This window comes from Engystomops pustulosus, chromosome 3, assembly GCF_040894005.1.
Source record: "Engystomops pustulosus chromosome 3, aEngPut4.maternal, whole genome shotgun sequence".
Taxonomy (NCBI): domain Eukaryota; kingdom Metazoa; phylum Chordata; class Amphibia; order Anura; family Leptodactylidae; genus Engystomops; species Engystomops pustulosus.
In genome coordinates this window covers 203946736-204018824 of record NC_092413.1, presented here as the reverse complement: position 1 = coordinate 204018824, position 72089 = coordinate 203946736, and the positions used below count along the sequence as shown (strand labels likewise).

The 72089-nt window shown below is 44.0% G+C and overlaps 1 protein-coding gene across 2 annotated transcripts; it reads left to right on the top strand.

The window, feature by feature from the left end:
- Positions 1–33853: 33853 nt before the first annotated feature.
- On the top strand, positions 33854–68200 carry NT5C1B (5'-nucleotidase, cytosolic IB). Of its 2 annotated transcripts, none has more exons than XM_072143625.1 (8): positions 33854–33953; positions 36725–36874; positions 46400–46601; positions 46682–46849; positions 58424–58553; positions 62032–62154; positions 65085–65269; positions 67802–68200. In XM_072143625.1, the coding sequence occupies exons 3-8, from the start codon at positions 46473–46475 to the stop codon at positions 68174–68176; spliced, it is 1110 nt and encodes a 369-aa protein (XP_071999726.1). In that variant the 5' UTR covers positions 33854–33953; positions 36725–36874; positions 46400–46472; the 3' UTR covers positions 68177–68200. The 2 variants fall into 2 exon arrangements, with proteins under 2 accessions (XP_071999726.1, XP_071999727.1); XM_072143626.1 differs by lacking the exon at positions 33854–33953 and adding an exon at positions 34034–34050.
- The last annotated feature ends 3889 nt before the right edge of the window (positions 68201–72089 follow it).

Here is a 72089-nt window from a genome sequence, read left to right as displayed (position 1 = left end):
CAGCTGGGTCAACAAAAGAAAGGTGGAGTGTAATACTGAGGTAAAAAATGAAGGTCCAAGCAATGGGTCACATGACAAAGGGTTAGGGTCAAAGAATGAGTTAAAGCTAAATTTTGAAGCAGAAATGATTTGGAAATGAATTGAGCAGTTGATGTTTTTTATTTTTGTAATAGCCATAGTTTGGGGGCAAAGACATGTAGGCGACACTGCATCTAATTTTTTGGAGGGATGAGCCCCACAAGGAAACAAAACTATTTGGGACCACTACATCTGAATTAGTAATTTGGTTGCAAAATCTAATAATATAAAGGAATAATTTTGGGAAACTACGTATAAATGCATAAATTAGGGGTATATTCAAAAAATGTCTAATTTTCAGTGATTAACGTATATACACGCCAAACGTATATATAAGCCAAAATCCCTAATTTTAACACAAAAAAGTGGAAAAACCTATTGAATCAAGTATAAGCCGAGGGTGGTAAATGCATTGGTCAGTATATACCCCCAGTATATAGCCTGCAGCTCCTGTAGTATATAGCCTGCAGCCCCTGCAGTACCGTATATAGCCTGCTTGCTCCCCCAGTATATAGCCTGCCAGCCCCCTGTAGTATATAGCCTGCCAGCCACTGTAGTTTATAGTCTGTCATACCATGTAGTATATAGCCAGCCCCTGTAGTGTATGGCCTGCCAGCCCCTGTAGTATATAGCCTGCCTGTCCCTGTAGTATATAGCCTGCCAGCCCCTGTAGTATATAGCCTGCCAGCCCCTGTAGTATACAGCCAGCCACTGTAGTATATAACCTGCAGCCCCCCCCCCCCCCCCCCCTCAGTATATAGCCTGCATCCCCTGCCTCCAATATAAAGCCTGTAGGAAAAAAACAAAAAGTGTACTCACCTTCAGGACATCATACTGTGTGCCGATGCCGGTGCACATAGTAGAACAACAGAAAGCGGCTGAGGTCACCATGTCTGCGACGGATCGCATGGAGACACGGAGCTGGTGCTGGAGTATTGCTGTATAGAAGAGGACCTGTCCGGGGGTGTGGGAAGTGGAGTTCACTTTTTTTTTTCTTGACTCGAGTATAAGCCGAGTTAGGGGTTTTTCAGCACATAAGAATAGGACGGCGTTATATAATTGACTGGTATGGGCAGTGTATAAAAATAATTAGTGGACACTATGGGTAAAATAATTAATTGGAAGGAACCATGATAAACTAACAAGACAGCCAGAGGCTGCCGAGGGAACGTGCTGTCAGCATGATGCCACCTTGGAGACTGTTTATATATACCAAAAACAGACCAGCGGTGATGGGAGGAGCCACGGTGAAACGGAGACACAGACCCAGGTAAGTGTTAGTTCTTTGTTATTTTTAGATCACCTGATCATGCTTTATTTATGTTCCCTTACCATTGCCCATCTACAGCCATAACCTTTAATAACTTTCTATAGGGAGGAACAACACAAAACCTGCTATTTAGCTTTATCATTTTAAATTTTGCGCCACTAACTGTGGACCCTATTCAAGGGGTTGTCCACTTTCAGAGAATAATTGATATTGTCTCTGCAATTAAAAGTTATACATTTTTGAATATACTTTCTGTATTAATTCCTTGTAGTTTTCTAGATCTCTGCTTGCTGTCCTTTTATAGAAAGCTTCTATGTTTACTTCCACTGGATAGAAATCTGTCCCTGGTCATGTGATGTCACACAGATGATGATTACTCTCTGGGGCAGATTTACTTACCCGGTCCATTCGCGATCCAGCGGCGTGTTCTCTGTGGAGGATTCGGGTCTTCCGGCGATTCACTAAGGTAGTTTCCCCGATGTCCACCAGGTGTCGCTGCTGTGCTGAAGTCCGTCGGAGTACGCTGAAGCTCACCAAGCCAGGCCGGGTGCAGGTAAGCGCGTGTCAAGCTACACTTTTTTTTTTTAAAATACGGCGGTTTCTGTCGCTTTCATGCCAGCGCCGATGCGCCACTATCCGATCGCGTGCACCAAAATCCCGGGGCCGTTCAGGGAAAATCGCCGCAAAACGGTAAAATTTGGGTAACCCGACGTAAAACCGCGATTCGGGCCCTTAGTAAATGACCCCCTCTGTGTTATAACAAGTACTGCACTTGGCCAGCCCTTTTAAGGATAGGTCATCAATACCAGATCAATGGGGATCAGTCTCTAACCACGTTCACTAAATCATGAAATTCGATTGCATTTAAATCATATTCCCTTTATTGTTAACTAAACACAGCTCCATACATGTTGTAGAGGTGGTTCCTGGTACTGCAGCTTAGCCACAATCATGTGAATGGCACTGAGCAGGTAACTGCAGTATGGTGGGAAGTTAACCACTTATGAAGACATCAGAGGTGACTATGGCTGTGATTTTGAGGATACAGAACTGCAATATGATGGGAATGTATATGTGTATATATATATATATATATAATATATATATACAGGCAGTCCCATACTTAAGGACACCCAACTTACAGACGACCCCTAGTTAAAGATGGACCCCTCTGCCCCCTGTGACCTCTGGTGAAGTCTCTGGATGTTGCTATAGTCCCAGGCTGTAATGACCAGCTGTAAGGTGTCTGTAATGAAGCTTTATTGATAATCCTTGGTCCAATTACAGCAAATAATTTTGAAACTACAATTGTCTCTTGGGCATAAAACCATTTTGTCTGGATTTACTATTATAAAATATACAGTTTCAACTTACATACAAATTCAACTTAAGAACAAACCTATGGAACCTATCTGGTACGTAACCCGGGGACTGCCTGTAGTTACTGGATAGATGACAGGTCCTAGTTGAATACATTTCTTGGAGCACTCTGGTTGGGGGTGCCCTAGTGCCCACTTACTCAGTCCACCTTCATTGTGGTTCCAATCTGTGGATGAGTAATAACATCTTCCATGAAATATTTGGGATTGTTTCTACTACTTATTACTCTCGATACACAATCCCGATGATCGGCCCTGAGCGGTGTCCCCATATGTACAGATGAGAATTGCGTTCCACCTATTACCCAAACCCATAAATTTGTGACACTTTCTTCTCTCGTAGAAATGAATTCCAGACTTTTCTATTTAAGTAATTTGTGAACAACCGACTATGACTCCATTTTTAATTTGCCCATAGGTATCTATATCACGGCGGTCACTCCGGCTTTTATGTTCCCGCAGATTTACAGCCCTGCGATGACAGACATAAACTTTACGGCCAGTTTCCATGGAGCTAAATCAACATTTTCTTTACCGGCCCTATTAATGTGCAACTCAGAACTGAACAAAGTTACATTGTGATGACTTCCATGCTTTTATGAGCACCCAGAAATAATATTCTAGTGAATGACAGGTCACCGAGAAGTCACTCAGCTTTTACAGATGGGAAACAAAAATGGGAAACTTTTTTGGATTGGTTTTGCTTCGTTTTGGTGTCATTTTTGAAATCATAGAGGTGCAATCTCCAAAAGCTTCCAGCAGATGGGGGGAGATTTATCAGAAGAGTCTGAGGGCAGAACTGTTCTGTTTGCTCATGGCAACCAATGAGGTCTTGGCTGTAATTTTAGCTGAGCTCTGATTGGCTGCTGTGAACAATTAGAACAGTTGTGCTCTCGGACTCTTCCGATAAATCTCCCCCTTGGAATCTTTTATACATGCCGTGCCGATCTTTGATTTGTGATCCAATCATTGACATTTTGTATCACGGCAGAGGTAGTTTCCCTGGTGTAATGATATGAAATTTCAGACCCACCAGTGACCTTTTACTCTTGTTCTAAATAGGAATTAGTGGACTTGGTCAAATGAGGTCAAACCTTAACCTCAGAATTCTGTATCAGGTCCAGGTACCAAGCCTCCACCCAGGGTCGGCTCCAGGTTTCAGTAGGCCCCTGGGTGACAGAGCCTCAGTGGGCCCCTTTGCATTAAACTCACATGGCAGCATTTAAAGTACAGAAATTAAAACAGTCTCCAGTTCCCTAAAATATTCCCTAGTTTTTCATACCAAACACCCCCCTCATGGGTATTTTATATAAAGCCCCCCTCACCCCTCTATGGATTCATTAGGTATAGCAACCTCACCCTCATGGATTCCTTATATATAGGCTTATTTGGGCCCCCCAGGAACTCTGGGCCCCGGCACTTGACTGGGTATGCCCAGTGCTGGCGCTGCCCCCACTGCTAACCCTGAGTCCTGGCACTTTCATACCATCATCATTTACCAAGGTTCATATCATTATTCCTTGTGACAATCCCCGGAGAGTGATAACCTGATCTCCAGGCAGAGTTAATGTTATTGCGGGTGTTACTACGGGTTCTGACCGAACTTCAAACTTCCAGCCTTAAAGGAAATCTACCACCAGGATGAAGGATTGTAAACCAAGCACACTGACATACTGGTGTGTGCCCCCTCTGACAGGATCCAGTCTTCTTTTAGCTTTTTATTTCCTGTTTTTTTTTAAGTATTTTAAAATTATGCAAATCAGCTTAAGGGGCTCTGGGTACCATAGGTGTTAATGCAGCCTGGAACCCCTCAGGCTCATTTGTACATAGTTAAAGCCCTTTTTTCTTAAAAACAAAGGCAAGGGAAGCTTAAAGAAGAGCGGATCCTGCCATAGAGGGCACACACCGGTATGTCAGTGTGCTTGGTTTACAATCCTTCATCCTGGTGGTAGATGTCCTTTAAAGGAAATCTACCATCAAAATCCATAATGATAAACCAGGGACATTACTCATAGATGCAGGCACCAAGACTGTGATAATATTCTTATATTTGTTATTCATGGTCTCCTTCCTTTTAAAATCAACTTTTAATTATGCTAATGAGCCTGAAAGTGTACTGGGCCTGTTCCCAGAGCCCCTCCGTGCTGTAGCTTCACAGGCTGTTGAAGTGTGCAAGGAGGACTGTGTGCTGAAACTTCCTGTGCTGCAGTGAGAATGCATCAGTCAGATGGAGGGGGACGTGCTGAGGGAGCAGAGGGGGAGACAGTGTAACAGCCTGTGAACTTGCACCAAGGAGGGGCTCTGGCAACTGCCCTAGCATAATTGTAAAAGTTGATTTTAGAAAGGAGGAGGCCATGGATAACAAGTATAAGAGGATTACCACAGTCCCGGTGCCTGGATCTATGAGTAATGTCCCTGGTTTATCATCATGGATTCTGATGGTAGATTTTCTTTAACTGGTCTCAGCATGTGAACATCAAGTAATTTCAGAGGTCAAACCTCGGATTGGAAGATGCAAACTTGCTATAACTATTCATGGAAGTAGTAAGAACGACATCGGATTATGCAGATTTCCTTCCAAGTTTTTAAAGAAGGGCTTATAGTTTGAGTGAACACATTGGGGCACATTTACTAAGAACAGTGCGGTGTGTACTATGTGCAGTTACCTGTGTAGTGTGCAGGGGGCGCCAGATCCATGTTTGTGGCACCCGTTCATTATGAATCTGGCGCCCCCTGCACTGCTCCGACAGAGTGCACCACTTTTTTTATGCACTTTTAATATAGGGCATGTGACACAATTCTGTTGGACTTTGCACGATGAATGTGTTGCGCGGTCCGACTAAGCACCGGAACACCCCCTTCAGTGCAGAAATTTGTGTTGCATGAAGCATAGTTCAGTTATGCCAAAATACAGTTGTTGTGTGACACAAATGTGGTGCAGCCACTTCTTAAATACATGTGCAAGCAGTTTGCACCTAAAAGAACACGCACGGTCCGACAAAAAACTGGCGCATGGCCCTTAGTAAATGTGCCCCATTGTGTGAGAATAGATACCAGGTCAATAGACGCGCTGTTCACATCAGTAGAAGGGGAAATCCTCCATCAGTGGTTGTTCCAACAGGAATAGTTTGAGGTCACCTTGATGTCCTCCCATAAAGCCAGACAAATAGGGGCACATTTACTTAACCGGTCTTGCGTGATCCCCAATGCGGAATGTCCGCCGGAATGCACGGTGCCGCGATTCAAGAAGATTGTGCGCCCGATATCCTGCATGTGTCGCTTCCCCGCTCAGGTCCGCCGGAGTTCACCTTCTTCTTCCTAGTGCATGTTAGTGCTTGGCTTGCGATACAAATACGAATCAGTCAGATCGTCCGACGGCCCGCCTCCCGATTTCTGTCGCGTGAAAACCGACGCTGATGTGCCAAAATCCGATCTTGTGCAACACATTCCCCAGCGCGATCCCCGAAAAGTCGGGAAACCCGGCAAAAATGCGTCCACGGGACCCTTAGTAAATAAGCCCCATAATGTATGTTTTAGGATGAAGCTGCTCCTGCCCTTGTGACCAGTTCAGATACATTTGCAGTTGGATGTAAGATGCTCGCAGCTTATGTCATGATATTTAAGAACTGGAAAGCTCCGTGAGGTGAACCTTAGGAAAGGTTAATACTTGATACAGCAAATACCAGGCACAGTTAAGTGTAGAAAGAACACCCTTCTTTACAGATAGCAAAAAGTTCTCATTAACTATTAGCAAAAAGTTTTCATGAATGCAAAAAGGCAAAAAATGGGCCTCTGGTGCCACCTTTTGGAAGGCAGCTCCGTGTAAGTGAATGCTGACTTCCACTGCCGTATGATATGACTTCGAAGTTTAGTCAAAACTGTGATTTCTTTCCAAGAGGAACAAATCCCATCCGCAGGCAGCTGTTTCTGAGATTTTGCTCCTCGTCAGTGCAGAGCAGTGAGTTTGTTAGTTAGGTGACAGAGCTGTTATTGAGATTCCAGAGGGAATCTTTCATGGTTTGAAAGAAGGTTTATATCTAGTAGACATTCATGTACAGGAGGACTCTCGGATGGGAGTACAGTTTGGTTTTGTTGCATCTGTAACCAGGGGTGTTACTACAGCTGTAGCAGCCGCTATGGGGCCCGGAGTGCCTGTGTCCGCCACTAGGAATTTCGGGACCCCTGACTTTAAGATTTTTGTGCCCCCACCGGCGTCCATTCCCACATTGATACATAACGTTATACACAATTTTTTTTTTACCAAAACATTTTTGAGCCATGGCAAGCTAGACCGGACCCTACTCTTCTGCACATGTCCACTCATTATATAGTTAGCCCCAGCACATGTCCACTCAGTATAAAAGTAGCCCCTGCACGTGCCCACTCAGTATATAGGTAGCCCCTGCACGTGCCCACTCAGTATATAGACAGCCTCTGCACGTGCCCACTCAGTATATAGACAGCCTCTGCACGTACCCACTTAGTATATAGATAGTCCCTGCACGTGCCCACTCAGTATGTATACAGCCTCTGCACGTGCCCACTCAGTATATAGGTAGCCCCTGCACGTGCCCATTCAGTATATAGACAGCCTCTGCACGTACCCACTTAGTATATAGATAGTCCCTGCACGTGCCCACTCAGTATATAGACAGCCTCTGCACATGCCCACTCAGTATATAGGTAGCCCCTGCATGTGCCCACTCAGTATATAGGTAGCCCCTGCATGTGCCCACTCAGTATATAGGTAGCCCCTGCACATGCCCACTCAGTATATAGGTAGCCCCTGCACATGCCTACTCAGTATATAGACAGCCTCTGCACATGCCCACTCAGTATATAGGTAGCCCCTGCATGTGCCCACTCAGTATATAGACAGCCTCTGCACATGCCCACTCAGTATATAGGTAGCCCCTGCATGTGCCCACTCAGTATATAGGTAGCCCCTGCATGTGCCCACTCAGTATATAGGTAGCCCCTGCACATGCCCACTCAGTATATAGGTAGCCCCTGCACATGCCTACTCAGTATATAGACAGCCCCTGCACGTGCCCACTCAGTATATAGACAGCCTCTGCACATGCCCACTCAGTATATAGGTAGCCCCTACACGTGCCCACTCAGTATATAGACAGCCTCTGCACATGCCCACTCAGTATATAGGTAGCCCCTGCATGTGCCCACTCAGTATATAGGTAGCCCCTGCACATGCCCACTCAGTATATAGGTAGCCCCTGCATATGCCCACTCAGTGTATAGATAGCCCCTGCACATGCCCACTCAGTATATAGACAGCCTCTGCACATGCCCACTCAGTATATAGGTAGCCCCTGCACATGCCCACTCAGTATATAGACAGCCTCTGCACATGCCCACTCAGTATATAGGTAGCCCCTGCATGTGCCCACTCAGTATATAGGTAGCCCCTGCACATGCCCACTCAGTATATAGGAAGCCCCTGCACATGCCTACTCAGTATATAGACAGCCCCTGCACGTGCCCACTCAGTATATAGACAGCCTCTGCACATGCCCACTCAGTATATAGGTAGCCCCTGCATGTGCCCACTCAGTATATAGGTAGCCCCTGCACATGCCCACTCAGTATATAGGTAGCCCCTGCATATGCCCACTCAGTGTATAGATAGCCCCTGCACATGCCCACTCAGTATATAGACAGCCTCTGCACATGCCCACTCAGTATATAGGTAGCCCCTGCACATGCCCACTCAGTATATAGACAGCCTCTGCACATGCCCACTCAGTATATAGGTAGCCCCTGCACGTGCCCACTCAGTATATAGGTAGCCCTATACCTCGTGGGTGCTGGTGCGATTGCACCCGCTTTTTTAGGTCCTATATTATTATGTGTCAGCGGTGTCCAACCACAGGCCTTTATGTTGGGGAAACATCCAGAGACTCCATCAACGTATGAACTCGCACCAATCTGATATTAAAAATGAGAGGAAAGATCTGCCCGTGGCTGCACATTTCTCCAGAGAGGACCACACTATGGAGGATCTGCAGATTACTATTATAATGGGACATTTTAGGACACAGAGGGAAAGGAAAGAATGGGAGTATAAATTACTGAGGAGATTCAACACCTTGCAAAGTGGTCTTACCATTCATGCAGCTTCACGACCTCCGACCTCTGACCTGGAGGCCACAAGCAGATAAGAGCCAGGGCTCTCTTGTCATTCATCACAGGTTTTTAGTGTGCTTATTGCCGTCCTGTCATAAATAAGATGTCCCTGTTTTTTTCAATCTGTTGTTTCAAAGGGTTTTTTTTATATCCTTTGATGATCACTGCATAGGGAATTTTCTGTTTTATACATAACATCATGTCTGAAGAAGAGAACTAGTATCTCGAAAGCTCCACCATCATATATACTCAGTTATCCTCAAAAAGGTATCGCCTGATTTCTTCACTCTTCTTTAGCTCCAATCAATCAGTGATGGTCAGTGTAAGATGGTGTATGATGGTCAGCAGATACTTCATGATTCCTCTGTGCTGTGAGATGCAGTGAGCTGACAATGTGCTTAGATTATCAGGGTACAGAGCTTATCTACACTTTTATTTAGCTTCTGAACATCCTACCAGTATCTGACACATAGAAAAAGAGATGAGACTGCTCAGCGATGAGAGATGATGAGATCCATGTGATGCATATAACACACAATTACATTCTCAGCTCTGCAAAATCAAATCTATAGCACACAAAGCTCTGCTATATACTTTCCTCCCCCTCCCCTGGATAAAGATCGTATCTCTCTGTAGCTTGTAGCTTTACTCTCTTTATGATGTGATGTGTTGTTTGCCGGCAGGAAGTCTCTGTGTGTGAGATCGTCGTCCTGGGATGCAATAATGGGAGCTAGTGGCAGAGAAAAGAGAGGAGCTCAGCTCAGTGCAGTATCAGACAGGAGAGCAAGATGTCTGACGACCCTAAACTCAGAAGATCCAGGGTCGGGTCTAGGGGCAACCAAAATTGTCTACACCAGTTATTTTGTTATCCTGAGTACATTTAAGAAACTTGTCTTTGTGGGAATATCCCTCTAACGCATATAAATGAGAGTATAGCATCTCCCTCCTTTCTTGCAAATCTACCTGCAGGATACCTGCGTGGGGTGAACGAGCCCTGTTCCTTCAGTACCCAGAACTGTGACCCAGACAAGGGCTAGGCCATGCTCAGCCAGCCACTCAGGTACCAAAGAGAATCCAGTTGCCCCCAAGCCCCAAATAGACTAGTCCCCGGTAGGGGATGTTGCATTGACATTAAAACTCCCACGATCAGTGCCATCAATGCTGTTACTGGTGTAGTGGTCCTCATCCAGGTCCAGGCTCGGTAACAGAACATGGGCGCAAACAGGATTTTTAAGCATTTGTCCGGGTGAGCTCAGTCGGACCTAAACTTAAGACAGCTCAGTTCATCCCTACTCAACTTATACACAGTATACACTCAGTCTATGGGGCAGATTTACTTACCCGGTCCTGTCGCGATCACGCGGTGCGTTGTCCGACGAGGATTCTGCCGCGATTCACTAAGATCATGCGCCTGAGTTCCTGCAGGTGTTGCTGCTGCGCCGAGGTCCACCGGAGTTCGCCTGCTTCTTCCCGGTGCATTTGAGTGCTTGATCTTGCGTCACAATTTGTTTTGAAATTCCGCGGTTTTTCCGAATCCGTCGGGTTGTCCAACGGCCACGCCCCCCGATTTCTGTCGAGTGCAAGCCGTCGCCGATGCGCCACAATCCGCTCGTGTGCGCCAAAAACCGCACAAACCCGGGCAAACGGAAATATTTGGGAAACCCGGCGAAAGTGCGGCGTTCGGACCCTTAGTAAATGAGCCGCTATGTGTAATCCTACACTCAGTACTGGCCCTTATTCACTTCTTGTGAACAATAAAAAGTTGCCAAAATCCCTATTTCTTCCTGGAATCCGACTCCGGTCATTAGTGATTATAAATGAGACACATACATTCACATGCTAATCCATGTAGTTCTGTTACAGAATCCAGACAGAATAGTTTCCATACATGACTATAATAGGAAGCGTTTCACCTACTAATCAGTAACGTATATCCAATTTTTCGACATATTTTGTAACAATTACACATGTACAGTACATGGGCCGCGCTGTGGAATGTGGCTCTTTTTATGGCTGAGGCATTTAAATTGCCTTTTATGAAGATTTTCGCTTTTATTAAAATCTGGTTTAATTATCTCGAAGTACGACTAGAAATGTGTCATGATAGTTTATACAATAAACTCATATTTTATAGGAAATCCTCTGTGAAACATGTATTAAGTCTTTCAGAAGCAATCGCCCTAAGTGGCTTCTTATAACACTTCATTCAACTGCGCTGAAATAGCAAAGGAAATCTCCCATCAGAATCCATCATGATAAACCAGGGACATTACTCATAGATCCAGGCACCGTGACTGTGGTAATCTTCTTATATTTATTATCTATGGCCTCATTCCTTCTAAAATCAACATTTAACATTATGCTAATGAGCTGTTAGGACTCTTGGGTGCATTAACAAAGCCTCTTACTGCTCTAGCTTCACAGGCTGTTACACTGTGCAGCAGTACTTCCCTCTCCCACTGTCGGAATTCACAGCAGGCAAAGGTAGGGGGGAAATGCAGACAGTATTACAGTCGTTGATCTACAGCACAGAGGGGCTCTGGTAATAACCTACAAAGTCCTTCTGGCTCATTAGCATAATTTAAAAAAGTTTATTTTAGAAGGAAGGAGGCCATGCATAACAAGTATAAGAAGATTACCACATTCACTATGTCTGGATCTATGAGTAAGTGCATTATTTTTGATATCTTAAAGGGATTGTCTGGCTTCTAAAAATCAAACAAATGCTTAAAACCATGTAAAAATGTACACGGTGGCTCAGTGGTTAGCCTTACAGCCTTGCAGCGCTGGGGACCTGGGTTCAAGTCCCAGCCAGGTCAACATCTGCAAAGATTTTGCGTGGGTTTCCTCCTACACTCCAAAACATACTGGTAGGATGATTAGATTGTGAGCCCCATGAGGACAGGGACTGATGTGACAAGCTCTGTACAGCGCTGTGTAATCTGTGTGCGCTATACAAATAAAGGAATTTTTATTATTATTGTGACATGCATGTTGCTGGGCGAGGTACAGCTACGGTACTTCTGGGCCTCATACCTTCAACTATGTATCTACTGTAGGTTCTTCTTATATCCGCCCTCTCGATACATCTGTGTAAAGTCTGTGCAAGGAGACAAAGAATTACCATAAGTGGTCATTATGTGTCCCATGTCCCACAGTTAATTAGTCCAAACATTCATAAACACTCTAATTAACATCCCAAGCGATAATGATGTCACAATTGACCATTTTCTCACAAAATGTATCAATCTCAAGAGAGAAAACAAAGAACATTTTGTAACCCAATCCAGAGATATCAGATCTCCTGTCACTGTCACTTTACTACAAATATAGATATTAATACACATTAATTATTGTCATGTAAACAAGAGACACTTGCCTATGGGAGATCTTGCCAAAATATTTGAAGTCGGTTGACTATAAATATACCAAAAAAATTGAATTAGGGTTAAAAAAAAATTTAAAAAATTTAAAAAAGATTTACAACATGATCACAAAAGAACCAAAATAAGTGTATAGGGAGATCAGAGGTAGCAGTCAGGGGCGGATTATCACTGCCCTGGTCCCTGGGCTGTAGGAGTATTATAGCTCCAACAAGTCTGGAATCACTTCCTACATATGATACTAGAGCCATGATGGTACTGACCCAAAAAATAAAGAGACAGGAATTTAATGGGGCCCTGTGATCAGAAGGCCTTTTTTGGCATTGTTCATGTTTCAATAGACACAGTCATGTACATGCGAAATATGTTTTTTAAATTAATTTTGTGTGCAATGGTTGTGAAAATAAACTATATTAAGCTTTACCTGGCTCTCTGCCAGCTCTGACAAATGAGTTCCTGGGGCACATGGGGGGCCCCATTGAATGTTGTCCAGACAGGGAACAGCAATCGCTATATACTGTTCCCCAGCAATAACTATATACAGCGCCCAGTGATCACTATATACAGCCCCCCAGTAATCACTATATACATTGCCCAGTATTTACCATATACAGCGCCCAGTCATCACTATATACAGCCCCCAGCAATTACTATATACAGCCCCCAGTTATAACTATATACAGCCCCCAGCAATAACTATATACAGCCCCTGGCAATAACTATACACAGCCCCCAGCAATCACAATAAAAGGCTCCCCCAGCAATCACTATATACAGCCCTCAGTTATCACTGTATACAGCCCTCAGTAATTACTATAAATAGCTCCACCGGCAATCAATATACACAGCCCCCAGCGATCACAATATACAGCTCCCCCAGCAATCACTGTATACAGCCCCCAGTAATTACTGTATATAGCTCCCCCAGCAATCACAATATACAGCTCCCCCAGCAATCACTATATAAAGGCCCCAGCAATCACTATATACAGCTCCCCCAGCAATCACTATATACAGCTCCCCCAGCAATCACTATATACAGCTCCCCCAGCAATCACAATATACAGCTCCCCCAGCAATCACTATATAAAGGCCCCAGCAATCACTATATACAGCTCCCCCAGTAATCACTATATACATCTCCCCCTGCAATCACTATATAAAGGCCCCAGCAATCACTTTATACAGCCCCCCAGCGATCACTGTAAACAGCTTCCCAGTAATCACTATATACAGCGCCCAGTAATCAGTATATACAGCTCCCAACAACCACTATATACAGCTCCCCAAGCAATCACTACGTACAGATCCCCCAGAAATCACTATATACAGCCCCCCAACAATCACTATATACAGCTCCCCAGCAATCATTATATCCAGCTCCCTAGCAATCACTGTAAACATCTCCCCCAGCATCACTATATACAGCTCCCCCATCAATCACTATATACAGGCTCCCAGCAATCACTATATACATCCCCTCTACCCCCCACAATCACTACATACAGGCCCCCAGCAATCACTATATACAGCCTCCCAGCAATCGCTATATACAGCCCCCCAGGAACCACTATATACAGCTCCCCCAGCAATCACTATATACAGCTCCCCCAGCAACCACAATATACAGCTGCCCCAGCAATCACTATATACAACTCCCAGTAATCATTGTATACAGCCCCCAGCAATCACTGTATACAACCCCCAGTAATCACTATATACAGCCTCTCCAGCAATAACTGTAAACAGCCCACCCAACATTACCTACATACAGTCCCACAGCATTAACTATATACAGCTCCTTATAATAACTATATGCAACCTCCCTATAATAACTATATACATTCCCCCTATAACTATATATAGCCCCCTATAATAACTATATACAGCATCCCATAATAACTATTTACTGTCCCCCTATAACTATATACAGCCCCCCATAACTATATACAGCCCCCCATAACAACTATATACAGCCCCTCTATAATAGCTATATACAGCCCCTCTATAAAAACTATATACAACCCTCCTATAATAACTATATACAGCCCCCTATATATAGCCTCCCTATAATAACTATATACAGCCCCTCTATAATAACTATATACAGTCCCCTATAATAACTATATAAAGTCGCCCTATCACTATATACAGTTCCTATTATACACCTCATATAACTATATACAGCCCCCCTATAATAGCTATATACAGCCTCCCTATAATAACTTACTATATACTATTATACTATATATACAGTTCTAAGTAAAATAATAAAATTGTACTCACCTTCCATCGTTCCCCTGGTGCACGACAACCTCCTTCCTTTCCCTTGCGGTCTCAGGATACTAGTGGATATCGGAGTTGTACCAAGATGGTGGCACCATGCTGTGGCGTCACACGATGCACTGTCAACTTATTGTTCCCTCACTCTGCCATAGACATCTGTTGAATACAGCCCAGAGAGCCCAGACCCAAACACACTGTGAGTGATTCCGGTGGTCATGCGCCCACCCGAATCACCCAAATTTGGTGGGGGCCTCTTTAAGAGAAAAGTAGTGGGGGTCCCAAGGCAGACTCCTCAGGGCCCCCCTATGATCCAGCCCTGTTGGTCCTTCTTATTGTTCATATGCAACAAACTTCTCCCTCCACCCCTTCCACTCACCCCCCCTCCTCCTAATTTTGCTGACCGCAGCATGCAAATTTCACGTGGCAACTCAGTTGCCTCTAGTTGCCATGTACAGGGACCAAGTTGCATACCCTAGCAACCAGCCACAATAAGCGGCGCATGCGCCATGAAAGTGGAGACATAATGGCTCGTCTTCACTGCTCCCTGTACATGGCAACTAGAAGCAGCGTAAGTGCACAATTAGCTTTCTGCAGCCAATGCAGCAGAAGGGGAGAGAGGGGAAGGGAGGCGATGGAGCTTGTTGCCATTGAATATTGAGGAGGATGAGTGTTACAGCAGGAGAGTGGGGACTATCGATCCAGGAACTCGCTTGGTGAAGTTTCATAAAGTTTATTTGTACAACCATTGCACAACAAAATTCATAGAAAAACATGTTTCCTATGTACATCAGTCTATGGAACATGTACAATGCAGAGAAAGGCTTTCTGGTGACACATTCCTTTAAGGGCTGGTACAGAACTCATTAAGTTGGCACATCCCCTGTTTTGATGGCATTTAGTAGCTGGTCTGGACTGATCCACCAGAGTACTGTAGGACCTTTCAGTGGGCCTAGGTTCTACCACAATATAGCTCTCCGGAAGTCTAGTAGACCTCTTCCCAACTAGAAGCCTACTAAGACTAGGGTCTATTTCCTAGTTGTAGCCCCCTAGGATCATTTTATCTGATGGGCTTGAAAAGCATTAGCCTCATACTGTGTACTATACTACCCTGTGCTACCTACCCCATGGAAGACCATAAAGTAGTAAAAATTAAAAAAAACAAAGGGTCCATCCCCGGAAGATAAGATTTATGGCTAACTTTACAGTAAGATGTGAATTCTCAAAAATCCCAAATCCATTGTAATTTCTTTTAAGTACAAAATATCCAAATATGTACTTCACAAAATCTACACAATTGTGGTTTCCATAAAATGTAAAGCTGAAAACGTTGATTAATACGCGAGGAAACCAACTTCCATCTCCAGGGTAACTTCGAACAAGATGATCAAAGACTCATCCACTGCCAAAAAGTAGTTAAGCCATTTTTCACCAATATGTACAAAACCTCTAAGTCTCTTATTTAATTAGCCCAAGAACAACTCATCACAATGTTCCGAAAATCTCCCTAAACCCCTTACAACGCAGAGCAGCGTCTATGGCTTTACCCGTGTTATTGTTCTATGGCTCTGCTTTCCCTCATATGTGTTGCACGTAGTTGGGCTTACAATTAAAAATTACTTGCGTTCAATGGGTTCCATCACTTTGAGTGATGGGCTATGTAATGTTGTCTGCGGAGAGACCTCAGAGCAATTGTTTTTGGATAAGTGAGTCAATTCCACCCCAAACATTTTTGGAATTTTTCGCTCTCCCAAGGTTTAAAGTAACGTTTTCCTTCTGACTGCCGACATCATATTTCCGCAGCCTGTTCCTAATTTGATCTGACTTGAAGGACCTTATCATCCAGGGCAGGCTTGAGCAGCTGCAGAAACCTTTGTGTTGTGCTTGGAAGTGTAGGCAACGTATGACCTCAGCAGATGTTTCTGTAAAGGTGCAATTAGGATTTCCTTCTTTCTAATTACTGAAATTGACATGAAAAATCAAAACAGAGACGCAAAAGGTGCTTATAAGGACCCCGAGGTCTTGGTCTTTTCATGATGTAATATCTCCGTGGCATTGTAGATCTGGTCTCCACAGGATAGCAATCAAAGCTTAGAAGCCTTCGTGAGGTTAAAATAATATTAATAAAATATTAAAAAGTGTAAAAGAGTTAGAAGTTTTGACAATGTAAGACATGAGAATAGTTGCAGTATTAAGTGCAGCATGCGGAGCTTGTGAAATTGAGCTAATTCCCTCTAAATAGCCATTGAGATATCCAAAAAGGAAGAAAATGAGTAGAAGAAATGTGTATACATTATATAAAATATATTGATTCTGATAATAATTTGGTAAATTACTTGATGGTTTTGGGTCATATCTGACAGCAGCCTTGCTAGGGAAATACTGCATGCCATTACTTACTTGCCAAGTCCTTCCTAGATGGTAGGTGCCAACTGGGAAACCGTCCCTTCCAACGCCAATATAAAATGCAGAGACAAAGACAGAACAAAACAGGAGGAAGGTTGTAACAATATGGATGAAAACAATGAATACTACTAAGAACAGGTTAGAAAGATGTGAGAAAAAACAAGTAGAAACAATATAAAGTAATACAAGATATGCTAGCAGGGCCCTGAGAAGCCTAGGAAGCCTAGGATGAGGGCAAATTAACTTTCTTTGGTACGTCATAAAAGTCCTGGTCCAGGCGTGGTTAGACAAACAGGGGAGGAATGTGGTTGGAGATGCAACTGTCCATCACAACTTCATATCACTGGCTTAACCGTCTGCAGGCCACAACATAATCAGCAGGAGACAAACCAGTCTGGTGCAATTCAATTAAGAAACCCAGGATTGAAATAGGGCAGCATTCAGACTACTGCAGGACAGAATGCAAAATAAGTACAAAATCAAATTTTACAGACAGAAATTGGCGTTGAAGTCCCAACAGGCAAAGATTTTACAACTGCCTAAAAAATAAAGCCTTAACTAATGTAATGTGTGATTATTTTTAGAAAGGGGCAAGTAGATTGAACCCATATAATAATGATAATAATAATAATAATAAAAAAGCTTTATTTATATAGTGTCATCATATTCCGCAGTGCTGTACAGATCAAAGGGGACATACACAAATAAAACAAGACATTACATAGAAATAACATAGTGAAATGAAACAATAGGAGTCAGGGCCCTGCTCGCCAGAGCTTACAACCATGATTAAGATGTTTTATAAAAACCCACAGGCCCCGTCTGCAGACTTATCTATTCCATGTTGCATGTCTAAATTCCTATGCATACATTTCATAATATTTTGTAAATAAAGTTTTGTTTTTTTTTATTCAACGAACCATGCTTGAAGCTGGATCACTGAACATGTTAGAGCTTACAGTCTACCTTGCATTTTTCTCTCTCTTTCACACAAATTAATAATCTTCTAAATCAAAGCATTTACATGAAATATCTAAAAAGATGACAGTATGAGGGGAAACATCCCTTTTTGTTTATTCTGTAGCAGAAAGAAACCATCCAACACACTGTTATTGCTTGTAGCCATGAAGTAGCAGGAAAGCACCATCTGTATGCATCGTCAATAGGAGAGCAGGGCTGGAATATGGTGAGGGCTCCAGGGACGCACTCCCCGGGCCTCCACCACTTTCCTCTTAAAGGAGCCACCAGCAATCAATGGTGGATTCCCATGGCCACAAGAATCACGCACTGTATGAGTAGGGATTGAACCCAGTTGATAAGCGGTGGTGGACCTGGGAATCCCCCCACATACTGGTTTCTATGGCAGTGCGAGAGAACTATACATTCCCTGCTATACATTCCCTGCTCTGCCACTGCTCTGTGCACAGAACGTCAGTGTCAGGGGGCCGCAATGGCATTACACACTATGACGCCTGTTCCGACATCTGACTGCTGGAAGGAGGAGAATAGTTGTGCCGTGCACAAGGAAACAGGAGAGAGGATAAATAACGTTTTATTATTTTTTTTTATTTTACTGCGAGGATGTATAAATGTATTACTGGGGGAGGGGCTGTATATATGTATTACTTGTGGGCTTTAAATATGTATTACTTGGGGGCTGTAAATATGTATTACTTGGGGGCTGAATACATGCATTTCTGGGGTCTGTATATATGTATTACTGGGGGATGTAGATATATATATATATATTACTGGGGGGATGTATATAAGTATTACTGAGGGTTCTGTATATATGTATTACTGGGGGGTCTGTTTATATGTAGTACTGGGGGGCTGTATATATATATGTATTACTGGGGGAGCTGTAAGTATTTATTACTGACAATATTTAATTTGTTTTAAAAAATTTTGGAGAGGGCCCCCACCAGTTTGTGCCCAGGGACCCTCACCACCGTTAATCCGGCACTAGTGGAGAGTCTACATCCTTCTCTCAGGTGACCTGTCCAGCTTTGTCCTAGACTTCTATTTTCTTTAGGGTCCTTGATTAGTGATATGAAAGGGCCTGTGCCTAACATTGCAGACTTCCAAAAGTCTGGGCTCAGCGATTGGCTGGTAAAACCTGCTACTGATTAACCCTTTAAGGGAAATCTACCAAAGTCAACCAGTACTAGGCCTCTTTTTCTTGGTCTGCATCTTTGTATCAGATCAGTTTTCTCTGGGGGCGTGTCTTTTTGAGCTGTATGAAAACAAAAGGTTACCACCCCCTTGGCTATTATGAGATAAATCACATAAAAAACTGAGGGCCTAATTTATTTATACATAGAATAGATATGGAATACTTCCTACTGCTAGGAAATGATTGATTCAAGACACATACAGAACATATCTTTATATAATTGAATCTGCTTAAAAGCTACAGAAATATGATAACCTTTCTATTACACAACCATAAAGCATGTTAGTTACATCCATCAAGCACTTATTTGCATTTAAACCGCCACTATTTTCCTAATTACCATAAAACCAATTACCAATTAGTAATTACCATAAATTTTTCACTGGCAATATGGCTTCAATTTAGATTTTGACAAATTGAAAAGGGCATTGACTAAGATCAGTTCTCTTATAGCTGCGAAAGGTTTCATCACTTTGAGAGTTGTCCACCCACACCGCGCTCCTAAATTTCCAAATGCTGGAAGAAGGGAATACAGTAAACACAAGTGCCTAAAGAATCTTTGTAATATATTTTTTATCTCCGCATATTTTCTCTGTTATCATTAGCCCCCCTTATATGTGTTTCATTCTTAAAGGGGTTGTCCGACATTAATATAAACTTTACTGGAGGACTGTGATACAAAAATAAAGCTGTAATTACCTCCCTCGGCACTAGCGGTGTCCCACACTGCCATCCGTCGCTGCCTTGCCCCTGTTTGTTTACAGGACATGGAAGCCCCGCTCTGACAACTTTTTGCGTCCTACAGCACTACGACATATGAATGGGTGGACGGCAAGCAAACAGGGGTACAGAAGAGGGCCGAGGGTGCTGGATAAAGAAGGTGAGTACAGCTTTATTCATTTTTTTTCACAGTCCACTAGAAAAGTTTGTATTAATGTAGGACAATCCCTATAACTTTCTCTTAAGTTCTTCTTGCTCGTAAGACAGACAAAAGCTTTACTGAGGTGTCTGATTACAAAGAAACTTTAAGATGAGGGGAGCAATGAATCACAGTAATAGCATCTTAACTCTCTAGTTAGAAATGCACTGCAAACGCACAGGCAGAAACTACAAGGGTGAGATCTGCTACAAAAGTAAGACTTAGGGGGTCATTTATCTTTTTTCTTGCGTTTATCTTGTTTTTGCTCCTTTTTGCTGCGTAATGGCTGTTTTGCGCCTATTTTGCACTTTTTTGGAATGTTGAGCCTCAATTCGCTGTGTGTTTTTGCAACTTATTTGTCAAACATCTTTACAGATGTTTGCGCCCAATGTATTATACTATTGCGCCTATATTGGCACAGATAATTGCTTAATAACACGCCAGTCCTGACCATGCATTTTTTTAAATTTGCGCCTAATAAGGCTCAAAATAACCTGCATTTGACAAAGAGCCAAAATAACAAAGACAAATGTCTTTGTTGCAAAAAATAGACTCACAACAGGCGCAAAAAGAGCTCAGCGAAGAGGTGAAATAAGATAAATGACCCCCTAAAAGTAACACAATGAACAGAACCAGTGTTACTCTTCATGTCCACTGCAAAGTTTGTTGTAAGAGGAGATGCGCACTTACCTTTAATGCCAAAGTCGTTTACCCTTGTACCTTCCAAAAGACATAGGGCCACATTTATCACTTTTGTGCGCCTAAGTGTAGTAGTTGCGCCTAAATTCTGGCGCACTGTTTTGCCAGAATTATCACAAGCTACAACCATCTGTGATAAGTATATTTTCTGCCTCTTATTAATCACTTTACTTTAACACAGTTTAGGCGCAATTTTGGTGCAGTTTAGGCGCAATGTTAGATTCGGGCACTTACATGTGATCCTGCTACAAGCTCCTCTCTGCTTCTCCCACAGCCCAGAATGGAGATAACACCCACAGCAGCACCCAGGTGTGTGACACCCTGCACCCAGTGACCTCCTCAGCAGGGGCTTCTCCTGGAGGGGATCCCCCAGTGCTGGTCTCCTGCTGCACCCCTGTAATTCTGCACAGTATCCCCCTCAGACACACTGGTGATACTGTGCAGAATTACATGGGGGAAACTTGTCTGTTGTATCTGCAACATTCTCCAAACTTGTGCAAACTTCTCTTACTCTTGCTCTGAGCTCAGCGTTTTGCAGAATATTTTGTAAATAGAAGGTGATGAACTGTAAATAGAGTCTGCAGCTCCTGTCTGCAGAGTATCTAATGTATCTATTATATGTTCCAGTGTCTGCAGTGTATGTAATGTATCTATTATATGTTCTAGTGCAGTGATTTTCAACCTTTTTTGAGCCGCTGCACACTTTTTATACTTAGAAAATCCTGAGGCACACCATCAAACAAAATAGCACAAAATGACAATAAAACAGTCATAAAAGGCCTCCCTTTACTAATAAAAAGGCCCTAGCTGCCTCCCTTTACTAATAAAAAGCCCCTAGCGGCCTCCCTTTACTAATAAAAAGCCCCTAGATGCCTCCCTTTACTAATAAAATGCCCCTAGATGCCTCCCTTTACTAATAAAAAGGCCCTAGCTGCCTCCCTTTACTAATAAAAAGCCCCTGGCGGCCTCCCTTTACTAATAAAATGCCCCTAGATGCCTCCCTTTACTAATAAAATGCCCCTAGATGCCTCCCTTTACTAATAAAAAGGCCCTAGCTGCCTCCCTTTACTAATAAAAAGCCCCTGGCGGCCTCCCTTTACTAACAAAAAGCCCCTAGCTGCCTCCCTTTACTAATTAAAAGCCCCTAGCTGCCTCCCTTTACTAATAAAAAGCCCCTAGATGCCTCCCTTTACTAATAAAAAGCCCCTAGCGGCCTCCCTTTACTAATAAAAAGCCCCTAGCTGCCTCCCTTTACTAATAAAAAGGCCCTAGCGGTCTCCCTTTACTAATAAAAAGCCCCTAGCTGCCTCCCTTTACTGATAAAAAGCCCCTAGCTGCCTCCCTTTACTAATAAAAAGCTCCTAGCTGCCTCCCTTTACTAATAAAAAGCCCCTAGCTGCCTCCCTTTACTAATAAAAAGGCCCTAGCGGTCTCCCTTTACTAATAAAAAGCCCCTAGCTGCCTCCCTTTACTAATAAAAAGCCCCTAGCTGCCTCCCTTTACTAATAAAAAGGCCCTAGATGCCTCCCTTTACTAATAAAAAGCCCCTAGCTGCCTCCCTTTACTAATAAAAAGGCCCTAGCTGCCCCCCTTTACTAATAAAAAGGCCCTAGATGCCTCCCTTTACTAATAAAAAGGCCCTAGCGGCCTCCCTTTACTAATAAAAAGGCCCTAGCTGCCTCCCTTTACTAATAAAAAGCCCCTAGCTGCCTCCCTTTACTAATAAAAAGCCCCTAGCTGCCTCCCTTTACTAATAAAAAGCCCCTAGCTGCCTCCCTTTACTAATAAAAAGCCCCTAGCTGCCTCCCTTTACTAATAAAAAGCCCCTAGCTGCCTCCCTTTACTAATAAAAAGCCCCTAGCTGCCCCCCTTTACTAATTAAAAGCCCCTAGCGGTCTCCCTTTACAAATTAAGAGCCCGTGGCGGCCTCCCTTTACAAATTAAGAGCCCGTGGCGGCCTCCCTTTACAAATTAAGAGCCCGTAGCGGCCTCTCTTTACTAGTAAAAGGCCCTAGAGCCCCCCCTTTACTAATTAAAAGGCCCTATAGCCCCCCCTTTACTAATTAAAAGGCCCTAGAGCCCCCCCTTTGCTAATTAAAAGGCCCTAGAGCCCCCCCCTTTACTAATTAAAAGGCCCTAGAGGCCCCCCTTTACTAATTAAAAGGCCCTTGAGGCCTCCCTTTACTAATTAAAAGACCCTAGCGGCCTCCCTTTACTAATTAAAAGGCCCTAAAGGCCTCCCTTAACAAATAAAAAGCCCCAGCCTCCCTTTACTAATAAAAAAAGACCCTAGCTGCCTTCCCTATACAAATAATAACCCTATATACTTACCCTTGATGTCTTCTTCCGCGTACCTTCACTCCTAATGGCGATCCGCTCACCTTCTGTAGCTCCTGCACCGCGCGCCTCTGGTCACGTGACTTACGCGACCTGACGTCAGGTCGCGTCAGTCACGTGACATGGGCCGCGCGGTGCAGGAGCTACAGAAGATGGGCGGATCGCCGACGCGGGGCTTGGAGGTAAGTATGGGCGCAGAAATATGGGGGCGCGGCGGCAGCTCGACACTGGGGCAGCTTAGTTCGGGGGAACTTTCCCCCGCGGCACACTCAACCTTGTGTCGCGGCACACTAGTGTGCCGCGGCACACAGGTTGAAAATCACTGTTCTAGTGGCTGCAGTGTATGTAGTGTCTGTAATGTATCTAATGTATCTATTATATGTTCCAGTGTCTGGCTGAGCTTTGCTGATAGAAATGAGCTGTTCTGCAAAGGGGCTCAGTGCTTTCTTCTCAGATAACGCCACCTTCGGGCTGGAGTGTTTTTGCGCCCGTTTTTGCGCCTAAACGAAAATGTTGCAAGTGATGAATATCATTAGGCGCAGCAAAACATCTGGATTGGTAAGATAGATGAGGGAAAGCTGCTTATTTCTGCTGCGCGGCTAGTTTGGCGTTTAATCGCAAAAATGGTGCAAAAACGGTGCGCCTAAACGAAAAGGCACAAAAACAACAGAAAAAACAAGTGATAAATGTGGCCCATAACTTTTTATTTTCCCATTTATAAAGCAAAATGAGGGCTTGTTTTCTACAGGACCAATTGTACTTCCTAGCGGCACTACCTTGTCGGTGTTGCCTGCTTAAATTTTTAGTCTTTTGTTCCTCTCTTTTAAAAATCTATAACTTTCTTATTTTTCCGATCACAAAGATATATGAGGGATTATCTTTTGTGTCAAATTGTACTTCTTGGTGTCAGTATTTAATATTGTATGCAATTTTCAGGCAAGGTGGAAACAAATTCCAAAGGGAGAGAAATTGACAAAAAAAGCATTTGTGCCATTTTCTTGTGGGTTCTTTTCTTTTTAAAACTTTCACTTTGTGCTCCAAATGGCACATCTATCTATCTATCTATCTATCTATCTTTCACGAAGATAGGTATTACAGGCAGTCCCCGGGTTACGTACAAGATAGGGACTCGAGGGTTGTACTTAAGTTGAATTTGTATGTAAGTCGGAACACCAGCGAACGCTTCCTTAGTTACCTGTACCCCGCGATACTGCCGGCAATTACTTACTGTATACATCGGCAGCGGATCCCCGTCACCTCCATTGTGCTCCCCGTCACCTCCATGGCGGCGCCAGTCTTTAGCTCCGCCCAAGGAAACCCGTCATCACCCGCCCGCCCAATGAGGACGCGCAGCACGTCAAGCAGCGCTACGAAACCAGGAGGTGGACCCGCCCGCCCAATGAGGACGCGCAGCATGTCAAGCAGCGCTACGAAACCAGGAAGTGGACTGCGCATGCGCCGTAAGTCGGGGACTGCCTGTATTTTGTTGTGACAAATTTAACATTTTTGCACATAAAAAATGTTTTCTTTGTTTTGTCATATTCTGATGACAATGGGGGTTATTAACTAGCGGTTAGCGGAACACACTTTCATCGGTTTTCGGGATTTGCACAGCGTTGACAGGTATTTAACAGGGGTTTGCGCTGGGATTGTGTCACGTGCGATCGGATTGGGGCACAGCTGCGCTGACTTTCATGCGACAGAAATCGGGGGCGTCCCACGAATAATCCGACTGATTCGGACTGAGCGCGAGATTTAACTTTCAAATTGTGTTGCAAGCCCAATCACTTACATGCACCAGGAAGAAGATGGTGAACTCCGGCAGACCTGAGCGGGGAAGCTGCACATGCAGGATATTGGGCGCACGATCTTAGTGAATCGCGGCACAGTGCATGATGGTCAGACAATGCGCCCCAAGTAAGTAAATGTGCCCCAATAAGTAAATGTGCCCCAATAACTTTTTCAAACTTCTACATGTGCCGAGTTGGAGATGCCATTGCTCTAGGCCGAGCAATGGGGGGCTACCAATAGTACTGGAGCAATGTGTGATTTATAAGGAAAGTAATGGGTCACTTATTGTTTATGAAATATACTGTACCCCCATAATCACTTTGGCCCAGCTTTGCTAATCTCAGAAAACCCTTGTGGCTGTTGGGTGGCATCAAGTTAATGTGGTTGGTAATGTAGTTTTAAGCCAAAAACTTAGAAATTAAGAGTTAAAAATAACGTAGTTCTCCCGAAACTTTACTGACTTTGTCATTTTTATTTTTGGTACAACACAGCAATAAATATGGAAGACGGAAATTTAGGCTTCTTGTGGAAGGAAGAGCGATTTATATTAAATATATTATGGTTCATAACCGAGCAGGTGTATTAGGTCCCAGACGTTTCCTTTCTTCTCTTTCCAGCTCTCGGGTGATGTATCGGCATGTCATGGCTTCTGCATTGTGTATGTAACGTGATCTCCATTTTGATGTGCGCAGGAATTCTCTATTTTCTTTGTGTGTGTGATTTGGTCGGCTCCTCCAGGGACGGCCATAATTATAACAATGTGTGCGTCCCTCAGAACTGCCTCCCTCAGGAAGTGATTCAGCGCACACTGGAAACATGGCCCATCATGACAACTTTGAGTCCGGCTATTGTTTTGCTATTGTAACCTGCTTTTGTTCTGTGTCTATTGATGTTATGCAGCCTGACTGTCTAATGATATTATGTAGACATGAAGGACACAACGCTCAGAGTCTATCTTAATCCATTTGCCTTTTGCCCCCACTGTACTTTAACATAAATTAAAAAAATATATATCTAATGAGTAAAAGCAGTGCCAATGGGATACTGCTGTCACGTTTCGTCAATTTTGTAAGTCATCAACACCAATTGCCCGTCTTGTAACGTGTCCTCTGTATTAGTTCTCCTGTTGACTTTGTGAATATAAAGCATCAGTGTTCCTACACCAAGAAAGTCACCAGCCAATCCCTATCAGTCCTCGTTGATGTAATCTTTCCCCAGAGGAAGGAACCAAAATCTTAAAGGTCATCAAGGATAAAGGATTGTAAACCAAGCACACTAACATACAGGTGTCTGCCCCCTCTGACAGGATCCGCTCTTCTTTTAGCTTCTTAGGACCTTGTTTTTATGAAGAGAAGGTTTAAAAATTATGCAAATGAACCCGAGGGGCTCCAGGCTCATTGAACCTGAGGAGCTCCTCATTTGCATAATTATTAAAGACTTTATCTCTTAAAAACCAGGGTATAAGAAGTTTAATCTTGGTTGTGGATGTCCTTTTTTTTGTAACTTTATTTTTATTTGGTTTTCAAAATTTAATACAAGGGACAGCGCATATGTGTATCATATTGAATATTATGACATTGTAAAACATAATACATTGCTGACATATGATATGCTGCATATGCAATATGAACATATAAAAACATAAGAAATTGAAAAGTAACGGTGCCTGTAGTTTGGTATACAATAATGGTATTTGTTGAGGAGTGGTACAACATATATAATAGAATTAAAATAGTATTACAAATGATGCTTGGAGACATAATTTGTCCAGTCCGCCCACTTATTTGCAAATTAATTTTTGTTTCCTTTGTGGTTTGCTAATAGAGATTCTAAATTGTAGTTATTTTGGACAACATATAGTATCTGTTGGATAGAGGGTAGTATAGTTGAGTTCCAGTTTTTGGCTATTAGGTTTCTTGTGGACTTGAGAAAATGCATAATAGTGGTAAGGTGGGAGGAGGGCAATTCTTCTAGTCCATATGATAAGAGGGCTACTTCTGGGCCCCAGGGAATATGATATGGTATGATTTCTGTTAGTTTTTTATGGATTAAATTCCAAAGGGTTTTCACAGGGTCACAAAACCACCATACTTGTAATAAGAAGCCTATATCCCCTTTGCACCTCCAACATATGTTTGTCCTATGTGGGTATATGATAGCCAGTCTATAATCACGTAAGATACCATCTATATATCAATTTTCTTGATGTTAAACCATTTTCTAACATCTGGTGCCAGGAGATTGGCCGAGGTAAGATCCAGAAATATGGCTCAATGTATAAGATAACACCGCTAGTTGGGGCAGGTGAAACAGGTCAACTAACCAGCCAAGGTCAAACATAGAAACAATAGAGAAGAACCTTCACATCATCTTGGAAACCTTTTGATCTTCCAGTAGAGGATGCTTCCTTAGATAGGCCACAGCTTAAGGAAGGCTACTGAAACCAGAAACGTTTTACAGCTTTGTAAAGGTCCATTATATGTAGCCAAACGTCAAAAACAGAAGCCCCTCGAGATGAAGCAAGAAGCAATCCACATAATGACATATCCACAGGATTCAAACTATCTTCTGCCATCTGGAGCCAGGAGATAGGCCCAAGGTCATGGCTAGAAATATGGATTAATGAGTGAGGTAAATACTGTAAGTTGGGGCCGGTGAAATAGGAACAGATTGGCTAACCAGCAGAACCAAGGTCAAACACAGCAGAAACAAAGAAAAACCTCATAGAATCTCGGAAACTTTGATTAGGCATCTTCTAGTAAGGAAAGCTTCCTTAGATAGACCACAATTGCAGGGAATCTCCTGGAAACAGAAATATATATATAGCTTTATAGAGAAGAAGCAAGGAACAACGCTCCAACCCACATTACTACTGACGGGATTCAAATCATCTTCTATCAGCTTGTGCCAGGAGATAGGCCGAGGTCAGAACCAGAAATATGGCTCAATGAGTAAGGTAATAATGTAAGTTGGGGCAGGTGAAACAAGACCAGCCAAGGCCAAAGACTGCAAACGCAAAGAAAAACCTTCACAGGATCTTGGAAACTTTTTGATGGGGCATCTTTCAAGTGGAGGAAGCTTCCTTAGATAGGGCACAGTTGCAGAGAAGCTACTAGAAAAAGAAAAGTTGACAGCTTTGTAAAGGTCCAGTATATGTGGCCTAAGGGAAGAAGCAGAAGCAAACAGAAGACGCTACAACCCACATTACGACGGAATGATTTAAACCATCTTGTAACATCTGGTGCTGTATAGCCAACGACTCCTTCGGAGATCTTGAGAAGTCAAGGCGTTTTAATGCTATAGCTCTTCTATATGTTATTTTATAATTTTTTTTTTCTCCTAAACAGTTAGCTTTGACGTTACCCAGAGCCGAGCCGTTATGATGAAAGGGCAAAAAAAAAAAATAACGAAAGAGACGAAAAAAAGATTATTTTTCCATACAACAGTGAAGGACAAACTAATAAAGGTCGGGGGTCTGGAACGTTTCTCTCCTTGACGATTGACTTATCAGCAATTGTCATTGTAACAAATCTGGAAATTACATAATTGCCAGAAACTGGAGCTATTTAACTTGGCAGTCGCAGAGGTAGAGGTGATTTATTTTTTAAGGCATTGAGCTTTCTGGAAGATGAAGGCTTGTTTAACGCTAGATTGGAAATGGAAACAAGAGCCGGTCCACTTTGAAAGGTCTTATGTAACGAAATTGTCACGACAGTGATAGAGCAAATAAACCCGCGGGGCCCACACTGCTTTCATTTACATGGACGCCTGTTCTTCAGCTGTCATTTGGGAGCTTTCTTTCACAAATTTTCCCAGGATTTACTCTATGGGTCTGCAATAACCATCAACACCGCCGCCGCCCTCCATCAGCAAATATTCCGGAATATCTCAAAATCCCATATTCTTAAGTAAAATTGTTCTGGGAATTGAGCGGTTAGGCTTGAAGTGTATCATTTAGGGTGTAATGTGGGCAATTATACAGAACCAGTTAGGATGATTGGATGAAATTAAGGGGTATTCAGAAGGGTAAAATGTGAGATGTGAAATCTTATGGAATTCCCTAGATATCTTTTAGCCTATAAGCTTTACTACTACAATCTGTACAAGAGCTTCTATACTTGGATATAATTCTTGGAGAAACTTCTTCAAATTCTTTATTTGTTATAAAAAAAGGTCTATGTAAAATCATCTCCCGCTGCTAGGACCCTCAGCGATCCTGGCAATAAGTGTTAAGCATTCCTACAGCACTCCCGGAGGTGGAGTGAAGCATTACAAAGTTATCATTGAAATTAATGTACAGGGTGATCCAATGGGGCAGATTTACTTACCCGGCCCATTCGCGATCCAGCGGTGCGTTCTCTACCCTGGATTCGGGTCCGGTCGGGATTCACTAAGGCAGTTCCTCCACCGTCCACCAGGTCACCAGGTGGCGCTGCTGCGCTGAAGAGCATCAGAACGCACTGGAATACACCGAGACGGGCTGAGTGAAGTTAAGTGCAATTTTCGCGACACATTTTTTTTTTAAATGCGGAGGTTTTTCCGAATCCGTCGGGTTTTCGTTCGACCACACCCCCCAATTTCCGTTGCTTGCATGCCAGCGCCGATGCGCCACAATCCGATCGCGTGCGCCAAAATCCCTGGGCAATTCAGGGAAAATCGGCGCAAATCGGAAATATTCGGAAAACGTGAATCGGGCCCTTAGTAAATGACCCCCATTGTACCAGAAATTAAGCTGAAAATGAAAGATGTGAATACGCAGCAATTAATGGGTGAAAGAACCTCCTTTTGTGGTTCAAATTTTACCAAGACAGAAACCCGGAAATGTTCCCTGTGATGCACAGCTATTTGACACTTTGGGAAATGCAACAGGTTTTCCTAAATAATAATAATTAACTATTATTTTTATATAGCACAAACAGATTACGCAGCGCTGCACAGAACTTGCCAAATCGGTCCCTGTCCCCAATGGGACTCACAATCTATTCAACCTACCAGTATGTTTTGGAGTGTGGGAGGAAACTGGTGGACCCGGAGGTAACCCACACAAACAAGGACAGAACATACAAACTCTCTGCAAATGTTGATCTGGATGGGACTTGATCCAAAACCCCCAGCCATGCAAGGCTGTAGTGCTAACCACTGAGCCACTGTGCTGAGCCATCCTTGAGGATTTGTGCATCGAAAATCCACTGCATATTACATTTCATAGTGGCACATGTATCACAATCCTGGCTGTTGTAGTATTGTACCTCCCTGTGTTTTCGCTTTGAATACCGAATCGGATCGTATTGGTAAGTGCCGCCGTCTTTTGTTACATAGGGGGTCATTTACTAAGGGCCCGATTCACGTTTTCCCGGTGTGTTATCCGAATATTTCCGATTTGCGCCGATTTCCCCTGTATTGCCTCGGGATTTTGCCGCACGCAATCGGATTGTGGCGCATCGTGCCGGAATGCACGCGACGGAAATCGGGGGGCCTGGAAGAAAGAAAACCCGACGGATTGGGAAAAACCGCCGCATTTTTTAAAAAAAATGTGTCGCGGGACTCGCGCTTACCTTCACCAGGTATAGGCTCGTGCATTCCGGCGGACCTAGGGGAACTTCAGCGCAGCAGCGACATCTGGTGGACGGCGGAGGAACTACCTTAGTGAATCGCCGGAAGACCCGGATCCACCGCACAGAACGCGCCGCTGGATCGCGAATGGGCAGGGTAAGTAAATCTGCCCCATAGTCTGTTGTTGTCCCAGTTCTCATGATCGGGGGTGTTCCCAGCAATCAGCTTGTTTTCCCCTAACCTTTTCGATAGGGAATAACTTGTAAACTTGGTTCAACCCCTTTAAGTTTTGCTTTCTGGATGATCTGCCCTAAAACATCAACCATTTAATCTTTTCTCTATCGGTCACAATCTCCACTCAATTCTCCAAACCCCAAACGTCATATCCCTCCTGTTCCTCTGATACGAGATCTATTGTGTAACCTTAGTAGGACAAGTCACGAAGAGTCATAATCCCTACTAAGATATACACGATGTACAAATTTACAAAACAGACTTTAAACTTGAGCAAAAACAGATAAAATTGCTTAATTTGATGTAAAATAAACATGAATTTGTTATGTTAAACATTGTACCCAGGTATCCAAAAATATGAAAAATCAGTCTAATGATAACATTTTAAGATAGAAAAAGACCAAATAATAATAAAGGTTGAGAGAGATCTTTTACCTTCCATCACAACATCAGAACCACGATCACAAGGTTTGGCTCTTTTTAGGACAAAAACAAAACAATTGATAATGAAAAGAAAGTCAAAATGACTCTGAGGAATACAAGGAAGGATAAAGCCAGAGTTTATCTGTATCTTTGCTCTGGAAACACATATTCTGCATTGATCATATCATGTACATGGCTCCACCATTGACGTGATGTTTGGCCCGAACACCGGGGCCGATCCACCAGGTTAATGACGCAATCTACAGATGAAGCCCAACTTCCTATTATAAATGATGTCCTGATATGCACAAGGCTGTTGTGGATGATATATCGTCCACTAGAGAAGGAAGCGTTTTGAACTGATTAACAAAAAAGTTGACCCTCGACTTCAATCTCGGAAGTTTTGCTTGACAATCACAGGACATGGAAGAGTTTAGAAGACCCTAGACCATAATGGGCAGTGGGTAAAGTTCCCTGTGAAAATTTTAGAGGCTTCTTTCTACTCATTCATGACCTCTTTTGTGACGTGGATCTTGAGTTTTGTCGGGCTTCAGGGCTAGTGGACCCCCTGGACCACCACAGATGATGACACAAGCCAACACCTGGGACCGGAATATAAGTTGAACCTGGTTTTCACTAGGGCCCGCCACTGGTTGGACTTGCTGCTGCCTGGAACCACCAGGTTGTTCAAAACCTACTCAAAGAAAAAAACAGATTTGCACAGAAAAATGTACTGTAAAGCATAAGACAAAAAACTTAATTTAGGTATTTTTAGTCAAATCAAGACCCCTTGACGAAGGCAGCGTGCCGAAATGCGCGTCGGGGTGTCCATCCATCTTGGAGGCTGTGTACTCCTGGTGCCTAGGTAATTGTTAGACTGAACTTGCCACAGGATTTTTTCTTGTCACACATGACCTCATTGTGTACTATTGCTATTATACTATTATTTCCTTTGCTGGCACATTAGACTGATTCCATTCATTTAGTTACAAAATACCTCTCTACTTTTCATGCCTCCTTGATGTTTTTAGATCTCTTCCCCAGCACCAGCTGATTCCCTCTCAGCGTCAAACTGTCTGTTCTATGTATTTTATTCTCATTGTATGATTTTACTAAAAATACCTAAATACATTTTTTTGTCTTATGCTTTACAGTAAATTTTTCTGTGCAAATCAGTTTTTTTTTCTTTGAGTAGGTTTTGTATATCTATTACCAGTTACAGTTATTCTTTAAATTTAAATTATTTCATATAGAGCAGTGATGGCGAACCTATGGCACTGGTGCCAGAGGCGGCACTCAGAGCCCTTTCTGTGGGCACACGGGCCATCGCCCTAGCGCACCAGACAGAACTCAAAGAATCTTCCTGCAGTTCCAAGCGACTTAAAAGATGCTGCTTTCAGTCGTATTTTGATACTTACTTTGCTACTTGGGACTGTAGGAAGAGGGAGAATGACTAGACAGGGCCGAATTATCTTTGGAGGAACTCCTGCTGGCCCCACAATTCTCTGTGTGCACAGGGACACTGGAAAAGCTAAAATGATGCAAATTTTCCATCTTACTACTGTCTTACTTGCTGTCCTCAGGAAGCCAATTGGAAATTGTTGAACAGGGAGCAATAAGTTACTGCTTTAATTTTTGGTTGGCACCTCGCGACAAATCAGGGGGGTTTTGGGTTCAGTTTGGGCACTCGGACGCTAAAAGGTTCGCCATCACTGATATAGAGGATTACGGGATACCATTCCACCTCTGTTTCAATTGTTTTTGGAGATTACCACCAGGTTGCTCCACAGGTGCGACTTTGTCCACGGAGCTACAGAGTCAGAAGGCAAGTTCGTGGTCACAGACAGGCAGGAGGTCAAGGCAGGCAGCAGAGGCTCAGGGTCAGTGGCAGAGCAGAAGGTCAGGGCTGGCAGCGGAGGAGCATAAACGGGAACAGGTCCGGGGTCACAATGGGAGGTCAATACACAGGAATATTGCAAGGGTAGTAGCTTTCCCTTATATATATAGCACGAAGATCCGCCGGGGTATGCTGGGAGAAGCCGGCTTTTATCAAATTCCGGGAAGTGGCCAGCACCAATTAGCGGTGCACTGGCCCTTTAAATTTATGAGCGCCTAGTAGATGGGGATGCGTGTGCTGGGAAGACGGGATGGGACCAGGAACGTGGAGAGGTGAGTGATGCAGGCAGTGCGGGGGCGGCGCGGAGAGGGGCACGGGTGCGGCTGCGACCCGGTTCGTGATTCGCAGGAGCACCCGTGACAATTTTATTCTTCCCTGATGAGGAATGACATGTTATCTTGAATTCAGGTGCATAATTGAAGGGTCAGAGAGTGTCCCATGGCGACAACATGGTGACATTTATGTGAAATTATCTTCACACACATTTTTTTTAATAATCTGCAATTGAAGAAATGTATAAGTAGGGAAGATGAATTAAACTAAATGCAAATGCCTAGCTGAGAATACTCCTTTAAAATACCCAGGTGCCAAGATGCATTGTTATCCATTTTCCAAGGGATAGGGGATAACAATCTGACCTGTGGGGATCCTACCACTTGGGTTTCCTGTTCTCACACATTGCTGCAGGCAAGAGATAGCCAGCTCATTTCCAGTACTTTCATAGATAGTGAATAATGTGTCAGGGAGCATGTCTGTCCATCAACAGGACCCCCACTCTCGCGACTAGCGAGTCTAAGCGGAGGGGGTGACATTATTACTTGGTACAACCTGGGCCTCTCCTCTAAGTGATTGAGAAGTATTGTCACATCAGAATGTGGTCTTTAAGCCTTATATGTGGCTCCTCTGGCCTTTACCATTGACTGTCATCACCAGGCAAAGAAACAGGTCCTTGTCAGCCTTGGAGCACAGCACAGTCACCAGGTAAAGTACAGGTGATTGTGTGATGGCAGTGTGCCCTGCAGGCCTGGTTACCTGGCAACATGGTGTACTGCTTATCAGGACAAGGTGCCCGTGCTAGGCCTGGTGATTGTATATTATCCATAGCTCCCAACCGTCCCGATTTTGCCGGGAAAGTCCCATTTTTCTTACCTCTGCCCCGCGTCACGGGCAGCTATGAGATTGTCACGGATTTTCTCCCCAGGTCCCGCTGCTGTGTCCCCATAGTAAATACTTTGAAAGCCAGAACTGATAGTACAGAATGGCAGCAACAGACATCGGGAAGGAATCCTTTTCAGAGAAGTGTCGGCTTAGCGGAGAGCAGGGACCACGTCATCAGCTCAGATCAGCATCTGTCCATATATGGTCACTGCATCTCCTAGGGTTCCCCAGAGCAGACATCGGGAGGGAATCCTTTTCAGAGAAGTGTCGGGCTTAGCGGAGAGAGCAGGGACCACGTCATCAGGTCAGATCAGCATCTGTCCATATATGGTCACTGCATCTCCTAGGGTTCCCCAGAGCAGACATCGGGAGGGAATCCTTTTCAGAGAAGTGTCAGGCTTAGCGGAGAGCAGGGACCACGTCATCAACTTCAGATCAGCATCTGTCCATATATGGTCACTGCATCTCCTAGGGTTCCCCAGAGCAGACATCGGGCAGGGAATCCTTTTCAGAGAAGTGTCGGCTTAGCGGAGAGCAGGGGCCACGTCATCAGCTCAGATCAGCATCTGTCCATATATGGTCACTGCATCTCCTAGGGTTCCCCAGAGCAGACATCGGGAGGGAATCCTTTTCAGAGAAGTGTCAGGCTTAGTGGAGAGAGCAGGGGCCACGTCATCAGGTCAGATCAGTATCTGTCCATATATGGTCTCCAGGGCTTCCCCAGACACAAGCTCTTTATTTAATTAAATTAAATAAAGTTTTGCCCAGGCTGAGGTTCGAACCTGGGACCCTCTGCACTAGAGACAGGAGCTAAACTAACTGAGCTATAAGCCCAGTGATATAGAGCTACTGTTACACTGTGACACAGACTTACTGCACTGATATATAGAGAGGGATCTTCTCAGAGGTTATTATTGTAATTATTGAGACTATTATTATTATTATTATAAATTGTATTATTTTTATTATTATGGAGACGATTATTAATAATAGTAAAAATAATAATAATCATCTCCATAATAATAATAATCATCTCCATAATAATAATAATCATCTCCATAATAATAATAATAGTCTCAATAATTACAATAATCTCTGAGAAGATCCCTCCCTATATACCAAGGCAGTAAATCTGTGTCACAGTGTAACAGTAGTCAGTAGTTCTTAGTTACTAAAATTGTAATCCTTGATAATCACAGAGGTTATAGCTCAGTGGGTTGAGACAATGTGACATTATAGTACATGGACACTGCAGGTTCTAGGTTCAAATCCCATAGAGGATTATTTTTTTTTTTTTAATTGAGATGATTTTTATTATTATAATATGGCTAAAATTTGGGGCGTGGCCAGGGAGTGATTGGGGGTGCATTACAAGAAGCTTTATTGGCAGGACAAAATGAAAATTAGAATTGCTAAAGTACCTAGAGCAGTGATGGCGAACCTTTTAGAGACCGAGTGCCCAAACCTCAACAAAGACCCACTTATTTATTGCAAAGTGCCAACACAGAAATTTAATTTGTGATTTATATTCCCTTCTCTGTCACAGTTTTCATTGATACCAGCAGCGAGGACACCAATAAAGCAGAAAATAGTCCCAGGTAGCACTGCCACTTTAAAATAGCTATGTGCACAGCAAGTCCTGGGCTGTCTGGGACTGCAGGAAGATACATCTCTGGTGATGGCCTGAGTGCCCACAGAAAGGGCTCTGAGTGCCACCTCTGGCACCCGTGCCATAGGTTAGCCATCACTGACCTAGAGGATGGGGATGGGGGACATGGGGCGCAGAGTGATGGAGTGGTGTGCAGGGGTTTACAGGGCTATAGGAGTATATCTATCTATCTATCTATCTATCTATCTATCTATCTCATATCTATCTATATATCTCATATCTATCTATCTATCTGTATATCTATCTATCTATCTATCTATCTATCTCCTATCTATCTATCTATCTATCTATCACATATATATCTATCTATCTCATATCTATCTATCTATATCCTATCTATCTATCTATCTATCTATCTATCTATCTATCTATCTCCTATCTATCTATCTATCTATCTATCTATCTATCTATCACATATCTATCTCCTATCTATCTATCTATCTCATATCTATCTATCTATCTATCTATCTATCTATCTATCTATCTATCTATCTATCTATCACATATCCATCCATTTATCTATTTATCTATCTCTTACCGATCATCTATCGTATCTATCTATCTATCTACAAAAAGATCTAAGCAGCACAGAAATAGAAAAAGAAAAACTGGGTGCATGCTAACCAGGGCCGGGCTTCAGGTCCTCCAAAAATAGTATATAAAACTCTATCTATAAATCTATCTATCACAGTGCAGCAGTGTCAGACCCCCTGTAGATACTCTCCGTAGCTGAATGCTCTATGATATTCCTTACTGACTTTCCTTTTTTTTTTCTTTTTGTTAATAAACAAGTAAAATTCCAGTTATATAAAAACATTTTTAATGACATTTTCTTGCCAAAGTATGAACAGGCTGGGGGTCAGGGGGTTCACATCATTGTACAATCTTGTGTAGCGATCCTGATAATATGTTCTCTCCCCTATAGAGAGGCCTCCAGATCCGGGTCCAGGTAGAAAGTTTTTGAGACAATCCGTGCGCCAGAAAGCCTATTAAATCAGTTAAAAAAACAAATGATATTGTTGAGCAGGAATGATGAAAGAGGCAGCGTAAAGCCTGAATCCTGATATCTTAGAAGGTATGTAAGAACTCGCTCAGACCAAATTGTTAGGATGAATGCCGAGGTTTGCGCGGCCACTATGGGACTCCAGCGAGATAAAGTTAAGTGGCTTCAATTTGTCAAGGCCTCTTACGAGCTATGAGGCAAGGGCCTTGGCATGTTTTCCTCACCCAGGACTAAAATAAATCTTCTGATTTGGGAATGGGAGAAGCGAGTGATAAACTTCTCTAAGCCAACATTAGGTCATCCTATCAAGACCAAAGCCAACGACAGATGGCGTCCGCTGGGAAGGTGCCGGTGTCTTCAACTTTTGACTTTTTGGTGGGAACTTAGAAGTTCATTTAGTCTGAAATCGAAATATGTAAATGTGTATTCAGTGATGAAATGTAATAGAGAGTCAGTGTGGGAGGGAACTATTACTGGCACTATGGGGCGTTATGATTTCAGGTATTATGGGGCACATTTATGTGGTGCACTTAGCGCTAGAGTATGATAATTGGGCCCATAATTCCTCGATGATGGGGCCCCAGACCCCCCCCCCAACACCAGGCAGATTTATCTAAAAGCTCTGGTCTACGGATAACGACACTGGGCGGCAGCGCTCTATAGAGCCCACTTATCCGGCGGACACCCCATTTTAACACCCTTCTTAGCTTGGAGGTGGCGTAAGGGAGGAAATTGATAGCAGCATGGGGCGCCAATTCCTCACATCCAGGGGTGGACTGGCTATACAATCTGCCGGGGAAGTTCCTTGTGGGCCGGTCCCCTCTGTGGCCGAATCACACAAATGAGGCTGGCAGCATGGCAGAGGGAGAAGAGCCCCGTCCCCTTGCAGAGCCCGGCCCCCTTCAGAGCCCCGCCCCCTGTGCAGAGCCCTCCCTGATTGGTGGTGGAGCAGCAGTCAGCAGGGGTCAGCTCTGTGGATATACCTTACACTGGTAGTCGGGATCTGGCTGAGGGGAGGGGGGACACAAGAGCAGCAGGAACACAAATTCTGAGCACAGTGTGCAGCTGATAAATGCTTCCTGCCTGTGAGTGCCACCATAAAGCTGTATGGCCGGCGCCACACAGGGCGCTTTTGTCTGCGTTTGCAAACGCAAACGCAGACAAAGTCGCGCCCACCGGGGCGGGCCTCGGTCCGATCGCATCGGCGTTTCTATGGAAACGCCTGCGATCGGGAACGAGACGCCGGTGTTTCGTGTTAATTTAACGCGAAACACCGGCGTCTCGTTCCCGATCGCAGGCGTTTCCATAGAAACACCGATGCGATCGGGCCGAGGCCCGCCCCGGTGGGCGCGACTTTGTCTGCGTTTGCGTTTGCAAACGCAGACAAAAGCGCCCTGTGTGGCGCCGGCCTAAGTCTGGGCCTGCTGCCTATAAAAGATACATACAGAACCAGCTGTCAGTATCTCTAACTACTTATATTATCTCTATTTATCTCCTGTCTATCATCTATCTTTCCCATATCTTCCTCTCTCTCTCAATCTTAACCAAAGAAATAAGCAGCATCCAGAGATGGTTTGTAAAAAAAATAACTTTCATCATGGCTGCAGTTTCTTGGGATCGATTCTGCGGCTGCTTGGCTGGGGAGAAGGTAGAAGCGGTTTATTACAAATTCTGCCTTCTCCTTTCTTCACTTCCTAGCGGCAAAGTAACGCTATGCAGGGAATAGCAGAGGCAGCGCTGCTTCTAGGTCTGTAGACCTGGTGGTCGTATGATCGTCAGGTATGCAAGGGTTAAGCAGAGCTGCTGGGTCTAATCAGGCCCAGTACAGCTCTGCCCCAGACATCTGCCCCAACAGGGGGTCATTTTCATTTAAGGGTGATGGCACATGTGGTGTTTGAACGCGTTTTTGGCCCGTTTTTAAGCAGTCCGTTGAAAAACGCATGCGATTAAAAAATTGCATCGGTTCTGACAAGTTTGACCAATTATCTTAATTCAAAATGGTCAAAAACGCATGCGCTTTTGGCGGACTGCTTAAAAACAGACCAAAAACGTGTCTGCCATCACCCTAAGAAAAACATGTAAGAACACAAAACTATGGAAATGCCCCCCCCCCCCAGGGGTCTTTTATGATCCCCTGGGGGACATATAAAGTAAACACACACACAAAATATTAACATATATTTTGAAATAAACATTACTATTTCCTAATAAAATAAAAAAGTTCACTCTTTACACGATAAAAAACATTACCACAGACTATACATATTCTATATCAAAACGACCGTCCCATACTAGGGAATTCATTTACAATGGTCATTTTGAGTTCATTTTAAAAGTGAAATAGCATGTTTACATTTTTAGTACATTTTTCTCCAGTTTTTGTAACTTTAACCCCTACAAAACAAAAAAAAAAATTTGCTTTAAAATTAATTACTATTAATTAATGTGACTATCCTTATGTGTCAGAAAAAAATGCTGTAAAAGTTTTTAAAGTATTGCACAAAAAAAAGATGTTACGGCCCTTAGGGGTGTAATCTGTAAGTAACATGGTTAGCGTCATTTAGACTGTGTATGGTAGTGTCACCTTAGTGTGCACTTGTTTACCATGCCTTATGTCACTAATACACTTATAACTATCAGTTATGTCACTGAAAACAATTTAAAGAGAACCCGTCAGGCAAAATAACCCCCCTAATCTAAATAGATTTTCATAAACTGCCATTAGAGAGCATTGCCTCTATCCCTTCATTGTCCCTCTACATGCCTGTAAACCTAAGCAATGAGGTCCTAAAGCTGTATGCAAATGACCTGTGAAATGTCCAATGAAGCATTAGCATATTCAAGCTGTCCACTCTATTCATGAGTGGGAGGCACAGCCACACCCCCAGTGCATGACTGACAGCCTGTATAATGATGTGAGGCTGTATAATGATGTGCTTCCTGGTGCTGGTGCCCCCTGCAGCCTGTGTATGAGATACTCCTATACACATGACTGACTGCCTGTATAATGATGTGATGCTGTATAATGATGTGCTTCCTGGTGCTGACGCCCCCTACAGCCTGTGTATGAGATACTCCTATACACATGACTGACTGCCTGTATAATGATGTGAGACTGTATAATGATGTGCTTCCTGGTGCTGGCGCCCCCTGCAGCCTGTGTGTGTGTAGGAGAGATACAGCAGCTCCATGCAGCCATGTTATAGCAGAACATGTCAGGTACTTGTGTAGCTGATGTCTGTGTCTCTGTGTATTAGGAGGATGCAGCATGTCAGCAGATGCAGCACAGACACCAGCAATGCTTTACTATACATTACACACAGACATGAGCAGGGGGAGGAGAGGGGAGGGGGAACAGGGGTGACATCACTGCCTCCCTCCATGTGACCAGCCTCATTTACATAATAAAGAAAATATGATTTTACAATGATTAATGTATGAATTGACTAGATAAAGGCTGGGATGGATCCTTGTGAGCAGCTCCAAAAGGTAGAGGTGACAGGACAAGAGACACAGACCTGATGACAGGTGTCCTTTAACACACGAGCTGCGGCAGAACCTTAACATACACACCTCACTGCTGCAGAACATCATAATATACACCTCAGCTGCTGCAGAACATCATAATACACACCTCAGCTGCTGCAGAACATCATAATACACACCTCAGCTGCTGCAGAACCTCATACTACTCACCACAGCTGCTGTAGAACCTCAACATACAAACCTCAGCTGCTGCATAACATCATAATACACACCTCAGCTGCTGCAGAACATCATACTACACATCTCAGCTGCTGCAGAACCTCAACATACAAACCTCAGCTGCTGCATAACATCATAATACACACCTCAGCTGCTGCAGAACCTTAACATACAAACCTCAGCTGCTGCATAACATCATAATACACACCTCAGCTGCTGCAGAACATCATTATACACACCTCAGCTGCTGCAGAACATCATAATACACACCTCAGCTGCTGCAGAACCTCATACTACTCACCACAGCTGCTGTAGAACCTCAACATACAAACCTCAGCTGCTGCAGAACATCATAATACACACCTCAGCTGCTGCAGAACATCATACTACACATCTCAGCTGCTGCAGAACCTCAACATACAAACCTCAGCTGCTGCATAACATCATAATACACACCTCAGCTGCTGCAGAACATCATAATACACACCTCAGCTGCTGCAGAACATCATAATACACACCTCAGCTGCTGCAGAACCTCATACTACTCACCACAGCTACTGTAGGACCTCAACATACAAACCTCAGCTGCTGCATAACATCATAATACACACCTCAGCTGCTGCAGAACCTCATACTACTCACCACAGCTGCTGCAGAACCTCAACATACAAACCTCAGCTGTTGCATAACATCATAATACACACCTCAGCTGCTGCAGAACATCATACTACACACCTCAGCTGCTGCAGAACCTTAACATACAAACCTCAGCTGCTGCATAACCTCATAATACACACCTCAGCTGCTACAGAACATCATACTAGGCACCTCAGCTGCTGCAGAACCTCATAATACTTGCCCCAGCTGCTGCAGAACCACATAATACACACCTCGGCTGCTGCAGAACTCATAATACACAGCTCAGCTGTTGCAGATCATCATATAACACGCCTTGACTGTTGCAGAACCTTATAACTCTCACCTCAGCTGCTGTAGAATTTCATAATAGACACTTCAGCTGCTGCAGAACCTCATAATCATAATTTTCACCTAAGCTGATGCAGAATATAATAGTTTATATTAAAATCATATCATATAATTGCATTTGTGCATGAGCTAACCTACCACAAACATGGCTGTGGTTTATATTCTGACCCTGCCTACTTATGTTTACTCCATCCTCTGAGAATTTGGACCAACCCACAACACGGGGGCCACTTTTTCCAGGGCCACTTTAATTTCCCAGTCCGCCCCTGCTCACATCTGCGCACTGCGTCCATTGAGGGTGCAATTCTATGGCAGGTCCGTCCTATAGTAGAAGTGGCTCGCCAAAATGGCGCCGGCCTGACGCCCACCGGAATTTATCCAGAGGGCGGAGCCTCCTGCTAGATCTGGTAGGTGGCCATTATAGCATTATACGTATGGTAAATGTCCAGCACCTGTATGATAAATGCGCCCCATTGTGCAATATTGGGGGACAAAAAGACCCAATGACATTATAGGGCACATTATCTGGGACACTATAGTTAGTATTATGGGATGTAATGTGATAGCGAGGAGAAGTTTCCCATGGGCTCCATCAGAGGACATTATCACTTGATCCTTTTGCTGGTATTATGGGACCTTTTTATAAGGCCTGTAGACTTGAAGTATGGCTGACATCATGACACTCACTGGTATAATGGGGGTAGTATATGTAGCGCCAAATCCTGGAGAGCCGCGGGCTATAGACAGTGCGCAGGCGTAGAGCAGTAACGTCCAAAGCCGGCCCACTGCACAGCGTGGCACCGCTCCTTCCACGCCCACTTGGCATAGAGGGGGTAAAGGATGCAATTCTCAGAGTCTGTGAAGGAATGTGCCCCTATGATTATTAACCCTATTGATGTCATTATAGAGCATTATGGTTTGGGGAATTATGCCATTATTATCGGACATTATGGGGGTCATTTATCATTTTTTCCCATTGCCGTTGTTGTTTTTGCACCTTTTTGCTGCGTAATGACCCCCCTATGACTTACAAGTCACCAGATTTTACCCCATTAAATTACCAGCTCCCTCAGGTAGAGTATGAAATGTCCATTCTAGATTCCTGCTTTTGAGAAATCTCACCCAGTTACTTATAAAAAAAATATCAGCTAACATCTGGTGAAAATAAGCTGAGAAGAGTCATATTTTTCCTGAGATAAGTCATGTTTAGAAGCTGCAGGGATTTTGTCACATCTGATGCCCTTATTGTTCTATATTAATAATAATAATTCATTTATTTATATAGCACACACAGATTACGCAGCGCTGCACAGAGTTTGCCAAATCGGTCCCTGTCCCCAATGGGGCTCACAATCTAATCAACCTACCAGTAAGTTTTTGGAGTGTGGGGGGAAACCGGAGGACCCGGAGGAAACCCACGCAAACACAGAGAGAACATACAAACTCTTTGCAGATGTTGACCTGTATGGGACTTGAACCCAGGACCCCAGCGCTTCAAGGCTGTAGTGCTAACCACTGAGTCACAGTACTGCCCTATAGCACCTGAAAACATTCTGCTGATATAAGAATCTCATCTTTCAGATTGCATCAGGCTTGTGGTTCTGCTACAGAATACAGAACATATTCTGTATGTAAAAAATATAGTAACTGGATCTTTATTTCCAGCTCATATTCCCAACTGCCTGCATCTCTGGTTCTGTAGAGCACAGATATTATTATTAATATGACACCAGGAACATGTTTCTATGTACTATACAACTCAAAGATATTAGCGTCTGATGTGATTGTTCCCCTCCAGCCTCTAAGCTTGACTCATCTCCGGTAAAAATGACTCTTCTCTGCTCTTTTTCACAAGACTTTAGATGAGTTTTTTTTTGTAAATAAGCGCATTAGTTCTCACATAAAAGAGGGAATTCTAGAAATGAAATTTCCTTTCTTATATGAAGCTGCTATTTATTGTTGGAGCTCCTGCTCTGGATCCCCTTCCTCCTCAGGGGACCCTGGAATGAAGCTATAATCCAAATTTCTCCATCTTCTTTCTATTGTATTGGTGTCCTCAGGGCGGCAATACGATTGAAACATTAAAGTAGGTTTCGGTTGTAGGTTGGGCACTCCCCATCACTGGCTTAGGCTATCATGTCTAGTTTTATGGGAGCACTGTGGGGGATATTGGGGCGCATTTACTTACCTGGTCACCAGAGTTCACAGAAAAAAGTAAGCAGCGCAACCCTTAGTAAATGAGCCCCATTATGTTTTTATAGCAGTCACATTTCCCAAACTCTAACTGGACTCCCTGCATCACAGTTATATATAATGTTAGGAGGCCCTGCCCCCCCCCCCCCTTTTCAGGGACTCCTAAATGCCCTGTCAATTCCCCTTCAGGGACTCTAATAAGATGCTGGGAAACCCTGTCTCCTCCCCTTTAAGGACTCCTATAAATTGTTGGGTGTACCTGCACCCCCATCTTCAGGGGCTCCTATATGATGCCGGGAGTCCCTGCCACCTCCCATTCAGGGACTGCTATAAGATGCTTGGAGTTACTGCCCTCCCCTTTTTTTTGGGACTCCTTTATGAAGAAAACTAGTTATAGGATGCTCCAAAATCTGGCGAGCAGCTCCGTGAATTCCCATTTTGGGGGAATATTAAAAACCAGTAATTTACGACAGTTTTTTTCCCTAGAAACAGTGCCCCACCTGTCTACAGGAGGTGAGCGGTATTACAGTTTACTTGAATCAATGTCAGCTGCAATACCATACCTAGACAGATGTGGCGCTTTTGATGCCATGTTTTTCTTATTATCCACTCTAACTCTGGATATAACTCTGGAGATATATTTAGTTGTGCAAATATTTTCCATCCTGGTTACATAATCTATTGCTACTTTCACCATGAAGCTTCTTGTACCAGAGCTGGGGCTGTAAGATGTGTGACTGCAGAGTCTATTGCAACTTCCCCCACCGGGGCCTAGTCTTTTCTTGGGGCCTGGAGGCAGCCGGGGCCCGCAGTACCGGAGTGGCTGGCAGTTGCGGCCTAGGCATGCTAGTGTCTCACGGTGCTTGGTATGGGGAACCGGAGGGCTGTCCTACAGCCTGTCAGGTCTCCAGCAGGTGGTGTGTGCAAGAAATATGGAGGGAGAGGCTGATGTACTGGTTCTCCCTGAGACAACCCCTGAGTGTCTGTAGGATGAGTCCCTGGTAGATGGATGGGGAGGCCCATGGGGTAACAGCCACATACAGGGATCAGGCGGAGGCAACGTTGTGCAAATTAACTCACAGTTCTTTATTGAACAGGTAGCAGGCAACGGGCCTAAACGGTCTCACAGCAGATTCGGATTACTGGAGTGGTCATGGAGAGTGGTCCTCAGGAATAGCGCACCAGCCTGGTAGTAGATGCAGACTGGGAGAATGGAGATGGAGCTGTGTCCAGACTGTGGAAGCTGCAGCTCTGGAGTGGAGTCTCCGGACGCTGGTCCTGGGATTGGGTTCTGTGTTAGTACTAAAGGTGTGCCGAACACTGGGGTTGATTTACTAAGTATCTGCCGACGTTTTCCGATGTGCGCCGCATTTAGAAGGGGATTGTGTCACACGCGATCGGATTTTGGCACATTGGTGCCGGCTTACATGCGACAGAAATCGGGGGGCGGGCAGTCAGACGATCCGACGGATTCGGACTGAGCACGGGATTTAAAATTCAAAATTGTGTCGCAAGCCAAGAACTTACATGCACCAGGAAGAAGAAGGTAAACTCTGATGGACCTGAGCGAGGGAAGCGACAAATGCAGGATATCGGGCGCACAATCTACGTGGATTGCGGCAGACTTCATCCTTGTCTGACAACGCACCGCAGGGATTGCGCAGGGACCGATGTGCCCCACTGTCTCTTTCTGCACTCAGTCCATGTGCTAAGAGTGCTGACCATGAGGTCTGGACCATGTGCTCCCACAGCACAGGGGTTTTATACTCCCCCTGGTCAGGTGGTAGCACCTCTCCAATCACACTCCAGTTTACAATACAGCCACATAATTGGATAACATCTTACACCCACTTAACTATTGCCTTTCCAGGCAGAAGCTACAGCTGCAGATTACCTGAGCTCTCCCTACATTATCCCTTGGGTGAGTTGCGCAGGCGCACCAGATGGATCCTGACAGATAGAGGGCCTTATTCGCAACTACCCCCTTGCCTATACATTGGGAGGGGTGTTATATGTTATGTGTCAACAAAGCTTTATTGACCAGACAATATAAAAGAGATACGAATAGCGGTAGTCAGATTGGACGAATTGTAGATGTAAGCAAATACTATTACACAGATGAGTAGATGAGACCATAGAACCGATTCCAGGCATATTAAATGTTATAATAACTTTTGTGTGTTATTGTTTTACATGGGACTGAAGGTGAATTGGCAACACAGTAGGGGATGCTGGGGGTTGTAGTTTTGCAACAGCCAGAAAGTTATAGGTTGAAGGCCACAGTCCTATGGGTATTCTCTATGTACAGTATATGACAACTTCAGCTCTGCTACATCCATGGAACAGCAGTGATGTCCATTGTGTATTAGTATTAGGAGGGGCGAGCACCCGCACAGTATGGGGTGTGTATTGTATGCAGTAGTACACAGGAGGGGCGAGCACCCGCACAGTATGGGGTGTGTATTGTATGGAGTAGTACACAGGAGGGGCGAGCAGCACCCGCCTAAGTGCCTGGTATGTGTAGGGGCTGAGTTTCGCCTCCCTTAGCCCATTAACCCCTCCCTCCCAGGGTGAGTCATAGAGCGGAGGGCGTTGGTTCAGCTTCCTATCCCTGTCTTGTCTTTTTACGTAAGTGACAAGGAAGTGTCCTAACTCTGTATAGTAAACTGCCGGCTCCCTCTGATCCGTCTCATCCATTATTTACTTCTACAGCTGAAGACACAGCGCCAGGAAGCTGCTAGTAAAGGATCCCCGGGCTACTGACGTCCAGAAGAGAAGCGACACAATGAGCGGAGCATCTCCGGACACGACCCAGGCATCACCTGCCGCAGCTGCTGAAGCAGAGGGCCAGCACGACACCCAGGCCGCCAAGGCCTTCTACGACAGCATCGCACCCAAGAAGAAGCCTAAGCTGGTGAGTACCACAAGTCTCAGCAATACTCCGCCGCACGGTCATAAGATCCCGCATCACAACTCTCCGCTTCACCTCCACAGCCCAAACCGCAGAACGCCATAACCATCGCCGTGTCATCACGGGTCCTGTTCAACATGGTCAGTGAGAGGCAGATGTACGAAGACGAAGGCGTGGAGAAGTATGTGGAGTATCAGCAGAAGAATGAAGAGATACCGCTCAAGCCCGGGCCTGCATTCCCATTTGTGAAGGTAATCCACTATACACATGGGTAAACAAATTGTCAGCTCTTGGGTTCAGGCTTCACCATAATGCAGCTATGGATTTCCATTAACATGGACACGGGTGGTGACCCCTTGTCTGTCACTCTGTCTGTATCCTTATTCCCATGACACACAAGTGTCATCCCGTAGAAGATCAATGAAAGATAAGCGTCACCCTAGTGTGAAGCGGCTGATAACAGCGAACAACAGATCCATAACTTCCGCGTCAGCTGTCAGTTCCCAATCTCACCTTCGTGACACTCTTCTTTCTCAGCTGCAGGATTCACATTCCAAATATAGAGAACCTGCAGGCGAGGGGGGAGGGGAGATACTGGCAGAAGAATTTGGGATGGGAGTGTCTGCTCCGGGGCAAAAGATCTAGAGAACAGAAACTTTCACGTAAGACTTTATAAGATGGGGGTCAGTATCTGCAGGAAGGGAGTGTGCGGGCAGTCTCATATACAGTCCCTGTTTATTACAATATGTCGCCATGTGTTCTGCAATGCGCTGCGCAGCGATTGGGCAGCAGAACAGAAAGTTTCTTTTTTAGCAGAAAACAGAACAAAAGTGAAAGGAAAACTTCTGTAAGTGCCGAAAAAGTCTTGTTCAAAAAAACTACCAACAGAATCCATCATGATAAACCAGGGACACAAACATAACAGCAAACAAACAACATAACAAACAACATAATAACGTAACAAAGACAACAAATATAAGAAGATGACCACAGTCCCAGGGTAATGGGGACCACAATGCAAAATCTGTTTCAGGACCTTAACTATAATTTATAGTTTACAGTGCAGGTCTCTTCAAATGGGGAACATACAACAGATGGGCTTCCTAAGGCCGCGGTCATACGTAACGCTAGGCATCCGTTCATAACGCGACGCTAGTGCACAGGGGAGGTCCTCGGTCCGAAAGCACATGCGTTTCCAGAGAAACACATGCAATCGGCTTATCAATCGCATGCGTTTTCCTGGAAACGCATGTGCGTTCAGGCCGAGGGCCTCCCTCTGTGCGCTAGCGTCACGTTATGAACAGATGCCTAGCGGTACGTGTAACCGCGGCCTAAGGGTGGTGGCACACATGCCGTTTTGGCCGCGTTTGCAAACGCAGACCAAGCCGCACCCACTGGCACCGACTGCGATCGGGAACGAGCCGCCGGTGTTTTGCATTAAACTAATGCAAACCGGAGGCTCATTCCCAATCGCAGCCGTTACCATTGCAAACACAGCCAAAACAGCACGTGTGCCACCACCCTAAAGCTCCTGGGCCCAGGCTTGACTGCACCCCCCAAATCTCACACCCCTGGTTAGGCATGGTCTAGATACGAGTGACTGAAAGTGACACTACCTGCACCAGAAAAGTGACAAAATAATACAACATTTAGACAGAAACTAGTTCCAGATAATTACAGTATTGAGTAAAACGGCACAAAATAATTAGAAAACTTTACTGGATGGAAATGTGTCACAACTTGTATCTCCGGGCAAGCCCAGCTCCTTCCACTCCTTCTGTGTAGGAGGACCAGCTTTGTAGTAGGACTAGCTGTGTAGGAGGACCAGCTGTGTAGGAAGACCAGCTATGTACGGTAGTAGGACCAGCAGTGTAGTAGGACCAGCAGTGTAGTAGGACCAGCAGTGTAGTAGGACCAGCAGTGTAGTAGGACCAGCTTTGTAGTAGGACTAGCTGTGTAGGAGGACCAGTAGTGTAGGAGGACCAGCTGTGTAGTAGGACCAGCTGTGTAGGAGGACTAGCTGTGTAGGAGGACCAGTAGTGTAGGAGGACCAGCTGTGTAGTAGGACCAGCTGTGTAGGAGGACTAGCTGTGTAGGAGGACCAGTAGTGTAGGAGGACCAGCTGTGTAGGAAGACCAGCTATGTACGGTAGTAGGACCAGCAGTGTAGTAGGACCAGCAGTGTAGTAGGACCAGCTGTGTAGGAGGACCAACAGTGTAGTAGGACCAGCTGTGTAGGAGGACTAGCTGTGTAGGAGGACCAGCTGTGTAGTAGGACCAGCAGTGTAGTAGGACCAGCTGTGTAGGAGGACTAGCTGTGTAGGAGGACCAGTAGTGTAGGAGGACCAGCAGTGTAGTAGGACCAGCTTTGTAGTAGGACCAGCTGTGTAGGAGGACCAACAGTGTAGTAGGACCAGCTGTGTAGAAGGACTAGCTGTGTAGAAGGACCGGTAGTGTTGGAGGACCAGCTGTGTAGTAGGACCAGCTGTGTAGTAGGACCAGCTGTGTAGGAGGACCAGCTGTGTAGGAGGACCAGCTGTGTAGGAGGACTAGCTGTGTAGGAGGACCAGCTGTGTAGTAGGACCAGCTGTGTAGTAGGACCAGCTGTGTAGTAGGACCAGCTGTGTAGGAGGACTAGCTGTGTAGGAGGACCAGTAGTGTAGGAGGACCAGCTGTGTAGGAGGACCAGCTGTGTAGGAGGACCAGCTGTGTAGGAGGACCAGCTGTGTAGTAGGACCAGCTGTGTAGGAGGACTAGCTGTGTAGGAGGACCAGTAGTGTAGGAGGACCAGCTGTGTAGGAGGACCAGCTGTGTAGGAGGACCAGCTGTGTAGTAGGACCAGCTGTGTAGGAGGACCAGCTGTGTAGTAGGACTAGCTGTGTAGGAGGACCAGTAGTGTAGTAGGACCAGCTGTGTAGTTGAACCAGCTGTGTAGGAGGACCAGCTGTGTAGGAGGACCATCTGTGTAGTAGGACCAGCTGTGTAGTTGGACCAGCTGTGTAGTAGGACCAGCTGTGTAGAAGGACTAGCTGTGTAGAAGGACCGGTAGTGTTGGAGGACCAGCTGTGTAGTAGGACCAGCTGTGTAGTAGGACCAGCTGTGTAGGAGGACTAGCTGTGTAGGAGGACCAGCTGTGTAGTAGGACCAGCTGTGTAGTAGGACCAGCTGTGTAGTAGGACCAGCTGTGTAGTAGGACCAGCTGTGTAGGAGGACTAGCTGTGTAGGAGGACTAGCTGTGTAGGAGGACCAGTAGTGTAGGAGGACCAGCTGTGTAGGAGGACCAGCTGTGTAGTAGGACCAGCTGTGTAGGAGGACCAGCTGTGTAGTAGGACTAGCTGTGTAGGAGGACCAGTAGTGTAGTAGGACCAGCTGTGTAGTTGAACCAGCTGTGTAGGAGGACCAGCTGTGTAGGAGGACCATCTGTGTAGTAGGACCAGCTGTGTAGTTGAACCAGCTGTGTAGGAGGACCAGCTGTGTAGGAGGACCATCTGTGTAGTAGGACCAGCTGTGTAGTTGGACCAGCTGTGTAGTAGGACCAGCTGTGTAGAAGGACTAGCTGTGTAGAAGGACCGGTAGTGTTGGAGGACCAGCTGTGTAGTAGGACCAGCTGTGTAGTAGGACCAGCTGTGTAGGAGGACTAGCTGTGTAGGAGGACCAGCTGTGTAGGAGGACCAGCTGTGTAGTAGGACCAGCTGTGTAGTAGGACCAGCTGTGTAGTAGGACCAGCTGTGTAGGAGGACTAGCTGTGTAGGAGGACTAGCTGTGTAGGAGGACCAGTAGTGTAGGAGGACCAGCTGTGTAGGAGGACCAGCTGTGTAGTAGGACCAGCTGTGTAGGAGGACCAGCTGTGTAGTAGGACTAGCTGTGTAGGAGGACCAGTAGTGTAGTAGGACCAGCTGTGTAGTTGAACCAGCTGTGTAGGAGGACCAGCTGTGTAGGAGGACCATCTGTGTAGTAGGACCAGCTGTGTAGTAGGACCAGCTATGTAGTAGGACCAGCTGTGTAGTTGGACCAGCTGTGTAGTAGGACCAGCTATGTAGTAGGACCAGCTATGTAGTTGGACCAGCTGTGTAGTTGGACCAGCTGTGTAGTAGGACCAGCTATGTAGTAGGACCAGCTGTGTATTAGGACCAACAGTGTAGCAGGACACCTTTCTGCTGAAGGCCACCCTCTCCCCCATAGTGTATAGTAGTAGCAGTGGTGTATCCAATTACTGGCTGTGTAACACAGCAGAGCATCCGTTACTACAGCATCAGCCGTCTACAGTCAAGTCAAAGGAGAAGTAAAAGTAGAAAAGAATTTATCTACAACAGTTCTTTCACTAGTCCACACTATGGGGGGAGGGGATCAGGATTGAAATGGGCCTCCATTATGCTGAGTTTTCCATCTTGGTCTCATTTAAGTTATAAGACCTGAGTGACCTACCCTCCATCCCTACCCCGACACAGCCATTATGTGATTGTCCTGGACTGTATTACACTGGGGGGCGTGTCCTCACACTGCTGTGCACTTTGCTCACTACAATGTATTGTTCTCGGGTTAAGGCTTTTCAACCTGATTTTCCGGGTTTAGGAATAGTATGTCTGAGCTACAGTCGAGTCACACTAGACAAGAATTATATATTTACAACACTTTACTCACTGGGGGCTCGGTATGGAAATGGCCTCCATTGTGGTCCGGATTTTTCCATCTAGGGCAGAAGGGTCTGTATTTCATCTCCTGCTTCATTAAAAGGATCAGTTTCCCTTACTAATGCCTGTTGGTTCCTGCTAGTTGAGAGAAGTCCTGAATAGGTACTTGCCCAAATAGCAAAGCCCACGAAACCAGCTAAGACTGGGCCCCATAGTACCCCCATACCCTGCCTATGGTGCGTACACCTAGAGTAACACTAGAGAGATGGCACTAGGTTGTTTCTTGCCTATCTACGTAATTCCATCACCCCAGGGGATGACAATGGGATATTCAATGTGACTATCAATGTTCATAGTGAGGGCTCATTCACATATCCGTTTTTGTTTTTTTTCCAGTATGCTTTCTGTGATTGGTACAGAGAGTCGCCCTACTTATTCACATTTTTGTTTATTTTCCTTACCCTGCAAGTCAATTGGGGGATGAATCAGAAAAGTGCCGTACAAGCCCTAAAATAGGCGCAATTACTGACATATTGCCCCATACGAAACCTGCACAACGACTATGCATGGAGAGGACCATGCGGTTTAGCCGGTTTAGCAGGGGCTCTGCCACTGGTGCACAGAGCAGGCTCCGCCCCTGGTGCACAGAGATGCTGATTTGCATAAAATAAACAGATTTTTCTCTAAAATTACATATTGCTGGGCAGAAGGAAAATATGTCTGGAAAACATATAGGGGCACATTTACTAAGGGTCCGCAGCCGCGAATCCGTCGGGTTTTTCCCGAATATTTCCTCTTTGCGCTGTATTTCACGGAATTGTGGCGCACGCGATCGATTTTTGGCGCAATCGCGCCGCCTTTCGCGCGACAGAAATCGGGGGCGTGGCCACCAGACAACCCGAAGGATTCGGAAAAACCGCAGAATTTAAAAAGCCATTTGTGTCGCAAGATCAAGCACTCACATACACCAGAAAAAAGCAGGTGAACTCCAGCGGACCTCGGCGCAGCAGCGACACCTGGTGAATATCGGCGCACGGACCTTAGTGAATCCCAGCAGAACCCAAATCAGCGTCGGAGAACCCGCCGCTGGATCGCGACTGGACCGGGTAAGTAAATGTGCCCCATTATGTTTGCACAATGCGCATCTTTGAGAAAGGAAATCTACCCTGAAAATCCATCCTGATAAACCGGGGCCATTACTCATAGATCCAGACACCGTGACTGTGCTAATCTTCTTATATTTGTTATCCATGGTCTCCTTCCTTCTAAAAATAACTTTAGAAATGATGCTAGAGCCAGAAGGGCTCTGGGGGTGTTACTAAAACCCCTCTGTGCCTCAGCTTCACAGGCTGTTAGCCTGTGCAGGAGAACTTCACCCTCCCACTGTGTGAGATTACATTTGGCAGAGGGAGGGGAGGAGAGCCTGTGGAGCTGCAGTACAGAGGGGCTCTGGTAATGCCCCACCAGAGACCTTCAGGCCCGTTAGCATAATTTTAAAAGTTGATTTTAAAAGGAGGGAGGCCATGGATAACATATATAAGAAGCTACCACAGTCACGGTGCCTGGGTCTATGAGTAAGGTTTATCATGATGGATTTTAATTATAGATTTCCTGACATTCTTGACTACATTTTTGTAGATATAGCGCTACCTAAGTCCATGGGTTGTGTTTGGTATTGCAGTCTAGTGATGAAAAAAGTGGAAAATTTTCCAAAGAGTGTAAAAGAAACCTGTCCAGTGACTATTCATGATAATTGGATGTGATAGGATGATGCTCCCGCTCTGAAGGTTGGGATCCTTTACCAAGAGGTTTTCACAGCGCAATAGCGAGGTCTGTCATCTTCAATAATAGAAGTTGCTAAATTATAATTATTCAGAGTGTGCATGTATTCTCCATGGGGAGGGGAGAGTGTGACCGCTCGATTGACCTCATCACAAAACAAAAAGTGATTGTCTGATTCATCCAAAGATTCATTATTAAGATGGGAATGTGTCTGCAGTTGTTAGTAGCAGCAGGACTGTAAAAAATGCATTTATATTCCGGGATTGTAGCTGGACTTGGAGTACAGGTGGTGTGTCCTCACACTGCTGTGCTTTTATCTTTCTATACTGCGTTGTTCCACAGCTTCTCCTCTGAGCTCTTAGCGGGCTTCTGGATCAATATTAAAACGGGCACTAAGAGCAGAGAGGAAAAGATCACTGCAGAGAACTAAGAGCACAGCAGTGTGAGGAAACCCCCCTCTTTAAGAAGGAACAATGCTGGAATATAAATGTATTTTCTCACAGTACTAATGCTATTACAATCTGCCCATACAGGATATGATTACACTCAGGTTCCACCTCCCGGTCACCCCCTGCATGTTCAGAATCTTTGGAGACTTCTTCCCTCTCTGTTATGGGTAACAGAATGACAAGTATTTGGTTACTTTGTGATGATGCTGTCAGGGTAGATACATAGATAAAGCTCCTGTTTACACCACAAATATTATAATCTACGGTTCCATCACAAACCCCCATTTATGGTGTCCTAATTCCGCTACTGATGGATGTTTTTATCCGGAGATTAGAGAGGATAGAGTAAAGATTTATACAGGCACAATTTATGGGGTTTCCAGTCTACTGTGTCAGGAGCTGACGACTAAACAGGGGAGGAAGAAATCTGTCCGGACCTGTCTAATCCTTCCGTCACCGCACAAGGTGGAAACAACATAGGACAATATTTCATTTTATGTTTGAGATATCAAAGGGGACCCCAAATGTCCTCTTCAAGAATCAGAAAAATAGGGGGTTTTCTTGTTTTCGCAAAAGAGCGCCACCCTTGACTACAGGTGGTGTCCGGTACTGCATCCAAATCCCATTCACTTCTAAACTACAATATCAGTAACAACTCATGTCGCCTTATTGAGGTGTGCTGCTGTTTTTGGAAGAAATGGGTTCCAACCACTTTAAGGAATAGATTAGGGAACTGTAGGGTCAAGTAAGACTTTTTGTCTTTTTTTTCGAATTTTTTTTCTATTTAGTCCCTGATTTCCAAAAAGTTACCTAATAGAAGGAAACAACATACAGTATTTTTTCGGACTATAAGGAGTATAAGGCGCGCCATCAATAAATTCCTGCTAAAACGTCTGGGTTCATATATAAGGCTCACCGGATTATAAGGCGCACCTGATTATAAGGATGAATGACCAGCAGGTGGCAGACCTGTGCACAGTTCAAGGCAGCTGTTGTCTGTCAGTACGGTTCATATATAAGGCGCACTGGATTTTTTGTGCGCCTTATAGTCCGAAAAATACTGTAATTTTTCATATAAATAAAATCTACCATAAATATCCATCGTGATAAACCATGGACACTTACTCATATATTACTAATATTTGTTATCCATGGCCTCCTTCCTTCTAAATTCATCTTTTAAAATGATGCTAATGAGCCAGAACGGCTCTCGGGTGTGTTACCAGAGCCCCTCTGCGCTATGGCTTCACATGCTGTTACACTGTCTTACTCCCACACTCCTTCAGTACTTCCCCCTTTACTCTGCCTGATGTTATCTCATGGCACCAAATGAAGTCTGAGGGGGGAAAGTGCTCCTGCACAGTGTAACAGCCTGTGAAGCTGTAGCACGGAGAGGCTCTGGTAAAAACTCTCAGAGCCCTTCAGGGTCAGTAGCATATATTAAAAAGTTGATTTTAGAAGGAAGGAGGCCATGGATAAGAAATAGAAGAAGATCATCACTGTCACGGTGCCTGGAGCTATGAGTTATGTCCCTGGTTTATCAGGATGGATTTTGATGGGAGATTTCCTGGTGGTTCCTGCCAGTCCTGCAGTGATGACATTATACATATGAGAACTTTTGCCAATCACTGATCTCTAGAGAATTGGGGGCTTGGAAGCCCCTACTATAGTGATTGGTGATTAGAGGAATCCAGAATTCAAATATGTAGCACTTTTTTTTTTTATAAGAAAATTCCTTTAAGATTTAAAGGCGAGCTTGGGTTTAGTAAGGAAAATGTACTGTTAATGGTGATGAGAAGATGCCTCTGACATGACACATGTGGGGGCAATATCCGTCTCACTGGTCTAATGGGGCACATGGGAAGTGGTGGTACAGGAAGCTATAGGCTCCCTTGCACGATATATACCAGGGGCCCCTATTTAATCCCAGATTCTTCCATCTCTTAATTTAATGATTGGTCCAGGAAAACCAGTGAGAATTGTTCCAATCCCATCCCCCAACCCAATCTAAAGGGGTGTTTTTGAATATTTAATAATAATTCTAATTATTATAATATTATTTATCATAATTCCTTAATTTATATAGCGCACACAGATTCCGCAGCGCTGCACAAATATTTGGAATAAGCAAATAACACGTTGGGGGAATTTTTAGAAATGATGGATGTTTTAATAAAACTAAAAACAGGACGCATGACTCCGCTTTTGGATTTAATAATCTCATGTTGTCACTTTACTGTAATCCTTACAAATTATTCTGGATTTACTGCTGTAAAATGTCAATTTTATGAGAATCCCAGTTAAGAATTACAGGATTTCAGGTTGTTTTAATAATTATCTCATTGTACACCTGCTCCTTATTTGCTCAGAATGCAGCACACCTTCAGCCGTAGTTCACACCTTGCCGCAAGCCCTGACCTGTAGGATTCGATAATATAAGATACAGGATTTATTTGCTCACTATGTTTTCTTAAAGGGAAAGTGCACATACAGTACAGTGCTTTGCATCGCGTCATTAAGGGGCTAAAGGCCTTCAGCTCAGGAAAAAGCATCATAAACCAGGTGTCAGATTCTCTCCCTGCACACACTGGGGGTCTATGCTAAGTGGTCTTAGTGTCAAGTTACGGGGGTGGACCAGGGCTTTCCACGGGGATATTTAGGGCGATGCCACACATGGCGTTTTTGTTCCTTTTTTAAGAATGCATTTTCAGTCCATTTGAGGCCGCGGTCACACGATCCGATAGGCGTCCGTTCATAACACGACGCTAGCGCACAGGGGGCGGTCCTCGGCCCGACCGCACATGCGTTAACAGGGAAACGCATGCGATTGATAAGCCGATCGCATGCGTTTCCCTGTTAACGCATGTGCGTTCAGGCCGAGGACCGCCCCCTGTGCGCTAGCGTCGCGTTATGAACGGACGCCTATCGGATCGTGTGACCGCGGCCTAAGAAATCATCTGCTTTATAAAATGCAGGCGTTTTTAAAACACATGCGTTTTTTACTGTTTACTTTGGCTGCTTCGAGCCTGTTTTATATGTTAATATCTTAATAGATAAACAGGTTCAAAGCAGCCAAATGCATGGTAAACGGTAAAAAATGGACGCTTTTTTAAAAACGTATGCATTTTTAAACAGACTGAAAACACATGCTTAAAAACAGACCAAAAACACCATGTGTGGCATCACCCTTAGGCCAGCGGCACACACGTGGCGTTTTGCATGCATTTTTAAACGCATGGTTAAAAACGGACCAAAAACGGCTTCAAGACGCCACTTGTGTCTATGACCTGACCCCTCCATGGACAATGTAAAATTTAAGTCCAATTTTTTTTTTATTTTCTGCTTTTAGTCACAGGCCGCAACTAACAAAGTTTCCCCATTACAGCGCCCTCATGCATTTTTATGGATAGCTCAGGTTATGTCAGTATTTAAAGGCATTTCCACATCAGGATCCACCAGTGATCAGCTGTGATCGCCAGGAGAAGATGCACACAGCAGCACATATTCCCTACAGTGGCCACTACAGGCTGAATATGGTATTGCATGACACCTAGTCAGATGGTAGAGCTCAGTCCTCCAATGTGGAATCCACTCTTTACAAAGCTTGAAAACTCTTTTTACGACATTCATAGGGAAATGCTTCCTCCGCATCCAGATTTTTTTTTTTTTAAACTGATTGAAATACAATACAAAACGCAATCAAAATGCACTGGAAAAGTTACAAAGTTTAGGATTCCAGCACATTACTTCAGTGAAATCTATCCAAAAGTCACATATTTATTGAAAAGTCATTAAAAATTACAAACATAGAAAGATGTGGACACAAAACAAACAAAAAAAACATAGGACAAAAACGCAACATGTGACACATTTCAAAATTATTTGAGTAACAACTAACGACTAAGTCCGAAATGTGTTACCCAATGCGGTTTTGATCCTATGTATTTTTGAGTTACAACATCTTAGTCCTTACTAATACCCATGAGTAAGGACTAAGATTTTTTAAGTCTCAAACATATTTTGTGCTGTTTTTTTTTGTGTTATTATTTTTACAATTTAGCAATTTTTAATGAATTTTCAATAAATATGTCAATTTTTAATAGATTTTTTTTCACTGAAGTAATGTGCTGGAATCCTTTATAACTTTGGGACAACTTTGTAGCTTTTGAAGTGTATGCCAGTGGATCGGGGCTCTCAACCACCATACACAGCTTAAAGGCGGACCTGAGATGATTTTCTTTTTTTTTTTTTTTTTTTAAATGAAATGTTTTTTTAACAATCAGTGGTAAAGTATAGCATGTCATTATATAAATGTTTCCATTTAGATTTATACTGGTTACACCATTTAAGTAATGTGTTTACGTGCAGTTGTACGAGGTGTACAGATTCTGTAGATCAATTATCTGTTAAGGTTAATTACCTCCTATTCAGATGAATGGGAAATAAGCTGCAGTAACACCGCTCAGCCACTTCACAGTGAAGGGAGCTGTTCTACTGTTCTCTGTGTTGACTCAGTGGCCAGAATCAGTTGATCCTGAGTGTGGCCCACACAATGTGATCAGGGCTGGATTAAGACTGCCATGGGCCCTGGGCTGGATAGATATTTTGGCCCCTACAAGTCTCGAATCCCCCTTCCTACATATGGCACTAGAATCAGCTTCTTGGGGAATGGAGGATGCAGTTTGAAGACCTTCAAATGTCCTGAAATGCCTTTTGTGTAAATGTGTGTTGTGGGCAGGAACAGACGTATGAGAATTTTATGGAAGAAGGTCCTTCTGAGTATAAAAGTGGTTGGTTTGGGTGGTCATGGCTCCCTTAGTAGGCTTGGGCACAGGGCTATATTATAATCTACCACTGAATCTGATATTGATCAATAACCCATTAATATAAGATTCACATGTAGTCACAAGTTGTTCCGTCTCCTAATTTCATTCCATGACCTTGTGGTCTTCCCCCATATCCAGGCGGTGGAGGAGGTCAACAAGCAGCTGAGAATTCTCTATCCAGATAGCGAGGAGCTCTTTGATATTGTGCTGATGACCAATAACCATGCCCAGGTCGGAGTACGCCTCATAAACAGCATCAATCACTACGGTAAGTAATAGACATATCTCTCTCTAGATCTGAGTGGCTTCCACGGTGAAGGCCCCTGCGTAGTGGGACGCCCCTTTAATGTGCATATGTTTATTTGCCTATGTCAGGGTATGGATGACATCGCACATTTTCAGCTTTCATCAGATGTTCCTTGGCCAGAACAGTAGACTTAAGTTGTCACATTGGAGCTTCGGCTGAACGGTGGGCCTCGTTTTACATGTTCCCCATCTCTTTTCAAAACCAACTCCCCCCCCCTCTCCCCAAACCTCTGGTGATACAACAGGAGGATTAAGTGCAGATGTCCCTGGCTGTGAGTAATTGATGACATCTTCCCCTTCGCTGGTGGGTTGTGTGAGGAAGAAAAGAGTAGAGGACCTCGATGGACAGCAGGGGGATGAGATGATGCCGAAAATGTGAGGTCAGCAGATAGAGCTCTGGATGGAGTCAATCAGGAACTGTGTCTACCCCCAGGGTGGTCCGGCCGAAGGCTTTCATCATGACACCTATGTCAAGAATAGAAGAATAACAAACCTAAGTGGGACTATCTCAGATTAAACACAAAGTAAACCCGGGGCCCCTCGTCCTGAGGAGAACAGTAGAAGTCCTGATGTTTCTAGTTGAAGCTTCAAAGTACAACTTATTTTCACAGAATTGATTCATCATTTCTCCACAGAGCAGAGTAATCTGACTTGGAAATGGTTAGACTGTGGACACACGGTGTAATAAGTTATATACACATTGACACTACATATGGGGTCTAGGAGGAACTTTTAGAAAGTAGAAAGGAACATCAAGAGGGTCATTTGAGGAAAAACTGGAAGAATTCTCCCAACTAGTCAGATAATGGGGCAGATTTACTTACCCGGTCCGTTCGCGATCCAGCGGTGCATTCTCTGAACAGGATTTGGGTCCGGGCGGGATTTATGAAGGTAGTTCCTCCACCGTCCACCAGGTGGCGCTGCTGCGCTGAAAAGCGTCGGAACGCACCGGAATACACCAAGCTGGACCAGGTGAAGGTAAGCGCGTCCCAAGCGACAAATTTTCGGTTATTAAATGCGGCAGTTTTTCCGAATACGTCGGGTTTTCGTTCAGCCACGCCCCCCAATTTCCGTCACGTGCATGCCAGGGCTGATGCGCCACAATCCGATCGTGTGCGCCAAAATCCCGGGGCAATACAGGGGAAATCGCCGCAAATCGGAAATATTCGGGTAACACGTCAGGAAAACGCGAATCGGCCCCTTAGTAAATGACCCCCAATGAGTTTTTTTCACTGAAAAACCTAGGATAGGGGATAAGTGTTGGATGGTTGGGGGTCCATTAAGTAGTAAAGGATATAAAGATTCGGGGGTCATATCCGAAAAAACTGGAAAAATTCTGCTAACTAATTACTTAATGAGGTTCTTCCACTGAAAAACCTAGGATAGGGGACAAGTATCTGATTGTTGGGAGGGCCACTGGGACTTCAACAAAAATCTGCAAAAAGTTTGTATGTGTTTGTGTGGGTTTCCTCCGGGTCCTCCGGGTTCCTCCCACACTCCAAAACATACTGGTAGGTTGATTAGATTGTGAGCCCCATGGGAACAGGGACTGATTTGGCAAAACTCTGTGCAGCGCTGCATAATCTGTGTGCACTATATAAATAGAGGAATTATTATTATTACGGCTATGTCCATGAAGTGTTCATCATGAAGGGTCCAATAGGTTATACACGATAAGAAATAAACCCTAATGACCAGTACAGATGAGCAAATTGATTCATAGATTTTGCCGCAAATCTTCCATTTTTCAGGCATTGGATCTAATCCGAAGCTTTTTATAATTAGTTTAGATTGAAAAATTTTAAAAATCCGGTAAAAATTTCCTATAAAAATAACAAAATTTGCTTTTTATATAAAATAGGACGATGGGAGGGGGTGTATTCCAATGTAATTTCCATATGGAATTGGCTCCAATTATTGTGTCAGAGTTTGGGACAAATACAGTTGATGGGGGAGACTTATCAGAAGTATCTGAGGTAAACCTGTTCTATTTGCCCATGGAAACCAATCAGAGCTCAGCTTAGATTTTATAAACAGCTGTGGGACAATGAAAACTGAGCCCTAATTGGTTTCCTTGGGTGACTAGGACAGTTCTGTTCTCAGACTTCTGATTAATCTCCCCTGATCTGTCCTCACACTGCTGTGTTCTTAGCTCTCTGTAGTATTCAATTAGAAGCTTGTACATATCAAAGCAATTTTTTTGATATGTTGAATGTTCAATGTTGAATAGTTAGTCCTGTCACAAGTAGGTCTTGTAATCTGACAATCTTCTATTGAACAATTTGATGCTTACTACAGCTTTTACATAGAGCAGGGGAAGGCTCTATAGAGCAGTAAAATATAGAGCTGAGTGCAAAGCAGTGTGAGGACACTCCCCCAATGCACCGCACCCCCTTCCCACAAAACAGAGAGTTTTTCATGTAAATAAATTCTGTTTTGGAGATGCGGGTCCCAGAGGTGGGTACCTGGTGGATAGGTCATAAATCCTTGAGTTGGCATACACCTTTAACTCTGGTCAAACATGACAGGTTCCCTTTAACAAAAATGTCCAATCCACTTGGCAAATGAGGTTCAATATGGATAAATGTAAGGTTATGCACCTGGGGGCTAATAATCCACAGGAAAAATATGTCCTTGGGGGAGTAAATCTGGGAGAGTCCCTTGTTGAGAAGGACCTGGGGTACTAGTAGATCATAAATTGAATAACAGCATGCAATGTCAAGCAGCTGCCTCTAAAGCCAGCAAGATCTTGTCATGTATTAAAAGTGGTATGGACTCTCGGGATAGGGATGTAATATTACCACTATACAAGGCACTGGTTCAGCCTCACCTGGAAAATGCCGTCCAGTTCTGGGCACCGGTCCATAAAAAGGAGGCCCTGGAGCTGGAGAGGGTTCAATGTAGAGCCACAAAAATGATAAGGGGTATGGAGGGTCTCAGTTATGAGGAAAGATTAAAACAATTAGATTTATTTAGTCTGGAAAAGAGACGACTACGAGGGGACATGATTAATTTATATAAATATATGAATGGTCCATACAAAAAATATGGTGGTAAGTTGTTCCAGATTAAGTCAAATCAAAAGACGAGGGGGCACTGTCTCTGTCTGGAGAAAACAAGGTTCAATCACCGGGGACGACAGGGCTTTTTTACTATGAGAACTGTCAATCTGTGGAATAGCCTGCCTCAGGCGCTGGTCACAGCAGGGACAGCAGAGAGCTTCAAGAAGGGTCTAGATGCCTTTTTACACCTAAATAACATTGATGGTTATTTTATATAGAATTGTTTCCCATAAATCCCTTCCTCATCCAATCCCTTCCCTTCCTTGGTTGAACTTGATGGACAAATGTCTTTTTTCAACAGTATAAACTATGATCCTGTGAAAAGGCTACTAGTGACCTAAAATTCTGAATGATGTCTTCTGTCACACTTTATTTTAGGCCTGAACATTGAACGGTTCTGCATGACAGGAGGGAAGAGTCCGATCGGATACCTGAAGGCGTATCTCACCAACCTGTACCTATCGTCAGACTCGGAGAAGGTACAAGAGGCCATTCAGGAAGGTAACGTCCACTCACTTATAACTGCTGCACTTTCCAAACAGGAAGGCAAATTGCCCGAGTCTGGAAAAGTCTGTGAATGGATGTTGTCTTTTCCCTGGCGAGTATGAACCCAGGCCCCGGAGGTGGCGGCTACCTGCCCTCACCGTGTCACTCACAAGACTCCTATTCATTCACCTCCAGGCACTTGACCTGCGTCTTGTATTTCGTCTCTGCATCTCATTTTCCCAGGGTCATAACTAAATCACTTAGTGTCTCCTGAACCGATGGAAACAGACACAGCGGCGGCCATTGTACGTGACCGGTCAGCCAGAGGCCACTGCTTTCACTGTAGTCAGTGACTAATTACCTGAAGTACATTACTTACCTCACTCAGATTGGAGAACATAAGTCTGAGTGATGTTATAGTCAGTCACTGTGCTGTTTCAGGGAGAGCTGGGTGGCCAGATATCATGCCACCATGTAGGAAAAGCTGTGTGAGCGTTCTCTTGTCCTATGGCCTTCGCCCCAAACTTTGCAGGTACCAACTGCAAGTGTTAACCAGAAAGCCAAACCCTTAATTGGGGACCCGAACTTGCAATGTTCGACACAGACTCCTACATTGCGGTTCGGGTCCATGCATCCCTACGTATGAGCTGACCGCTCCCTGCATCACCATTGCACACAACTTTCCGGACCGCATAGAGTTGCTGCATGAGGCAGTGAACGAGACCCAAAATCTCTGTCTGTCCCTCTGGTTTCCAAAGACTTGAGAAGTATGCAAGTCCTTTACTGACATGGAAGATGCCAAATGGATTTATATTCCAGAGTATTATATTTATATAGTTGTACATTCTATGTCCTCACACTGCTGTGCTCTTAGCTCTGTGTATCGGAATAAATCACAGCTCCCCCTCTGAAACAACGAAAGCCACAGCAAGTTTCTACAGTTTAAATACTGCAGAAGTCATTTGGGAGAAAGAAGAGGGGTAGTAGTGCAGCTCAATGCAGAGAGCAAAGTGCACAGCAGTGTAAGGACGCTTGGTGAAGCTGCAATCCTGGAATATAAATGTATTTTTCACAAATTTATGACTAATTAGCACTGGAGATCTCCTACGTGCATTAGGATTGTCGGGGGTAGTTAGGGGCATACGTTTTTGGGGTGCACAGGTACAGTAATATGAATGATATATGGGGGTACCCTGTGGTTACGCCTCTGGATCTGGCTTTATATGAGTAGGATCCTGGATATTTTGTAGGAAGTCTCCCATGGAGTGTTAGGGGCGGTCGGATCACCTTGGAGATTTTCCAGGAGCTGTCAGTCACTCGCTGATGTTGTGTAATGGCTTTTACATGTGTATATTATTTTCTACATAGTTTGTTATCCGTCTTTTGGCTCGGCCTCACTCCTGCAGTAGCAACATGTTCCACAGACAGAAGACATGAGAGAGAAAGCGCTGCCACGGGTGGCCAGGGTTATGTTATGTAACAAACAGAGGGATCATTCAGAGACCAGGAGAGGGGGCATGGGTGTCAGGCCCTGGGGCTGGGCTTCACCTCACTGGTAACCACCATGTACAACACTGCCGAAAGTCCATGGAAGCTCATCAGAGATAGATAGGATACTGGAGTGGTGATTATTCTTTTAGATATGTACTGTATATACTTGAGTATAAGCAGAGGTACCTAATGTTAACACACAAAACTGGGAAAAACCACCCGAGTAGAAGCCTAGGGTGGGAAATGCATTGGTATATAGCCAGTGCCTGCCCCCTTGTATATAGCCAGCAGTACACTATGCCCAGCCAATTAAAAAAAACCCTCTGTACTCACCTCTCCGATGCCCCCCGCAGGTCCTCTTATGTCTTTTCAAGCTCCATTTCCAGGTCCCCGCGCTGCCTCATGTATACAAGTCACTCACTTACTGACATGATGACATCATGGTGTGTGTGACGCAGAGCACGGGGACCCGAAGCCTGGACTTCAGAAGACAGAAGAGGACTGCGGGGGGGCGTCGGAAAGGTGAGTAGTTTTATTCCATAGACTCGACTATAAGCCGAGTTCATAGTGGATTGCAGCATTTCTTGACATAAGGGGGCAGATTTATCTTAGTCTGATGTGTGTTTTTCGGTTGTATTTTCGTTACTTTTTGGGCGCATTGGAGTATATGTGCAATTTTTCCTACATTTTTCCAGCAGTGCATCAGAGTTTGCCGTGTAGCAGTATTTGTCTTTGTATTTCTTCTGCTTCCAGAAGTTTGCGCCTGATCTAACATTGATTTGCGCCTAAAAGGCTCAAAAACTTGTGCAAAAATACATCTGACCATGAGTAGGAAAAGCAATGCTATGAGTTACGCAAGAATTTACGCCTTTTATAGGTCTCCAAACAAACCTGCATTTGACAAAGAGCCAAAACTACAAAGACAAATAATGGCCAAAAAAATAGGCGCAAAAAGAGCTCAGAGAAGGGGGGGGGGAATAAATGACCCCCAAAACATGTAGAAAGACAGAATGGCGGTCACCAATCTTTGTCTTCTAAGATCCTTCTGTAATATTCATACTCACAAGTGATACAGAAGCATCATGGAAAAAGAGTGGGAGGACGAGCAGAACATCAGAACATCAGAATGCAAAAGTGATGGACGTTTCAGGGCAGAAGACTTGCCTGTAGCGTGAAGCGGCACTCCATGCTGAATTTTGATGTCCTGCTCGTCCTCCCACTCCATTTCTGCAATGGTGATGATCACTTTCACTGGTGGGACAGAAAGTCATCTATGATCATTCGAGGAGAACATAAGACAGGTCAACAGTGGTTGTATCTACATAGAAAGATTGGACTCTTCTTGAATATTGGACTTCTACAGTGGATTAATATCATATGACTTCAGCTCTTTGTTTATAGCTGGATTATTCCACCAGCGTCTTACTGTATATAATGTTCTTCTCTCACCTCAGGAATCGCGGCGGCCACCATGTTTATTTCCAAGCGGGACATCGTGCTGCCGGAGTATGAGCTGCGGGTGGCTTTCGATGGTGACGCTGTCCTGTTCTCCGACGAGTCTGAGCAGATTGTTAAAGAGCGAGGACTGGACTCTTTCTTTGAACATGAGAAACAATTTGAGAACAAGCCACTGGCTCAGGTACAGTATGGGATCGTGTGTGAGTGTGGCCTACAGGAATCATTAAAGGGGTTGGTCATTTTACCTCAAGTTTTTTGTAATGTGGTGTAAGTGTGAGGGGGCAGGATATGAGGTAAGTTACCAATATACATCTAGTAATAGTTCTGCTCCGCCTTATTGATATGTAAAGTGAAGCCTCCGGTCTTTTACCTCATCATTGCATAGGTGAAGTTATAAAAGGCCCGGTTGATATTAGACGTGCTACTCGTAATTATTCGATCCGACACAGATATCTTTTTGTCGCATTTTTTTTTGTACAAAAATGGACTACACGTCTCGGGAGTGGGTCACCCCCTTCATCAGTCCGTATAGCGACACTTTAGATGATTCAGCTTCAGGAGTGATGGCAGTTAAGCACAAAAAAACTAGTTTTGATGTGGTGGGTCTGCTGATCGGGGTCTTTACTTAACGACGGGGTCTTTACTTAACGAACATCGGACCTTTTGATATCTGTTCGACCCCTAAGACACAAGTTGTCTCAAGTTGAGCAGATATCACTGATACTTATTATCGTCTCTTTTCACAGACTGCACTAGGGGCTCCGCTCATGTTTTTTTTCTATATTTTACCTCATCAGCCAGAGATTCCTGTCCATAAAATGGCCGCACATGGAGGGTCATGTGATCTCTAACTGACTTTGAACAATCCCCCCTGCTCATGATTGCTCATGGACAGATATACATCACATGACCCTCCATCTGCCGCCATTTTATGTACAGGAATCTCTGGCTGATGAGGTAAAAGACAGGAGACTTCACTTTACATATCAAGAAAGCGGAGCAGAACTATTACTAGATGTATATTGGTAAATTACTTCATATCCTGCCCCCCCACACACACACATTACAAAAACATGTGGTAAAGTGAACAACCCCTTTACAGAAACTTTAGATATTGTATTATTCAATAACAAAATGTTCTACGTTTTTTAAGATAAAAACACCAATACAAGTAATAGGGGACATGGACAATGCAGATCATTTAATATATACACAATATATAATGTAAATAACACCACAAAAAGGAGGAAACAAAAACCACAATGTAGAAAGCATAAAATGACACTTTATTACATCAATTAAAAATAAATTAATTTTAAAAAAAATACACCAGTAGTGAAATATCTAAATATACATGATAAATAGATCACCATAACCTGTATAGAGGTATAGAAGGTCCTCTACAGTCCTCAGAACAAGTCAAGGGATTTGCCTACAAGAATGACCCAGAGGAATAACAGACAAGAGACACACACACAGGTGTCTACCCTTGGTCTGTATATACCTGTGGGGCAGTAATCCTGGACATAGCAGTTAATGCGCTCAGTGGAGACCAATGTCTAGACAATGCTCTGTGAGCTGAATATATTAGCAGTAACTCTCTGGTAGTTTCATATACTGGGGATTGGGTTATTAAGGCTGGCATTGGCGACCCATATCCACTAAGAGGCTCCTAAGACCAGGTCTGATCCGGCGTACATTTTTGCTAGTCCCACAAAGAGCAAGTCTGCCAACTTGTACACTAACTTTCATATTACGGTGCACCAAATAAATGAAGGCCGTGCACCACAATATAACATCACAGTGCAAAACACCTCTAACATAAAGCCCCAAAAAACTACATCTAGCCCCCAAAATAATAAATGTTAGTCGGATGAAACTATGTGCAGGATGACTACCCCTGAATGGAACCAGGAGACTGACAGCTTACAGGGGTGCAGCAGGAGACCAGCACTGGGGGATCCCCTCCAGGAGAAGCCCCTGCTGAGGAGATCACTGGGTGCAGGGTGTCACACACCTGGGTGCTGCTGTGAGGGTTATTATCATGCTGGGGTGCAGGAGAGAAGCAGAGAGGAGCTTGTAGGAGGATCACATGTAAGAGCCTGAATCTAACATTGCGCCTAAACTGCACCTAATGTAAAGTGATGAATAAGAGGCAGGAACTCAACTCATCACAGATGGTTGTAACTTGTGATAATTCTGGTGCAACAATGAGACTAGAGTGCAGAACAGAGATACATCTGTCCCATGGCGCTGATATGAACAGGTTGTATGTCTATATTGGTCTGTTGACTGCTTCATGCCCTGCAGATGACTGTGACACCTGGCACTATACACATGGCACCCAGTCCAGGAATCCCTGCTGTGTTGTGACAACATCTTGCTCTGATTGAGCGCGGGCATGTATAATGTATGGAGGATCACACGACGCTCCGGGTATTTGTTATTCTACGTTTTCATAACACTGGAGCAGAATTGTGATGTGATTTTATAATGCTACTATAGCTGGTGCCAAGTCTGTGCCCAGTGCCAGAAGGACCTACGCCAACCAAGCTGCCTGCTATAAACAGGTTCTATTAGCAAACATTAAAATGATTTATAATGTGATTATTCCTTCCAATCTACTTAAGATTTGGTAATCCGAGTTCCTCGGAATCTCAATAGAAAACATGGATATAGGATTTAATGGGAAACATACCCACTTCTTCTACAGGGTCCATTGAAGTGTTTTCTAGAAGCCCTGGGTAAGATAAAGAGGAAGTTTTATGCCAAAGATGCCCGTCTGAAGTGCCCCATAAGGACCTACCTTGTGACGGCCAGAAGTGCCGCCAGCTCTGGTGCCCGGGCCCTGAAGACCTTGCGTGCCTGGGGTCTTGAGGTGGATGAAGCTCTGTTCCTCGCAGGAGCACCAAAAGGACCAATTTTAGACAAAATTCGACCACATCTCTTCTTTGATGACCAGATGTTCCATATAGAAGGTGCCCAAGAATTGGGTACAATCGCAGCTCATGTTCCTTATGGGATTGGCCAAAAGTACCATAAGTCAACTTTGAAAGAAGAAGCCAAGAAGGAACCGGAAAAGAAATAGAGATATTACTTTCTTTTGAACCGACACAGTTGTATGTAAATAATTTGCTGTCTTTTATGGGTTTTATGATTATCTTTCCTAATCCACTTTTTGACCAAGTGAGGTCTCTTACGGTTAAGTTGTCAGGTTTATGGACAGTCAATGGAGTCCATTGGTTTTCAAAAACATTCACCTATTTTCGAAAATATTGGACTCGAGGTTGGAGACCATTGTGGTCTGAGTGGGAATGCTCAAGTCTTCTCTGTAGACCTAGGTCGTTACGAAAGCAAGGCCTTGTAGGCTTTCAAGAAATAGGAACGTAACTAAATGTAGAGCCATGTAGGGTTGTTCTGGCTTGACTTGATGGTCTTTCCAACTGGGACCAAGAACTTTTTGTACATACGTCTATTAGGAGCAGCTCAGAGGCAATTGTATACTTGTAATATGTGCCTTCTATATCCTCAGGTAGTTTTGTTGCCTTCTACTATTGTTAGGGATGCACGTTAAGCGCGGGGCGTTTGTTTTATACATGTTTTATAGGGCACAGTAGAAACTTTAAGAACATTAAAACAGTATTGACTAAACTCCACCATGAAAGGATTCTTGGATTAGGTTGAGTAGTTTATGACACATCTTTGGAGATACTACAGGTCTTGGATATTTATGACACTTACTTGGCCGGCAGATGTTCTTCCTGACTCCCCCATGTTAAAGGGAGTCCAACAGCTTATCTTCCCATAGACCAAAATATCTGATTCTTGGGTATGTCCAACTTCCACGTCGCCAGACCTGTCTTTTTGTTGACATCATCTAAACACATTAGACCATTGGCCAATCTCTATGAAATGTATATATGCATATAGTTGGATTAAAGGGAACCTGTCAACTACATCTGGAACAGTCCACCTTTGCCAGATCCTAATGGATCTGTGGTTTAATGTCCTAATTATCCGTTCACCTATGAGATAAAAAGCTTATATTTACCTTCTATGACGGGTTCCAGCACATGCGCAGTTTTGCATGTGCTCCAAGCAATAGGAGCATGTATAATATAGCACCCCAATTTCTTTATACTTTTTTACCGAACTTCAAATTCACCAGGAGCAGCAGTGATACCTCCAGTGAGATTCATGATGACACTCAAGATTTCTTCCCCAGGATGGACAGGCTTTATATTGAGATAACTGAGATTATAAAACACTACACCTTAAAGCGAACTTACACCAGAAATGTAATTTTTAGCTGGTGTCAGGTTCCAATAGCTGTGCTGATTTTTAAAATACCATTGTCAGCATTCTGAATCATTTCAGTACTTTATAGAAGTTTAATTCACATTACCTGGCTCCCTGCCAGTATTGTGTGGTGACTCCCGGAGGAGGAAAGTCTGACATTGGCAAACCTTTGGCTGCAGCTGCCCCTTCCCTGGGGACTCAGCACACACTGCTGGCAGGGAGGCAGGTTATATACATCAAACTTATATAAAGTACTGTAATGATTCAGAATGCGGGTAAAGGCATTTTTAGTCTAGATTACAGACTCCATACAGAGGATACATAAACCTCAAATGGGTGAAAACCTTAAAGAATATAGTTTTAATATATTAGTTTTAGATTCCTGTATATTTTGGACCAGCAATTCTATGGGGAAAGTTTTATTTTGTTTTAGAAAAATTGTAATTGTGCAGCGCTACCTACTCGAATGTTGGCTCGGCTCACTTCAACATGATATACACTGGTCTGCAGTGACACATTGTCAGACAGGAAGCATTCTGTGATCATGTGACCAGGCTTGGCCACAATCGGTAATGTTTACAAAGGGAGATACCAACGAATCCATTGGTATAATTACTGTATAATACTTGGAAATTTATTTCCTTAATTTTTTTTATTGCCATTGGGAAATATTGGGTATATTTGTGAAAAACTATTTTTCTACTTCACATATCATCTTCTGTAATGCTTTATTAAAATAGGAATTGAGAAATAATATCATGGTTCTGTTGTGTTTCGTAGATTTCAGCATTTGGCTTTCAGACACAATTGGACATTTAAAAAAAAAATGTAATTTAAATGGTTAATAACGTGAACAAAATGAACATAAATGACTTGTCTACAAGAAACGTTGCAATATATCTCATCAGAGGACAGCTCTTCTTTCTCCACTTACTTGGCTTTTTCCCCTCCTTCCCTTCTAATCTGTTTTTCATTCTCAAATTTCTGCTGAATTCACCCTTGCTAGCAAGACAGACAGAAGCCCAGAGAGGTCTCAGATTACATAGAAGTCTATGGAGAGGGGAGGAGGAGCAGTGAGCCACAGCAGCTAAGTCTCCATTCAGCACATAGAAGAAATCAAATTGATACAGACTGCAGAGATGAGAGTTGCTGGGAAATGATGACCGGTCACATAACGACCCGAAATAGTGTTATTTGTCACTGGACAACTGGCATTCACAAAGTTTGAGGTAGGTTTTAACCTTATGCAGATCAAGATACATGAATCAGATCAGGCATATGAAAAACTCCTTGCTAGGGGACAAATTAGATTAATTTATCCTTATTTAAAGGGAACCTGTCACCAGGACTGTCAATTTCAGCTGGTGACAGGTTCCAATAGCCTGTGCTATGCTGATTTTAAAAATACCTTTATCAGTATTCTTAATCATTTCAGTACTTTATAATAGTTTGATTTACATAACTTGGCTCTCTGTCAGCAGCGTGTGGTGAGTCCCAAGGTGACAGTCTCACAGTCTCCTTGATGTATTCTTCCTCTCATCCACAGCATCCCCCTCCCTCCCTCCCCCACCTGCTCAATACACATGACAGGAAGTGGAAGGCAGCTCCCAGTACTCACCACATGCTGCTGGTAGGGAGCCAGGTAATGTAAAATAAACTAAAAATAAAGTACTGAAATGATTCAGGATGCTAACAAAGGCATTTTTAAAATCAGCATATCACAGGCTATTGTGATATGACACCAGCTAAAAATGACATTCCAGGTGTCAGGTTCCCTTTAAGAAACATGACAAACATTCAATCATGTTACTCCACAAGAGGAGATTTTTAGTTTCTCTCATATTCAAATATTGGATTAAAGGGGACCTCTAACCCCTCTCCCCACGACATGTCTATTTTTGTAAATACCTGTGATTCTCACAATTCTAGATTATGTTTTGTTCTAACTTTGTTTTGTACTGTTATTCTTCCTTAAAAAGCTATGAGTCAATCGACAGCCGTAAATATTCTGAGCGTATCCAGCCAGCGTTGCTAGTGTTAGACGAGTAAGGAAATGCTAAGGTCTGGGTGTTTATTGGTACATTTCCAAGATGAATAACAGAGAAATGGCTCAACAGGTCCCATGCAGGTTATAGTTTACTCTAGGAGCACATCAACATCTAGACAATTAGGTCAGAGATCCTGCAGAAATGTCCAACACTTTTTAATTTTTTTATCTGGCATGGACATATGAGGGCTTGTTTTTTGTGGTAAGATTTGTATTCCTCAATTAATAGAGGATTATTAAAGTTTGTTTACCGCGGGAAAAGGTAACGGTTACATTGGTCCTACCCGGTCTCCCCGAAAATAAGACAGTGTCTTATATTAATTTTTGCTCCTAAAGAGGCACTAGGTCTTATATTCAGGGGATGTCTTATTTTTCTATGAACTAGAATTTACATTTAGAAAATGTACTTCTCTTATGACTCTCCAAACTCTGAATTTCATGCTGTATGTCTTGTGACTCCATTTCTATTAGAATCATTGGCCCCAGTCTCTCGTGTTTAGTAAAATCACTTTCCATAAATGACCCCTTCTTATCCTGGGAGCTGCTGGTATCACATATGCAGCACAACAGCCAGTGATTTACTTCCATGAATTCTTCCCCATGTCACAACCTTCTGCAGCATCTACAAGATTAATGTATGGGTGGGGGGAGCTGC

Excerpts from the sequence above, each read along its gene's own strand:
- NT5C1B (XM_072143625.1), top strand. The coding sequence starts at position 46,473 with ATGAGCGGAGCATCTCCGGACACGACCCAGGCATCACCTGCCGCAGCT. Across the intron at positions 58,554-62,031 it reads AAACAGCATCAATCACTACG|GCCTGAACATTGAACGGTTC; the intron begins GTAAGTAATAGA and ends ACTTTATTTTAG. Across the intron at positions 62,155-65,084 it reads ACAAGAGGCCATTCAGGAAG|GAATCGCGGCGGCCACCATG; the intron begins GTAACGTCCACT and ends CTCTCACCTCAG.